The 72,089-nt window shown below is 42.0% G+C and overlaps 1 protein-coding gene across 4 annotated transcripts; it reads left to right on the top strand.

Annotated features, from left to right (window-relative positions):
• The first annotated feature begins 24,546 nt into the window (after positions 1-24,546).
• Positions 24,547-69,501, top strand: LOC111155530 (optineurin). 4 transcript variants are annotated; one of them, XM_022515705.1, is made up of 14 exons: positions 24,547-24,730; positions 31,629-31,805; positions 32,412-32,614; positions 38,432-38,614; positions 40,798-40,871; positions 43,307-43,441; positions 51,007-51,109; positions 52,782-52,897; positions 54,258-54,407; positions 54,983-55,076; positions 58,312-58,470; positions 64,209-64,339; positions 65,517-65,599; positions 68,596-69,501. In XM_022515705.1, exons 2-14 carry the CDS (start codon positions 31,640-31,642, stop codon positions 68,721-68,723), a joined length of 1,725 nt encoding a protein of 574 aa, XP_022371413.1. In that variant the 5' UTR covers positions 24,547-24,730; positions 31,629-31,639; the 3' UTR covers positions 68,724-69,501. The 4 variants fall into 4 exon arrangements, with proteins under 4 accessions (XP_022371413.1, XP_022371414.1, XP_022371411.1 ...); XM_022515706.1 differs by lacking the exon at positions 24,547-24,730 and adding an exon at positions 25,455-25,510; XM_022515703.1 differs by lacking the exon at positions 24,547-24,730 and adding an exon at positions 26,412-26,596.
• Positions 69,502-72,089: the final 2,588 nt, after the last annotated feature.

The following is a 72,089-nucleotide window of genomic DNA, read 5'->3' as shown; positions in this document are numbered from 1 at the left end:
TCTTACATTTAAAGACACATAGATATGTATGTATTTTTTTAACTAGGTAAGTAGGACTCACTGGCTGATTGGCAGTTGGTGATGAGGTCAAGAGAGTTTCTAGGTTGGTATAACAGGGCAGGTGATAAAGTCCTACAACTAACTAATAGCAAGAATAGTTAACCCACTCGGAGGCATCAGTGGTAAGTCAGGCACATTCTAATTGCTTTATACAAGTTTTCTCACTTTTCACAGCAACCCCTGGGAAGAGCACAATTGTTGGCCCTTTTAACAAAAGAGAAAACTGAGACTCAGAAAATAGTGGTGGAAGAACAAATTAGGAACAGGAAGGGAGGAGAACGACAAATGACGACCTCTCCACGGAAAGGTGGTGCTATGCTCCCTCTCATGGTGCAGACTTGGTGCTGGTTGGGAACTCTTCCCCTGGCATCCAGGTGGTCTGGTGGAGTGGGAGTAGAAGTGGTGTGATACTAACACACAGACGTGCCCTTGCCATGCTCTCTTCCACCCCCTTCCTGACTGTGTGTTGATACCAAAGCAACCTTGGAAGCTACCTATGGAAGATGGCAGAACCTTCTTGAGTCCAGATCCCTGAATGACATAGAGAGTGGGCCTCCTGGGGCACATTGCACCCTCCACCTCCTGGCCTACCTTGCAATGGAACATAGATGAGAAATAGATTTTTCTTTTTTAAGCCACTGACATTGGGAATATCTTTATAATGGCAATAATAGAGAGTGGATATCTTGCTCTATCCAAGTAAAACTGAGGGGGAAGTAAAGATGAGAAATAGTGGGCATGTTAAGTTTGAAATCTTGTGGGAAAGCCAAAGGAAAATGTCCAGGGGACAGACAATGGAGACGCATGGAGTCATCACAAATGCCGGCAAATGCACCTGTGTGCTTGGTCTTAAATAAATAACAAAGAGAGGGGAAGAATTTTCTCTTTGCCATTTTACCCCATAGTAGTAGGCTCTAAGCAGGCAGTGAAATGGGAAGTATGGACCTGCTCCTCCTTCAGATGGTCTCATTTCCCTCATATGTCCTCACACTATGACTGCCTCACCATTCCAAGTAGAATTCCAGTCTGTAACAAAAGAGTTTTTTCTACATAATAGCTCCCAATTTGAGCCAACTATTTTATCTTATTCAACTGAAAACAAAAACAAAAACAATGAACAAGACTCATGTTGAAGAAATGTTTTTCCTTAGACCCTGATCTTAGAACTCAAGCTCATACAGGATGTGACTCTGCTCTGTACGTTTGGGGATTACCATTTTCAGGACAGCAGCTGATTCATGCGAGAGGATGGGCTCTCTCGGAGAGTATGAAGAGAGGACCAAAGATGGAACCCTGGGGACCCCAACATGTCGGAGGCAGGTAAAGGAGGTGCTTATAAGGGCTAATGAGCAGAAGTGATAGGGAAAGAAGGAGGAGGACCAGGAGAATTTAGTACTCCCCAAACCAAAGAACAGAATGCCACGGAGTGAATAACTGATTGTTTCAAATTAAAAAAAAAAAAAAAGAAGAAGAAGAAGGCACGCTGAGATAAAGGTCACTGGATTTGAAAATGAAATAGCATTTGTGGCTTTTGCCAGAGCAGTTTCAATGGAGCTGTAGGCATAAAAATCAGATGTTGGTGGATGAACGAGTGACTGAGCAGTGAGGCGGAGGGCTCAGAGACATCTGGAACTGGGTCAGAGCTGAGGGTCCAGATGAGCTCCAGGAGCCAGCTCCTCCATCCTCTCCCACCATTTGCTAGCTGTCCAAGTACTCTCAGACTCAGTGTCTTTATCTGTAAAATGGGTTTGATGATCCCTCTCTCAGAGATTTCTGAGGATTAAATGAGAGAACAGTTGCAATTGGCTTTTAAGAAACCAAACAACTTGGGAAGGGATAGAAGTTTTGGGCATTCCAGGCATCTTCCTCTCAATGAGTCAAGATGGTGAGGCAGCCAAGAACCTGTCCACACGGGCCACACAATCCATCTCGTCCTGGAACTGCATTGCTGAAGTGCCCCATAGGGATGATTCGAGGACCCCATTATCCGAGCAACCTCATGAAACCCTGGAGTTCCATAACTGAGAAGATGCTGAAGACGTTGTATATTGCATCACTAATTCTCAGCCTAAACTGATCTGGTGGGTGTCCCCTTGGGTCACAATGGTGCAAGTAATTGTATAAGTAATTGTGTCTTTTTGGTGTCTTTTTATCTTGTAACTGACCCTGTTTCCCTTTTTTGCAGTGATGACCAGAAAGTTCAGAGGCAAATGTGTGGTCCACCCATTGCATGTACATAAGACACCACATATATGTTTTTGAACTAGACTTCTCCTCTCCAGTACTTTTACATCCCTATTCTTGTTATTCTCATATTTAGAACGTGTCTTATATGATTTTATATTATGCATTCTTATAGTCTAAATGTTTATCTGTTACAAGAGAAGATATAGTTTTCGGGGGGTTGAATAATTTTTCACCCCATATTATAGCTGATTTTCAGCTATAATTATATATTATATATATAATTTTATATTTATATATTTATTTATATATATAATATATATGTATATATAATTATATATTAATACCTCTCCAGTCTACCTATATATCCCATGAAACTTGTCCTTGTGTATCTTCCTTAACATCAGCGTTCATGACCATAGCTGACGATGACTGAGCCCTTGCTATGGGCTGTTCGAAGTGCTTTTATATGTATGGATTCATTAATCATCGTAAGAATCCTATTTATGTCTGCTTTACAGATAAGGAAACTGAGACCTCTAAAAGTTAAGTAAGTTCACCAAAGCTATACATATATAGATAGATACACACATATATAGATAGAAAGTGACCAATCTAAGTTTAAAAACCCAATTGTTGGGGCACCTGGGTGGCTCAGTCAGTTAAGTGTCTGCCTTCGCTGAGGGAGTCCTGGGATCGAGCCCTGCATCAAGCTCCCTGCTCGACAGGGAGTCTGCTTCTCCCTCTGCCTGCTGCTCCCCCTGCTCTCTCTCTCTCTCTCATTCTATCTCAAATAAAAATAAATAAAATCGGGACACTTGGGTGGCTCAGTGGGTTAAGCCGCTGCCTGGGCTTAAGTCCAGAGATCTAGTCCCGCATCGGGCTCCTTGCCCCGCAGGGAGCCTGCCCCTCTCTCCGCCTCTGCCTGCCTCTCTGCCTGCTTGTGTGCTGTTTCTCTAATAAATAAATAAATAAATAAATAAATAAATAAATAAAATAAAAATAAATAAAATCTAAAAAAAAAAAACTGTCTGGCTTCAGAGTCTGTGTCCTTTATCAGAAAGTTTGGCAGTAGAAAAATGCCTCTTCTCTACACACTCAGTGACATAAAACTTTATTTGGTTTCTGATGCTTTGTAGGAAACTGGCAATCAGGACTGGGGCAGGGGAGCAAGGGAGCTGGATTAAAATTTCTTTCACATAATGAAACAGGCAAAAGACAGCTAAGAAAAATACCATGTCTAAACATGGGTGTGAGGAATACAGATCTCTTTGTTAAGTAAGTGATGTTTGATTTGACCGATCTCCCTTGCCTGGCTCCGAACAGTCCTAATTCTCTTCTTCAGTGCTAATTGTCCCTACCTGTCATGTGTCTTATCATGATTTTAACTTTTTGAAGGCAGCTGGAAGAAACAGATACCTATCTATGAGGAAAACAGGTTATGCGTCATAAACAAGTCATGTCAAGCATATCTACTCTTTATCAACTTAGCAAAGGAAGGAATAGTCCGGGGGGATCAGACTATTGAAAAAACAAGGGGACAATGTTGCTGATTCAGGAACTTCTGGCTTCGCATCTTTTATTTCTCCTCTGACAGCAGCTCATGAGATTATACTTTTAATCCCTGGCCGTGCTTTGCCACTCTGCTATCTTTAGTATAAGCTTATGGATGATAATAATATTCTTGCACAATAAAGAGGATATCCAGCAACACTGTTCCTGCATCTCAAGTATCCTGCTCATTCTCATCATTCAGGCCCCAGGCAATGCCCCAGCCCTTTCACAGACTGGTGTCAGCCAGCTCACATGGACAAGACTTCTTCTCGACCCCTGAGGTACTCTTTGACACCCACATCATTTCTACAAAAGCAGTACTTAAACCTGGCAATGTCATTTGTATAGATATGGATATCTGTATCAGGCATTAGACAGAAGCGCCTTCAAGCAGGAACGGAGTCTCCTTGTATTAACTATGTCCCACAGTACCAAGTTCAAAGGTAGGGAACCAGAAATGTTCAGTGAATTAGGTATTCAGAAGAAATGGAGGGAGTGAGAGAATGAATGGAAGTAAGTTTGAAGGTTTCTTTTTTTTTTTTTTAAGATTTTATTTATTTATTTGACAGACAAATCACAAGTAGGCAGAGAGACAGGCAGAGCAGAGAGCCTGATGTGGGGCTTGATCCCAGGACCCTGGGATCATGACCTTAGCTGAAGGCAGAGGCTTAACCCACTGAGCCACCCAGGCGCCCCATAAGTTTGAAGGTTTCTGATTGACTAGTCCTGCCTTGCTCCTAAGCAATATTTTTCTAAGGAGGGTCTTTCCATCTTTTGTTCTGAACTACTTGAAAAAAAAAAACTAACTCTAAAATGCAAATCCCTGAGGTCCACCCCCAATCTCTATAATCAGAATGTCTGGATCTGGGGTAGGAATTTGCTTAACAACCAAACTCCAGGTGATTTCTTCTTTTTCTCTTCTCTTCTCTTCTCTTCTCTTCTCTTCAGTAGGCTCCTTGCCCTACAACTCAATGTGGACCTTGAACTCAGGACCCTGAGATCAAGAGCTGAGATCAAGAGTATGATGCTTAACCAACTGAGGCACCCAGGTGCCCCTCACTCCCTGCAGATGACTCTTTAGCATACCACTGTTGAGAGCTACTGGCTTATCTGAATACATTCACAAGATATATTTTGAATGATGAATTGGAATAATCTGGATTAAACACTGTTCCTCTCCATAAATTTTATAATTAAGCTCAAATTTGTAACAACGCAGGCATCATACTCTTTTTGTAGGAAATCAACTCTCATAAAAGAAAGGGATTTTTAACTTTTTTTTCAAGTAATGTTGTAAATCCATTGGAAGTGAGGTAAATTGCAAAGCCCATAATTATATAATATTATGCTTCAGTGACACTTCTGCCTGTAGCATCATTTTACTTAAGACTTTTTTAACTTGCACAATTCCCAAAAAGCCACATCGTCTGTAGTAGGGTCTGTAGTAGGGTCTTAGCCTGGTCTTCAGCAACCGTCCGTGTACAATCATTGGAATATCTCACAGGTCCTCTTCTTGTGTGTTCCCTTTTGAAATATCTTCAGGTAGGGGCCCCAGGACACAGACAGAGAAGCTTTTTCCAAACTAGGGCAGTGGTCCTGCTCTGGAAGCAGCTTCTAACCTGAGCAACAGATGCCCGAACAGCAGGAAGAAACCCCTTCTTCATAGCCTCTGCGTTATCCAATGCAGACTTTTTATTTCAATGGGAGAGTTTTCTTTTTTTTATTTACTTTAAGACTTTATTTATTTATTTTGGAGAGAGCAAATACAGGGGAAGGAGCTGAGGGAGAGGGAAAAAACACAGTCTGCACTGAGTGCAGAACCCAACATGGGGCTCAATCCCAGAACCCCAAGATCATGACCTGAGCTGAAATCAAGAGTCAAATGCCCAAACTGAGCCACCCAGGGCTCCCTTCAATGGGAGATTTTTAAGGCCTAAAGAGAAAGTGAACCCAATAGGTCTACCATGACCATTCAACTCTGCTTTTTGCTTTTCTCCTTTTCTGCAGCAGAGAATGTCCTCTTTCAGAACCTGAAGCTTGGACTTCCCCTTCCCTAACTGGCACTGTGTGTGGTTTGGGTCCTTCCTAGTCTGTGAGAGTACAGGAAGAGACCCTTGAAATGAATTTCATTGAATTGGTTCTAGACAATTTGGTGTCTTTTTTCCTAATCCTCTACTTACTTCATAGTTATTGAAATTCAAGTCACCTACTAGGATTCCAAGGAGTAGAGGAATAGGACCCTTTCTTCTGGACTTTCCATAGTAATACTTTTAGAACTAAGTTCCCTACTATGCTCACTGGAGCACCTTCTTTTATCTTCTCCAACTTTTTATTCTCTTTAAAGGTTTTTTTCAAATACTTTCTCATTACTTTTTTTTTTTTTTTGAGGTATTTCTCACCAGAAGTACACACACGCACACACGCACGTACGCACACACGTGTCCACTCCATATTTGGATGTCACTTTACTAGATTATCTCTTGTGTTTCACTTACATTTCCACTATTCCCCAGCATTACCACATTCCAGGACACGCAGCAATTTTTTTGTCCACTTCTTATTTTGTTCCACAGGTCACACTAAAAGAGAGCAAAAGAAGGGGTCTCAAGGGATACCTGGCAGGCCCAGTCAGGAGAGAATACGACTCTTGATCTCCGGGTTGTAAGTTTGAGCCCCATGTTGGGTGTGTAGAGATTACTTTAAAAATAAGAATTTTTTTGAAAGAAAATGAAAGGGTCTGAGATAGACAATTTGAGCGCCCTAAGATGCCAGCTTTATAGAAATACCGTTTCATGTTTTCTGGAGGAGCCTGCGCACCCCACCTATAACCGGTCGTTTGGCGCCATCTGCTGGACACAAACAGTCACTGGTTGGGGAACATCAGATCCGGCTTGATGTGCATCAGGTGCCCCCGGTTTACCTGGAGCTGTTCCTCCTGGAACGATGCTCTCCTGCCCTTTATGACAGATCTCTCCAACTTTTAATATCTCAAAAGCTAAGGATCTTTTCTACTACCTCCTATTTCCTCTGCTGTTTCATAAAGCACCTTTGTTTGATTTAGTTGAACATGTCATGAGGACTTAAGGAGCCCCATGACAACCAACAACATTGACAGTGGAAGTCCGGTTTCCTGGCACATGGTAGTAGCTCTGACCTTGATTTTGAGCTGTTTTTGTAGCTTTCTGAATGGAACAGTAAGCAAGTATTACCTGAGGTGGGGATATAGAACACATGTAGGTCTTTAATTGAAGAAAGAGTTTTCTAGACTTCTCTGCCTGGGTGGGTCCTAAAAAGCTTCTAACCAGGAAACCTCTCCCCACCTTTCATATAGTGAATCTTTATTAAGGGATGAAACACCAAAAAGTTTAAAAAAAAAAATCAGTAACAAACTCCTGGGTGGGGAGGCAGGGGGGACTAGGACTAGGATTTCGCATTCTAATAACACCATGAAAACTAGCCTAAAACTGGAGAAATATTAAATGCTCAATATGTTTTTTTAAATTGATAATTAAAATTTTGCTTATTATGAGTTACTTTTGTATCAGAACCGTGTTCGCCCAGTTCTACTGGAACTGCACATGCAGCACGCCAGTAGAGCTGGGGACAAACCAGCGTGGGACTCAAAGAAGAGGTCTGACGGGGAGATATAAACTTGGGAGTCATCACGGAAAGATGGGATTTGAGGACATGGCAATGATGGGGTCCTCTTGAGCGAGAGTGGAGCCCAGGAGCAAGACCTGACCATTCCAGCCATCGGACACCAACAGGAGGAGTACCTGCTGAGGAGAGAGACCTCCAAACAGGCAGCAGAAGAACCAGGAGAGAGGAGCGTCACAGAAGTCCAGCTAGTGCACGACAGAGACCAGAATTCAGATCTGAGGTCTTGCTCCACTCGCCGCCTTTGCCTGGTGCATTTGGATCGTGCAGCGTTGCGTGTGTGCGTCACGCCCTGACCGTGACGCTGGCGTATATGAGCGCAGCTGATCCTTCAGCTTGAGAAGGCGAGCGAGGCAGGGGTTACCATTTTGCACACGAGGACACTGATGCTCCGAGAGGTAACAATTGAATGGTGGAGCTAGGCTCTAGCCCGAGTCTTCAGACTGCTGGCCAAGCATCTTTCCTGCTTAGTTCACATCCTCGAAGATCATTTTTACGGCTTCTTTATCATCATTAAGGCTTGCATTTTGGGGCGCCTGGGTGGTTAAGCTTCTGCCTTCAACTCGGGTCATGATCCCAGGGTTCTGGGAGCGAGCCCCACATCAGGCTCCCAGCTCTGCGGGAAATCTGCTTCTCCCTCTCTCACTCCCCCTGCTTATGTTCCCTCTCTAGCTGTGTCTCTCCGTCAAATAAATAAATAAAACCTTAAAAAAAAAAAAGCTTTCCTTTTTAAGACATTCTCTATTTCACAAAATAGGGTGCAAAAAGCCTTCCACTGTCGTGAATTGCTGGTGAAGAGGTTATCTGTGATAAATGGAAAGGGAAACTAGCCATTCCCGTGGCAGAGATCAGGACCTAGAGGGATGACAGGGAAGGAAAACATGAATTGCAGGTTTTAAAAATAAAAACTCACCTTTTTTTTTTTTTTTTTTTTTTTTGGCCCTGAGATCCACTAACCAAAGTTCCCAGGGCTTTCTCTTGACAACTTGGCTTCCAGTGTCACCATTTTAGTGACTTTAGGGAGACAAATGGTCAGCGGCTGAATGACCCAGGAGAGGTTTCAGCCTCAGGAACTGAAAGAAAAACATGGAGCTTCTGACCTAAAATTTAGTCCGTCATCATTGAAAGCGGGAAAAGCATATCTCAAAGCCATCTTGTAGTGTTGGGGGACCACAACCTCCAAACGTGGGAAGAGACAGATGACAGTCATCACGGCAGGACAGGTGAGGGGGGGCAGCACAGAGGAAGTCCACTTGCAGTGATACTGAAGAAGCCCAGCCACTGAGGCAGCCGTGTGTGGGGACAGAGTCCTGAGGAGCCCCAACTGTTTGAGTCTTCCCAGACGCGGAGGTAAAGAAGTCTTTGAGACGGCTTCCACTCCAGCTCCCATCTGACTGCAGCTGCTTCTGCAGAAGAAACTAGGGCAGGGCTGCCTAGCTGACCCCATTAAACCCCAGGTTCATGAACAGAACAACTGCTATTGTTCTAAGCCACAACTGCAGTAGGAGAAGTTGTTACACAGCGACAGGTAAATAGACAATGTCAAACCCCCACCTCATCCCCAGTACACACACACACTCATTCACACACACACACACACACACACACACCTGCAGAACTTTGATAATCTTACTTTAGTAATTAAGAAGTGTTTATCGATCGATTTCAGGGGTAACTGAGCGGCTCAGTTGGTTCAGCACCTGCTTTCGACTCAGATGGTGATCCCAGGGTCCTAGGATCCAACGGAGCCCAGAGTTGGGCCCCCTGCTGAGCAGGAAGCCTGCTTCACCCTCACCCTCTCGGACCTCGGGCTTGTGCTCTCTTGTGCGCATGCACTCTTTCTCTCACACGTATATAAATTAAATCTTTTCAAAAAGGAAAGAAAAAGAAGCATTTTTTTAAAAAACTGTTTATTGATTAATTTCAATGAGAAATCCACTGTTCCATATATACAAAGCAAGGGGAAGAAAACAAACACGTGATTTCTCCCTTAAGAAGTTTACAGACTCATAAGAAAGACCAAAAACAAAACCCCATAAATACAAGATTATAAGCGCAGTAATCAGAACCTACTGAGATGGGGCAGCTGACTCAGGCTGAAAAATGGTGGAGGGGGATTTCAGTTGAGCCGAGCCTCAAAGGAAAAAAAAGATAGGAGCCAAGAAATGATACTGGAGAGGTAGGCAGGGTTGTGTCTTAAGAGCTCAGTGCACTATTTAGGGGTCAGTGCACAGTGCACTGATAAGGTGGATTGAATCACCCAGGAAGCCATCAGCAGTGTTTCTGGAGGGGTGTGGCATGGTCAGAACTGAGTGTAGCAGCTGACTGCGGAATGGCTTAAGGGGAGAGGAGTTTGAAGATGGACAGCCTGAGAAGTACCGAGGAGGGGTGGGGCTGGTGCGTGCTGGAGCTGGCTTGTGCCATCTTGCAAAAGCCAATGCAGTTTCTAGAAATTTGGGGATACACTATTAAACCTTGGTTGGGAAATCAACCATGGTGGGAGTACTTAGGCACCGACATCAGGCAAATGCGCCAAATCAAGTCTTCCCCCCAGAGTTGTTTATTAGTCACTTACCAACACAACACTGATGGAAGCAGAGAAGCTAATAGATTCCAGAAACACTTAAGAAGTTTTTTTTTTTAAGGGTCAGGTCTTGATGACTAACTCAATGTGGGGGGCAGGGGTCAGGTCTTGATGAATAACTCATACAACTGTCTGAACATCATGACATGAATCAAGGTGGAGAAAGTGAGAGAAAGCCAATTTGGCCAAGATGATGAATTCGGGGTTGTAATGTGTTGATTTTGAGATGCTTTGAGGGTTGCAGTAGGTGATTGGTTACAGAAGGTCTGATGATGGGAGGAGAGCAAGCTCAGGACCAGAAGAGGGAGAGAGACTTTTCGGGGTGAGGAAGAACACTGAGCATTAACCTTTGAAGCATGCTGATGAGGAATATTGGGAAAACAAATTTCAGCTGTGAGGGAGGCCAGATGGAGCACTCAGGGCAGCGTGAAGAGAACCCAGGAGCTATGTGTATGATCACAGGTGTTAGATGCAACAGAGGCATCAAGAAAATAACACAAGGGAAGGAACTAGAAGTCATGCCTCCATCACTCTTGAGGTACACAAAGCAGCACTTCTTTAGTATTCAAACCACAGGATGGTGAGCTCCCAGCTGTAAGGGCCAACAGCCCATTGCAACATTCCCATGAAAGATATCCATCCCAAGAAGTGTCACTTTACAGAGAAGGGACAGGAGAGGTGGCCCATGGTATCGCTGCTAAAAGCCTCCAGTTTTGTGTCAGAGTCTTGAAACCAAGGATTTGAGGTTGCTGCCAGCCCAACGATGTGGGACACGGGAGGCAAGATCTCCTGTGTCCTCAGTATTACCTTGAGCCCACGTACCACTCCATGTAACACACCATACCACAAAGCCATTTTCCCCAAGAACCCCTATGATTCTGGTGTGTTTGGAAACAGAAGCAGTGACAGCATCACTTACCTGTCATGCATGGAAAGCGCCCCCTGCCACCATCAGGAACCCCAGGGTACCTCAGGTACCCTCCTACCAGTTGACCTTGTTTTAGTTCTCCCTCTTCCATTAGTCATGCTAATACATGTCAAGGAGACATGTCTTCCCTATTCCAGGTGTTTCCTCCACGAAGGAAGGCAGGAAGGAGCTCACTGGGGTCACCCTTCTGGATCTTTCTGTCCATTTATTTACTCCAACCAAGGGGAGGCAGGGTGACTTATCTGAGTGGTAAATTTGGGAGGAATCAACAGAGCACACTTATTCCCTCCTTTCTCTTTTTCCTCTTCAGAGGGAGTTGCCCTCAAGAGCATGAGTTCTTCTTTGCTTCTCTAGGGCCCCCAGGGTGTGGTAGCTGGGACAGGCCTGGGTGGACAGGTCTGTCAAAACTTAGCAAGCTCAGTTCCCCAGTAGATAAGCCACGCCCTCCAGTCAGGCCTTAATCAGTCAGAAAGGAAAATGTTAATTTTTCCATCTGCTCTTCTCTCTTATGTTTCAATTTGTTCAGAAACTAGGCAGAGAGAAAGATCTTAGACACCTCAAAAGTGTTCTCGTCAAAAGCATTCAGGAGGGGCACATGCACACTATGTTCAAAGCAGCAATGTCCACAATAGCCAAATTCTGGAAGGAACCTAGAAGGCCTTCAACAGATGAATGGATAAAGAAGATGTGGTCCATATATACAATGGAATATTACTCAGCCATCAGAAAGGATGAATACCCAACTTTTGCATCAACATAGATGGGACTGGAGGAGATTATGCTGAGTGAAATAAGTCAAACAGAGAAAGTCAATTATTATATGGTTACACTTATTTGTGGAACATAAGGAATAGCATGGAGAACGTTAGGGAAAGGAAGGGAAAACTGAAGGGGGATGGAATCAGAGAGCGAGGTGAACCACAAGAGACTCTGGACTCCAGGAAACGATCTGAGGGTTTCATAGGGGAGGGAGGTAGGAGGATAGGGTAGCCCAGCGATGGGTTTTAAAGAGGGCGCGTGTTGTGTTGAGCACTGGTTGTTATACGCAAACAATGAATCATGGAACACTACATCAAAAACTAATGATGTACTGCATGGTGACTAACATAACATAATTTTTTTTAAAAAAGCATTCAGGAACAACTGAATTCTGTGGGAATAATGCATGTCAGCCTATGAAAGGCCACGGAAAGGAGAGGTCTTATTTTCAGAGCTCCCACCAAGACCCTGCCGAAACAAAAAAGAGAAAAGTTTCTAGTGTCAGCATCCTTCAGCCCTGAAAGCTCTTTCCCCCTGAAATCTTCAGCTATGACCAAGACATGGGGTCTCCCTCAAGCCAGAAACCCAGCCACTGCCCAAGGAAAAATTAAGTAAACATGCTAGGGCACACTCCCCTCAGAAACACTGCAGCTTGGGAACTAAAAGGGGCAACTCTCATGACCCTTTCCAAAACAAAGAAGGTCCGCTCCAAGATGACCCGGGTGTTCCAAGCCACAGAGAGAAAGGGCTAACCATTTTGAAATGTCAGCTTCTTCTGCTAAAAACAGTTCTTCATCCTGTTGCACATCCACTGAGCTTAGCGACTGGAGGTCCTCGGTGCTCTTGGTTGGAGCAAAAGGGTTCTTAGTCAGGAGCATTCAGGAAATACTGAATTCTGTGTGAATAACGCATGCCACCATGTTAAAGGCCATGGAAAGAAAAATGTCCTCAGCTTTGCTTAACAAAGGCTTTTTGATCCACAATCACCCCTTCCAGGCCAAAAACCCTGTGAATACCCCCCCAAAAAACAATGGAAATTCAGGGAGTCCCATATCACTTAAGACATCTGGGTATAGAAAACCAATTAGAAAGGATAAAGAGAAAAGGCCTTACTTACTTAGTGATGGAATTATTTGGGGAATGGGAGGGCCCACCATATGCTGCTAGGGAGGAAGGCCCAAGAAAGGGAACGGTGGCAAATAGCATAAACAGAATAATCTCAATCCCTCAAGGAGTTTATACTCTGGTAGCTTTTACTTGGTAAATACGTCCCATGCCAATGATAAATGAAAGGAAGACCCAAACTTATAAGTTGCAAATGCGAAATACATGGGTTATAATCCTTTTCAGGTATGTCCAAATATCTTGGCCCCACAGTTTCAAGTCACTCTTTTTTTTTTTTAATTGAATCAGCCACCATATATATATCATTAGTTTCAGAGGTAGAATTCAGTGATTCATTAGTTGTGTGTAACACCCAGTGCTCATCACATCCCATGCCCTCCTTAATGCCCATCACCCAGTCACTCCATCACCCCCACCTCCCCTCCAGCAACCCTCAGTTTGCTTCCTAGAATTAAGAATCTCTCACGGTTTGTCTCCCTCTCTGATTTCTTCCTTCCCCTATAATCCTCTACACTGTTTCTTATATTCCACATATGAGAGAAACTATATGATAATTGGCTGTCTCTGACTGACTTATTTCACTTAGCATAACACCCTCTAGTTCCATTCATGTGGTTGCAAATGGCAAGATTTTATTTTTTGGTGGCTGCATAGTATTCCATTGTGTGTGTGTGTGTGTGTGTGTGTGTGTGTGTGTGTGTGTGTGTGTACCACATCTTCTTTATCCATTCATCTGTTAAAGGACATCTAGGCTCTTTCCATAGTTTGGCTATTATGGAATTGGTGTTATAAATATTAGGGTGAAAGTGCTCCTTCAGATCCTTACATTTGTATCTTTGGGGTAAATACCTGGTAGTGGAATTGCTGCGGTATAGGGCAACTCTATTTTTAACTCCTTGAGGAAGCTGTTTTCCAGAGTCGCTGCACCAGTTTGCATTCCCACCAACAGTGTAAGACGGTTCCCCTTTCTCCGCATCCTTGCCGACATCTGTCATTTCCTGACGTGTTAATTTTAGCCATTCTGACTGGTGTGAGGTGGTATCTCATTGTGGTTTTGATTTTTATTTCCCTGATGCTGAGTGATGTGGAGCATTTTTTCATGTGTCTGTTGGCCATTTGGATATCTTCTTTGGAGAAATGTCTGTTCATGTCTTCTGCCCAATTTTTGATTGGATTATTTGTTTTTTGGTGTTGAGCTTGATAAGTTCTTCACAGATCTTGGATAGTAGCCCTTTATCTGATATGTCATTTGCAAAGTCACTCTCACTGATATTTAAAATGTAAGGCAGTTGTTCTTAATATTTGGGGAGTTATGGATAAAACTCTAATTCCTTACAAAGGCTCCTACAATGAGCATCAAGGATTTACCCCTAATTTCCAGGTTTGACCCCAGAGCTGTGGCCCAGAAGTTGCAGCTGCCACCCAGAAGTCAGCAAAATATAGAAAACCATTGTCAGTGGTCACAGTTGTCCACAACCTGGGGGCTGAGAACCATCAAAGGAATGTGAAAGGGACCACAAATCCATCTGTTGAAGCCCCCACACTTGGTGCACTCACAGTTTCCTAGCCTGGAACAGACTCACCTTCTAAGCCCTGTCCTGAAGCCTCATGAAAGGGCAATCTCAGAAATAGAGTTCCCAGTCCTCTCTGACACAGGGGAGAGCATAAGAGACAACTTGGACACTGCTGCCCCTGTGCCTTCTCTATGCTTACCTCTGCTCCTCTCCCCATGAAGAATCAACAAGAGAGCACACAGCCATGAGACCAGATGGAATCCCTGCAGACTAGCATGACAGGAGTCAGAACCCTGGGAGAGGGGTGGGTGAGAGAAAAGCACAGAAGGGTTATGGGTGACAGAAGGGAAAAATAGGAGGTCTGACAGGGAAGGGGCTTTCCTCCTGACCATAAGATGTTGGCTGTGTTGGGGCCAGTATGGTCCAGCTCCAGGGGAGAATGGGAGCAGGGAGTTAGCTGCATAGCAGAGTTGCTGTGGCCGCACACCCCTCGTGACTCCATAATGGCTGGAATGTAGAGCTGAAAGCTGAAGGCAAGACTGATATGTTCTTCTAGACTTTCTGTGTGTGCTCAAGTAAAGACAAGGTCTATCTAGTAACGTAGCCTGAGGAGCTATAGAAAATGATCAAATCCAGGACTCTGCTGATCCATGCAGGTCCTTCGCGTAAATTAGAAAAAGGAATTGCTTCCCCAGGGAGAAGCATGGCTTGGTGCTTACAGTACTGTGTGGCTGCCTGCACTCATCCCCACCACCAAGCACCACTGGGCCATGAGCAGCCTGCATAACCACGCAGAGCAGCCTCGATCAAATCCTAGCAAAACTAAACCACAGTAAATTCATGTTAACAAATTTATGTACAGAAAGTGTGGGCAGACTTACTGACCATTTATTCTTTTATTTAAAGATTTATTTATTTATTTCAGAGAGAGCGAGCAAGCTGTGGGGGAGGAGAAGAGGGAGAGAGAAACTCAAGCAGACTCCATGCTGAGTACAGAGCCCAATGTGGGGCTAGATCTCAAGACCCATGAGATCACGACCTGAGCTGAAACCAAATGACAGAGCCACCTAGGTGCCCCACCATTTAGTCATTTTTTATTGTTTTTTAAAATTGGTTCTTAGTGATCATGAAAAGATTCAACAGTTTAGAAATAGTGTTGGGAAGGACCAAAAGGATTTACATGCTATTCCAAAGAGAGAAGGATTCTAATTCCATAACAGAGATATAAATCTTGGAATAAAGGAGGGGGAAATATGAAATGAGCAAACCAGTGTTTACAAATACAAGAAAGGAACATGATAAGAAGACATCCCCTAAATGCAGTGGAGTCGAGATCGACTACAATTAGTACAAGCCACTAAGTAGGATGAATCATGTTGAAAAAGGAGTTTTTGATATTGAAAGGTAACATGAGCACCAGGAAGGTGCAGCTCTCCTATGGATAACATTATAGAAATAACCAAAGCCACCAAGTAAATATAATGAGACAGGTTGTTTCTCATTTGCCTGCTCTTATCTCCAAAAAATTAAGCAAAAGAAGTAAATGAGGCATTAAGCAGCATCAAGGAGACAGGATGAGAAGGAGGAAGGCATTTTTTTTAATTAACTAAATATTGAGATACATGTGGAATTAGCTTTAGAATAAATTTTCTCCCCAAATTCTCTAGGGTCTAACTAAGATCCAAGAAATACATAGCCAACCATATAAACTACATCCTGCAGCTTACGTATAATGGCCAAATCTGTAGAGTCATTTTTATATAATGAGTTTATTATTTAGCATGTATAAGTATATTTAATCAAATAAAGAACACAACCAAACATTTTAGTATTATTGCTTTATTCTTTTGAACTTGATAGGAATTGATTGACTAAAGCCTCCAAGTTTCAAACTTACTTCTCTGCACCCAGACTTCTCATGGTGCTACAGCTTTTGACATGAATCTCTCTCTTGAGGTTCATTTCCCCAGATGGTTGTGGATATCACACAGTTATCCCACAGGTATTTCATTTACCTGTTCCACATGTTCTTCAAATTCTTCAGACAGGACTAATCAACTTCCCATTGATGCTGCTGCCCATCTATCTGGTCACCCAGGGCAGAAATTTCTAATTGTCTTCAACTGCTCTCTTCTTCTTACCTGTCACATCTCATCACCCTGAAATTCTGTCCACTCCACCTATATAAAAACTCCCAAATGTATCCCCCTTTTTATGACAGAGTCAACTATGTGATGTTTTTGTAGCTGAGATGGAGGTCCCCAGTAGGTCCAATTTCAAGCTTACTGTGAAGGGCCCAACCCTAAAAAGAATTCTTCCCCTGCTGGCGGATCCTTGGAGCTCCTCTAATAGACAAAGTTTTTATTACAATGTTAGAAATGATCTTAAATGCAAAAGGCCCTGGAAAGGTAACAATCTGCATTGAAAACACACCCAGGTGTCATGGCTATATCACACAGCCTTCCAGGGGGAAAGGGCGACAACACAAACAGAGAGTGAGGGTGTGAAATCAGAGGGTGGGAGATAGGAGCAGGAAGAAAAGGTGCCCGGGGCAGAGAGAAATTGCTGAGTGACATTTCATGAACACGTAGACAAACAAGGTACACTTGGACCAACCAAGCCAGAATCAACAAAAATATACTTTTGCACTGACTCAACAAAAATATACTTTTGCACTGAAGGTGAATAATTCATGAGGATGTGAGCCAAGGTAGACAGGAAATTATTTTATAAAAAGATCCACAGAGACTCTTCCTTTCTTTCCAGAATAAACAGAATGAAGCAGTTTTCCATTATTTCAATAAGACCCAATGAATGGGAAAGCTCTACATTTATATAAGATCTCTGAAATCATGACAGTGGGAAATAATGCCTCAGCACTTCCAAGTTCACAAATAGACCTTCCTCTTAGAGTTTTCACAGCCAGCTTTTCAAAGCTTGGCCACCACTGCCATAATATTCCATGAATATCCAATTGTCTCTGCAAGAAGTATATTTTGGCTGGGACTTTTTCCCGCCTCCCTGGAATTGGATCACATTAACTTGGGGAGAACTGCTTTATGTGAATTGCTTGATGTGACTTCCACATTGGAACAACTCCTGTGTAATCAAACTCATTTCTTCCCTTAGTTTCCAATGGAATCAGAAAGAGGAGTGGATGAGAGCAGGAATATCAATGGAGTCATTGGTTGCAAAATTTAAAGCCTATTTGCTGGAGAATTGACCCATGGAGCTTAGGAAAGAAATGTGCTCCTGGAGTCCAGTTGTGAAGATCTGAGGAGACCAACCCGAAAAAAAGCTGATTTCCTGCCCAGCGGGCTATCATGTCTATGAACTTAATAACTGTCTATTGGCCTATGACAGGGGGAAAAGGACCTCTGTCCACAAAACCAGAGAAGGGCTAATGTAGTCTACTGAGGGGAACACTGAGGTTCTGTGGGTACAAAAGGTCATTGACAATCCAGCTAAGATTTTTTTTGTCCAGGTTTATTATAGTCTCTCTGAAAGCCATGCATGAATACATTTTCTCAGGGGACTTGTGACTTTTCAAATTGCAACATCATTTGTGATCATTTAACTAGCCAAGCATTAAGCCAGCCTCTATAGAAATATGACAGTTAATTTTGTGTCAACCTGACTGGGCTGTGGGGTACCCAGATATTTGGAAAAACACTATTCTGGATATTTCCATAAGGGAATTTGGGAATGAGTTTAACATTTAAATGGCTAAGATGGAATAAAGCAGATTGTTCTCCCTAGTGTGGGTGGGTCTCATCCAATCAGTTGAAGGCTTGAATAGAATTGGATGCTGACCCTCCCCCCAAATAAGAAGAAACTCTTCCTGCTTGACTGCCTTGAGCTGACACATCAGTTTTTTCCTGCCTTCAGGCTCCAGCTGAAACAGCAACTTCATGGATCTCAAACCTGCCAGCTTTTAGATTACACCAGCAGCTCTCCTGGGGCTCAGTTTGCCAACTGCAGATCTAGAAACCTGTCAGCTTTTATTGGCATGAGCCAATTCCTTATAATAAATATATTATATACATACAGTTCAAATTGCAAAATCAAAATAAAATTATATGGACACACACATATATCCTATCAGTTGTTTCTCTAGAGAACCGCAATTAACATAAGAAAAAAGTCTAAACTGAAATTAAGTTCATTTGACATCTGTTAAGACAGGATGCCAAATATAATGAACCAAAAGGAATGCTGCTTTCTCAGAGCTGGAGGGAAGCTAAGAGATCACTGATCCCCGCCTCTCTACCTCACTGATACAGAGGCCAAGAGCCAAGGAACTCTACTCCTTCATGCGTTCTCAGGCCAGACCCAGGTAGCCTGATACCCAGGACTGGGTCCCTGATACCACCCTGCCCTTCTAAGAGGGAAGAAATTTCATTCTGGGAAAGAATAAGTGAGATGGAATAAAGACAAATCACATGGGCTTCAACAGTGACAGATGAATTATTTAACCAGAAGCAAGGAACTCTGTAGAAAACCACCCAGGCCATTTCCCACTGGCCAGGCATCTGACAAAGACAATGGCAGTGTTTTTCAGACCATGACCAAGAGCTGTGGTGTTTTGGAGGGATTATGCTCCAAAATCACTGGTCTGACTCAGAAGTACCTCAACAGAAAATTTTGTTCCAGGAGTTTTTAACAGTTCTATAGCAAAACAAGGAAACAAGAATTTAATGTGTAATCTATGCTCTGCTTTGCCTTGAAAGAAAACGTGGGGGAGTCTAGCACAGCTTCTGGGTGTACGTAATGGACAGGAGCAGGAAGTAACTGATGCTTATCAGTTTTACTTCGTATTACTAAGGTTTTGTTTTGTTTTTTTTTTTAATGTTCACAGAGGACCAATGATCACCTAAAAGATTAACAGAGTCCTCCCCAACGAGATTACTGTTTCAAGATTTATAGACATGAGGCAAAGGAGAGGAATTAAACACAGACCACACACACTGTGCTCTGGCTTTTCATAAAGCAAGGCCATTGTTCCTGGCACTCAAGATACTTGGTTTGCAAACTGATGGCAAGTTAGACTCTATTCGCAGAGCCTCGTTCTGATGGAAGCTTCAACTACACGCCTCACTCCTCCTACAGGCAGATGCTACAGTGCCAGATAGCTGTAAAAGGAAATACACACACTTGTTTGAGTCCTTGTTTTCAATCCTTTGGGGGACTTCCTAGGAGAGGAATTCCATTCCTAGGAGAGGAATGACAGGGTCATGTGGTAATGCTGTTGAACTTTTTCGAGGAACCCATCCTCAGAAGAAGGGACGAACGTACCCTTCGTCAGACCTCATGATTAATTATAACTTCAGTCTCCGGGGTGCTTTTTGGTGGTGTTTTTGTGACTCTATTGAGGTATCATTAACACCCTATAAATTTCACCCATTGTAAGCTCAATGATTCTAATTATGCCAATAGAGTTGTACAACGATCATGACAGACCTGTTTTAGAATATTTTCATCCCCCCCCATAATTCCCTTGAACTCACTTGCAGTCAAGGCCACTCCCAGCCCCAGGAACCACAGGTCTGCTTTCTGTCTCTCTCGGTTTCCCTTTTTCAGACATCTCATATCTATGGAATCGTGGTACAGACAGATCTATAGTTTAATCGTTTTTTTTTTCCGTAGACTTTTCTTTATTGTTAAGCTGCAACATACATGGTTTAATACATTTAATGTATTTAAATAAAAAAAAAAGCATTTAATGAAGTGAAAAATAATAAACTGAACAATAAACACTCAAAACAAAATATTTTCCACTGGAAATGTGTTAAGATGGTACAGGGCTTTGTGACCACCTTACTGCAATTTTCTTATGGGTTACCAGCCTACATACTCCTTGTTTTCCACAATCATACAGATGTGAATGGAAGTGTGAATGATTAAATAAATAATAAGTTTGTTTACTGCAGAGAATCATTTCACAAGGAAGCCAAAGTGGGTTTAGAGAACAGACTTATTTAAGAAATTCTTTGTGTAGTTAGTTTCACTTTAGAATCCATGAACCTAAAGCTGTTCCTCCTTGTCAATACCAACCTCCAAGAGACACTGACAAATGTTTTTTCTTTGGTCACCATGAGGTTCAATCACAGTATCATTTTTTTTTTAAAGATCTTATTTATTTGACAGACAGAACACAAGTAGGCAGAGCATTGGGCAGAGACAGAGAGAAGGGGGAAGCAGACTCCCCACTGAGCAGAGAGCCTGATGGGGCTGGATCCCAGGACCCTGGAATCATGACCTGAGCTGAAGGCAGAAGCTTTAACCCACTGAGCCACCCAGGGGCCCCCAATCACAGTATCATTATAGGCAAAGGTACTGAGGCTTGACTCTTCGGTGCTCATGGGACCACCAAGCTCTATCGCTCTTCCACTTTGCAGGAGTCAAACAGCAGTCCAACTGCTGAAAAGCCGTCCACCTAATAAAGAAAATTTCAAGTTTTAATGCTGTGGGCTCTACTCCAGGGATCTCAGGGAAGCTGTATTTTTAACTTGTACCAAGGTCAGAACGATTTGACCAAACTTTAGAGCATGGGCACTATTTCTGCTACAAGCACATTTTTTGCATCTGCTTCATTAGCAAATCACCTAAAAGAAACATTTCTAGGGGCCCCTGGGTGGCTCAGTGGATTAAAGCCTTTGGCTCAGGTCATGGTCCAGGGGTCCTGGGATGGAGCCCTGCATCGGGCTCTCTGCTCAGCAGGGGGCCTGCTTCCCCCACCCCCACCCCTGCCCTCTCTCTGGCTGCCTCTCTGCCCTACTTGTGATCTCGGTGTGTCAAATAAATAAATAAAATCTTAAAAAAAAAAGAAAGAAAGAAAAAAACATTTCTAGAGAGAAGAGTAAGACTCTCCCTAAACTCCCCTACCTCTGAAGCCTGCACCCTTGTCCACACTTAAATCTAAGATAAAGTTTGTAATTTTCTGAAATGTCTTATGTCATGATGAATTGTAACCCTGGATGTAAAAAGACATATATAATCCTGGATCAAACCTTCTTTCTCGGGAGCACTCTCCCCTTTCTTTGTAAAGATTGTGGATCCAGGGAAGTTGTCCTCACTTGGGCTCCAATAAAACTTTCTTCTTCTTCTTTTTAGATTTTATTTATTTATTTGACAGAGAGAGAGAGAGAGAGAGAGATCACAAGTAGGCAGAGAGGCAGGCAGAGAGAGGAGGAAGCAGGCTCACCGCTGAGCAGAGAGCCCAATGCGGGGCTTGATCCCAAGACCCTGAGATCATGACCTGAGCCGAAGGCAGAGGCTTAACCCACTGAGCCACCCAGGCGCCCCTCTTCTTTATTTTTTTTTTTTAAAGAAACTAAAAGTCTTGCTCATTTTGCTGGACACACACCACCTGGCCTCTCTCCACTTTCCTCCAGGACACCTGAGATAGATTGCATATAAAGGCTTGTTTGAGGCACCTGCGTGTCTTCCTTGGGTGTCTGCCTTCAGCTCAGGTCATGATCCCCGTGTCATGGGATCGAGCCCCGCATCAGGTTCCCTGCTCCACAGAAAGTCGGCTTCTCCCTCTCCCACTCCCCCTGCTTGTATTCCCTCTCTCGCTGTGTCTCTCTCTGTCAAATTAATAAATAAAATCTTTAATACATAAATTAATTAATAAAAATAAAAAGCGTGTTTGTCCAAGAGTCCTGCAAATGCCCTTCAGGTAGCAGCCACGAAGGGATGGGCTGCCTTCTCCAAACAGCGGGGGAGGGGCAGGAGCACAGAAAGCATGAAATAAATGAATAATCTTACTGACTATGCTGCCACACTGCTTTGCATTCACCCACCACAAAACCACATCAGTGAACAGCTAAAAGCTCGTAATAATTTCAGTTTTTTTATCTACACTTAGATTCCATCTACTCCCGGAAGAGTGAGAGGAAGGAGGCACCACCCCGGACCAGCCAGGCTTAACACCAGCAACAACAGCAATGACATTGTGCCCCCCTGTTACTTTCACTCGTCCTAGCCCCCCATCCTCCCAATGGCCATAGGCAGTAGGGGCTGTAGATCCAGATCCCTTATTTAAAGCGGTCGGAGCAAGCTCCAGTTTCAGAATTCAGAATTTTTTGGATTTTAGAAAGGTGAGACAGGAATGTATTACAAAGTATGTAATTTATATAACCTAACTTCCCAAGAGTGTCCGAAGCAGATCTCAAACTAACTAATGTCTTCAACGAAATAAATAATCCCATGAAGTGGTGGTCTAAGGACTGTAAATAACTCTTCATCGGTGGAGGTCACATTTTGCCGCCATATGAACTAAGAAAGGCTTTGGCAAAGTTCTCAGAACTTCTTGTATTTTGAGGATAAAGAGAATGCGGCCCGGCAAGATCGTCAAGATCAGGTAACTGCCCAAGGTCACGGAGCTACTAAGTGGTAAGCCAGAGGTCCCCTTCTCCGACTGCTGAGAAAACTCCCTTGACCATTTCTCCACCAGAAATTGAACTCTAACCTTACTACTCCTCAGCTGAGTGCAGCCTGTGTACGACCTTCCTTCCTTGCCTCCCCGCCCCCAAATCCTATTACACTAATTTTATCTTACCTTAATATGGTTTAAAATAGAAGGAAACCCAGTGGGAGTAGGACTCACCCCAGGCACCCAGACAGGCTCAGGAGGGACCCTCGGGAATTGGGTGTTGGGGGTGGGGCAGGGATTCACTTGCTACCCCTCAGTCCAATTTTAGAGATTATTAACTCAAGAGTGGTGTGAAAGACTAGGCAGGGGGAACCTGACTGAAGCAGGCGGTCTAGAAAGTGAAACTGAATCCTTCCCAGATACCAGAAGAGGGCGCATCCGCCTTTTCCCATTTAGATTCGGATTTTTTTTCCCCCTTGCCTTCCAAGCTTTGGGCAGTTTGGACGCACAACCACAAGCTGCGTGTTACTGGCGAGCAGCGTCAGTTTCTTCATTACTAACTCAAGTTCTTACCGCATATGAAATCCGCCCCCCCCCCTTTTTTTTCTTGGTTAGGGGTTCAGGTTAGCGTATTTTGCAGTTCAGAGACTCCAGAGAATAAAAGCCCAGATTACTGCTGGGTTGGGGTTAGGGGTTAAGGATAGGGTGTAAGTCTGGTATTTAAAGTCCTTTTTGATCTTTGGCCCGACCCTCTCCTTTCACAGCTGTCCCCTCCTCCCCCTCTCCCTCTCCCAGTTCTGTTTTCTTGTCTTGATGGGGTCCTGTTTCTGGGGCACAGGCTTCACCACCTTAGTCGAGACCCTGCCCAGACCTTTACCTCATTATTAGTTCCCTTCTGTGTTCTGTGTCTGCGTCCTTCCTCAACCCTTCTCGCTGTGCTTAGGACTCAAATTACTGTGCTGCTTCCTCCTTCCTCGTCTGGTTTCCTCCCTCTTAAATCTGTCTAATTGAGAGGCATCTTCCCCGGTCCCGGACAAGTAGATCAATACTTCTGCTTCCCAAAACAACCCAGGTCAATCCAGTAATACCACCTGCCTGTGGCACTTGAACTATCCAGGCGCCCACAATTGGCCTCTCCTGGGACCAAAGAGCCCAAGAAGCATCCTGCAGGCTTTGTGTTTTTATATAAAGGTCTATTTTAAGGGTAAAGTCGGATGGAAAGCCATGCATGCTCAGTTAACTATATTAGATGTAAGGCTTTTTTTTTTTTTTTAAAGATTTTATTTATTTATTTGACAGAGATTACAAGTAGACAGAGAGGCAGGCAGAGAGAGAGGAAGGGAAGCAGGCTCCCCGCTGAGCAGAAAGCCCGATTTGGGCCTCGATCCCAGGACCCTGGGATCACGACCCGAGCTGAAGGCAGAGGTTTTAACCCACTGAGCCACCCAGGCGCCCCTAGATGTAAGGCTTTTAACTGAGATCCAGGGTTCGGTCAAAAGATGTCTCGGACTGTACCCCTTTTTCCGTGGGGCGCAGGGAGCCCCTGCGGCTCCGGCCTTGTAAAGGGATCCCAGCAGAGGAGACTGACTCCGCACATCCTTTAATTAATTATCTGTTTAAGTGAGCGCCGCCGGTCACAGCCGTTCACGGACTTGTTTAGCCCTCATTTCCCAGGCGGGGACCCCTACCCGCGCGAGCGGCGGGGCTGGGATCGCGCGCCCGGAGGAGGGGGCGGGGTCTGTGGGGGCGCGACTGCGGGGCGGGGCCCGGGAAATTCCCGGCGGGGGCGGGGAGGCCCGCGCGGCGGTCAGCTGAGCGGCGCTGGGCGGGGTCCGAAGCCGCAAGTCAGCCCGAGGCTCCCCGAGCCCGGATCGCTGCCCCTGGCGGGTCCCCTGGTCCGCGTCTGCATCCGGGTCCGGAGCCCTCCCCCAGCGGGCACGATGCCGAGAGAGCAGTGACCCCGATAGAGGCCAGAGCGCGGGCGCGGGGTGAGCAGGGGCAGAGGGCGGGCAGGGGCTTGGAGAGGTGGCGGCTCCCTTTCCGCCTTGGAAGTTGTTCCCCTGGCCCTGTTCCCTGCGACGCCGGAGCCTGTCGGGTGCGATGGCGAGGGATGGGACGTCCTTTGCCCTGGGAGGGTTTCCGGGCCTGGGCGAATTCTGACCTGGTGGGAAAGGGCAGCGGGGCAGCCATCCCCAAGCTCCCTCCCCCCCCCTTTTTTTTTTTTACCGGCCCGGTTGGCCGCCGGTGACTTCCTCTGTAGGTCACGGAGGTTGTTTGAGGGTGACATCCTCCCGCAGGTTGGGAATGATTACAGCCAGTTCCTCATTATATAGGAAGTGGTTAAATGTATACCTTTGAGAAACGAAAACTATTCTAGCTTTTTGAGGTGGCCCAGGGACACTAAGGAACAGGTGACCTCTCTCTCTAAGGGGCTGGGACTTCTGAACAGCTGAAGGGAATCTTCATAAACCGTTGTGTCCGGGAGAGCATATGTGTGTGTATGTGTTTGTGTGTATATACATACATAGACCATGAATGCTCCGTGAGGCTGAGAACCCCAGAGGAATTGTTTTTCCTATGGGAAATGTGTAAGCTGGAGGCAGAGTCAGCATCGCTAAGAGAAAACGAAACCCAGATTCTGGTCTGGCCTCCTCCTCCAGGAAAACTGTTGTATGGAAATGTATGCCCCAGAACTATTGAAGGATGGAGTGGAAAACAGAACCGTGGTCCAGTAAGGAGGTATTAGGACCTCAAAAGCCTCAGATCTGGTAAGCAAGAGCAGCGCTATTAACACAAGAACCAGCCCCTCCCCTTGCTCTTTGCCTAGGGAGAGAAGAACTAGGGAACCCTGGCTACCTCCCAGGATGTGCCCAGTTTGTGCTGGGCTGGAGAGATCCTGGGGCAGAGGCAAAGGCCAGGAACTGCCCTAGGAATGGACAAGGCAAGTGAAGTTTAAATGTGGCCTGGAGAGAGAGGACTGGGACAGGAATCTTCCGAGTGACTGATCTGTCTTTCTACTGGGCCACTTCTAGTGGTTCTTTGTATATTATGTACATTATAAAAATAACGTCTTTTTTTGGTAACTGATCTCAGGTTGCATATTATACTGTGGAGTCCAACTAACCCCTCCAAAAAACAAAAACAAACTTTATTCTTGAAAGAAATTGGCCATTGTATTACCTTCCTTCAGAACCCTCTCCCTTAAGTAAGGATACATGGGTATTTTCCTCTCCAAGCCCTGCTTTTCCTGAATTTTATAGAGACCTGAACTATTTGATATGTTCCTTGGAATCAGTGGGATTAGTAAATCCACAGGAAAAGGAAGAAATTAAACTCCGTTTTTGAGAAGTGAAGTCTGTTTCAGAGGAAAATATTATTTTAAAGGTTTTCATTTTGACATGTATATGAGGATGGGATAATAGGATGTGTGTTATGAAATGACACTCAGATACCTTTGGGGATAATAAAAGAAACAGTGCTAATTTTCAAAACAAGTTTTAAAAGTTGAGGTCAAGAATTAGGGAATGAGTGCCATAGAGTTGTAGAAAAACTCATAATACTAGCGTGCTGGGTTTGTCACTATAGAGCAGAAAGTGTCTTACTAGTGCTAGACCTTAAAATACCTCATTGCACTGTATTTTCATTTCATTTCAACGAACATTTACTGAGAGCCTGCTGTGCGCCGCTCACAAGGTAGAATAAAATAGAGACCTTCCCTGAAGTTTGACGGACGATCTCCTGGAATGGGATGATCATAGAACTTTGCAGAAAGAGCCCAGTGCTACTGGGTACTGAGAGGAAAGAAGAGTCTGTTTTACACAGCCATCTATCTCAGCTGGACATGGAGCTGTCTGGTGGGTATTTGCCAGGGCAGACGTGGGGCCAGATATTTTGTGCAGAGGGGAGAACAGAGATAAGGGCAAAGAAGCGGAAGAGAGCGGGAAACTGTGAGCTCTTTCATGTGCCTTGCGTGCCAGTGGCATGGTGACAAGAGATGATACTGGTGAGTAAGTGGAGGCCAGACTCTGAAAGGCCACGTTTTTCTCATTTAGGAGCTGGAATTCTGCCTTGCATGGGAAGGGTTTTCAGCAGGAGGGTGACCTCATGCTGGGAAAGAATCTGTAGTGGTAGGGGGACTACGGTAGAAAGAGGCCAGGCAGACAGTGTAGGTAACTACTCAGCAAGAATTCTCGATGCCGGGGACACAGTCGTGCACAGAACAGACAAAAATCCTGTACTCTGTGGAGTGCATCGCTACTGTAATTGAGACAAGACACGGAGGGCCTGACCTAAGCTGGCAAGGATGGGAAGAAGGAGGAAGTACCAGCAACTTACTAACCCATGAAACTCCAATGGAGAGAATCAGGATACTCCCAGGCCCCTGCCTTACATGAGAAGGGTAAATCGATTTCCATTTTCTGTAGGTTAGCAAATTATAAAATCAGAATACCATTTCTGGCATGAAAAGCAAAGCTGCTTTTTCCCCCTTCATTGGATACAGGCTTTGAGTTCTTTTTCCAGGATGATGATGGTTTTAGTTGATGTAATCTTGGGATCACACTCAGCACCCCCACGCTGGCATAAGCATAGGACACGGAGTGTTACCCAAGGGTCTGAGGATGGGGGTTATAAGGCCATGATTCTACAATCTCAGCCACCTAATGTCTCTGATCAAGAAATAGGTTTTTACTGTTTAAAATTAATTTATTCATGCAGGGATTGAACCTGTGAATGCTTATTAAGCCAGTTTAGAACACACCAGGGTAGGGCCTGGACTTATTCTGCATGACCAGTGGGCACTGGTCCAATGTCCAGTGGGTGGAAGTCAGTATAAGGCAGATTTCTGTTCGATATAGGATGACTTTCTAATGACTTTCTAATGATGGGAATGGTCCTGGAACAGAATGGGCTGTGTTGCCTGCCAAAGTCATTGCTCATATATTCTGTCATTGAAGCCTTTTAGGCCCGGTCTGTATGATGCTCTTCCATGGAAACCAGATAAGAAATTCTTGCATCGAGTAAGAAGTTGGACTGGATCATTTGTAAGGCCAACTCAGAAATGAGATTTAAGCTCATGCCCACACCCACAGAGTCAAGTCATTGCTACTTGACCTCTGGAATTAAAAATGATAATATAGTTAAGAATTCAAATAGGACTGGGAATAAAATCAAGGAAATTCTTTCAGGTAGTTTGCTGTCTTCCTCACTGGTGAAATCTTGATAAATCCTGTGCTAAATTAATTCACCCTTCTGTAGTTAAATATCACCTTTGCTTAGAAATGACGTGTTTCAAGGATGCTTGGCTGACTCAGTAGAGTATGTGACTTTTGATCTCAGAGCAATGAGTTCAAGCCCCATGTTGGACATAGAACTTATATTAAAGAAACAAAAGAAAGAAAAAAAAAGACATGTTTCAGATCCAGGTTAGTTGGATTTTTATGAGAAATTCTGTTATTTAAAAAAAGAAAGAAAAAAGCAATTCTGTTAATGGATAGAACCTTGGAATAAATGGCTTAGTTCCAATTTCTATAACCTTTGGAAATGTGTGCAAGAATTTATAATTTATCTCTGTATTTGTTCAATTGAATGTAGCTTAAGGCGATGTTAAAGACTTAGAAAATTCAGCTTTCCCTAAACGGTGCTCTACCAATAGACATTTCACATAGGCACTGTACTCATAACTCATAATGATGCCCCCCAAAATACCTAAAATCATAGAGTGCTCTTTGGGTCACTAAAAAACAATTAAGTTGCTTTTGGTAACAATTTGGTAATAAGTATTTACATGCTTATGTTTGGCATATACACTAACTTCTTATTTCCTATGACATTTGAATTACCAAATAATTTTTCCTAACAATGCTGGATAATGAAGTGTTTGCTGTGATTAGGACAGGCATATAATACATATGGTGGCATGGCCATGATGGTGCTAGGTTGTGTGTGTTGGATGGAGGGGGGTGTTGAATCTTCCTAGAAATTCAAGAATACTTTTCATGGGGTTTTTGAGCTTAAAGCAAATGTAATGATCATCATTCACTAGACAAGTCAGTAAATTATCATAAGAGGTCACACATCTGGGTAAGGCAGCCAGTGTTTTTTCTACTGTCCCCTAGCGTGACCCTGCTTTTCCCCCTCATGTCCTAAAATCCGGGCAACCTGAAAAAGTTAGAAGCCCTCATAAAACAGAACCAGTTTTAACTTTATTGTGGATGTCTAAAGGAAGTATAAAGGATAGTTGAAGAGGAAAAATAACCTGGATAATTTTCAAGAGAAAATCTTTCTTTTCTCCCCTCCCCTCTCTTCCTCTTCCCTGCCTCCCCTGCCCTTCCCTCTTCTCTCCCCTTTCCTCTTTCTTGGAAAAACAATTAAGGAGAAATGTGTATGTACTAAAATGAAATTAAGCACATCTCTAGAGAACTGCTTAGGAACTTAAAACAAAATCTGTTGAATGTTTCCATTTGCTTTTGCAAAGTATTATAATCATTGAATACCTAAGCAAACTGGACAGTTGACAAGTAAATGATACATATTGTAAGGTTTTTAAAATTTTTTATTAAATTCAATTTAACATATAGTGTACTGTTAGTTTCAGGGATAGAATTTAGTGATTCATCAGTTGCACAGAACACGCAGTGCTGGGGCGCCTGGGGGACTCAGTTGGTTAAGTGTCTGCCTTTGGCTCAGGTCATGATCTCAGGGTCCTGTGCTGGAGCCCTATGACAGGCTCCCTGCCCAGCGGGGAGCCTGCTTCTCCTTCTCCCTCTGCCCCTCCCCCTCCACTTGTGCTCTATCTCAGAAAAATAAAATAAAATTAAAAAAAGAACACCCTGTGTTCATTCTGTCAAGTGCCCTCCTTAATGCCCATCACCTAATTACCCCATCCCTCACCTACCTCCCCTCCAGCAACCCTCCGTTTGTTCCCTAGATTTAAGATTTAAGATTTATGGTTTGCTTCCCTCTCTGTTTTTATCTTGTTTTATTTTTCCTTCCCTTCCCCTATGTTCCTCTGTTTTGTTTCTTAAATTCCACACATGAATGAAATCATGTATTTTTCTTTCTTTGACTGACTTATTTCGCTTAGCTTAATACTCTCTAGTTCCATCCATGTCGTTGCAAATGGCAAGGTTTTTTTTTCATCGCTGAGTAATATTCCATGCAAATATATACCACATCTTCTTTATCTATTCATCTGTCAATGGACATCTGGGCTTTTTCCATATTTTGGTTATTGTGGACATTGCTGCTCTAAACATTGGGGCACATTGTGAGGATTTTATCTTGAGGTCTCTTTACTATTCCTATTATTTGGTAAAAACCCATGTTTATGAAAGGTTAGCTCCAACATCATACTGTGCAAAAACAAATGTTACAGAAATCCAGAAACCGGCTTTCTCCCTTTTAAATTATTTCATCCAGATTATTTTATTGGGGAAACCAAAAGCAGTCTCTTCTCATCACTGAATACTAGGAGCCCACCTCAGCACTAGACCACTTTACTAATGCATTAGGATATGTAGAACATAGGCTACCTTCCAGAGGCCCACAGTGTGATAGTATGCCTCATCAATGCTTTTCACTTCAGAAACTGACATCCTCCTTAAACATTTCATGGGACTGCCTCTCCTTAAGGTGGCTGCTCAGGGGAGAAGCTGGAGTCTGCTGTCCTGTCATGGTACTGTCCCTCATGACCTGCAGGTTCCTTCAGACCAAAAGCAGATCACCAGGCTCTTGGGTCCAGGGGGCCTCCAGAGAACCCCAGGCATTGCTTCCATTGGGGATGGGGAAAAAGCACTGTACCACAACCTGTGTGTTTGGTTGCATTTTAATAGACAGTCACCAAACATGCTCCTAGCTGTTAATGATACGGTGCTGTATCAGAAAGAGGGCACTTATCCTTCTTCATCTTCCATGACAAGGCTTATCATGATCATCATGAAGCGCAAAAAAGAAAATGTTTGCGTGTAGCATGCCACCAGTTGTTAGATGAGATTCGTATGTTTACCCAGGTGGTAGGGCATACATAAACGGATCTTATTTTTGTCCATCTTGTCTTTCTTGTCTTGTCTATCTCATTTATGTCCACATTGACCTCTCTAAAAAATAAAGTGGTATGCTTAAAATATTCTCAGAATATGCAGTAAGTGAGCAAGGTTTCTTAGTCTTTTTAGGATGCCTTGCAGAATTATTGAATATTAAAGCCTAAATATTCAGTAGCATCTTTATTGTATGACGGAGCTGGGTTTTGGTATTATTCATACTCCTATAGTTCATACCTCTTCTGAAGTGACCTCAGCCGAGCTCTAACACCGCTGGGAGCTCAGCTCGGTCTCCTGTCAAGTAGCCATCCAGTTGGGTTTTAGTGAGGATTAGAAACTGACGTGTTGGCTGCGGTGATTCAGCATGTAGTAAGCATCCAAGAAATGTTCCTTCTCCCTTTCCTCTTAGCCAAAATTCAAGAGATAAAATATGGAGATATTTTAGCAGCTTTATGTGCAGTTCACCCAAAACAAAAAGATCTGAGCTTGAAAGATTTGCATAGGAAAACCAGTTTAATGATACTTTACCCATATCTACAAATGTACGTTTGGAAGCCTTGAATTCCTGTTAGGATCTCTGATTCTCATGCTCTTCTCTCCCTCCTCCATCCCTCAGGCCCTCGCCACACCCATGCACACAGACACATGGGCACACTCACAACGCACGGAGGCTAGAATACACCTCTTTGTTTAAAAGGGAAGAACCAAAAATGTCCAAAAAAGAATTGGAGAGGAAGGAGGCAACTTTTGGAATACACACTAGCAGTTGCCCATGGATTTGTGGGACTCAGGGGAGCCCCTTGCAGTGGGAAGATAGCTCTCTCTTCAGTCTGTGACGTTTCCCTAGGTACTGCAGCCATGTCCCACCAACCGCTTAGTTGCCTGACTGAAAAGGGGGATAGCCGCAATGAAACCACAGGAAATGGGCCCCCCAACCTGGCTCACCCAAACCTGGACACATTCACCCCAGAGGAGCTGCTGCGGCAGATGAAGGAGCTCCTGACTGAGAACCATCAGCTCAAAGGTGAGAAGCCCCTGGCCACCATGTTTCTTCATTCACCCTGGGCCTTCATGAACAGCATCTCTCTGTCAAAAAGCTTGTTGGTGAATTCCCTTCTCTCTCTTTCACTAGCGGGAGAAAGAGCACAGAGTTTAGCTTTTGGTAAAGCTAATATTGTTTCCATTGTTTACTTTTGGGATACAGGTAAGAATAAAAGGTACTTACACACCCCAGGGAAATGGTGTAATGAAATAGAGTCCCTTTAGAAAGAAAGGAAGAATTACAGAGTTCTAAATATGACCTTGTTCATAGAACGCATTCTGGGATCTCCGGCCATGGCTTCTGGCAGGACCTGTGTTCAAATCAGGGCTCTAGCATGTATGCCTCCATGGTTCCTCCAAATAAAACTAGTTTTATTTTCTGGAGTCTTTGGAGGACTAGAAATGACATTAGGCCCCTGAGTCTTGTCTGGAAACAAAAACCACTCAACTTCCTACATTTCCTGTCAACCCTGGGGTCCAGGCCAAGGAGAGCTTCTTTAGGTTCACAGCTAAGTGATGAGGGTGGTTGGAGGTTGGATTCATCAAATTGAGTCTGATGTGTGACACTCTCACTCTGAACCCCATACAGAAGCCATGAAGCTAAATAATCAGGCGATGAAAGGGCGATTTGAAGAGCTTTCAGCCTGGACAGAGAAACAGAAGGAAGAACGCCTCTTTTTTGAGATACAGAGCAAAGAAGCCAAAGAGCGCCTCATGGCTTTGAGTCATGAAAATGAAAAATTGAAGGAAGAACTTGAAAAACTAAAAGGGAAAATGGAAAAGTCCCTTGAGGTGAGCAGACTAATCAGTTGTGATTTTATTTTATTTTATTAATATTTAGAGTGGAATCTTCCTTATCTAGACTTCTAGATCAAAACCTCTCATGGTTCAGGCTAGATGAGTATTTTGCATCATTTGAAAGAACTGTTCTTCCTGAGAAGGTGGCTGCAGTTTCAAGGGTCGTGTGCAGTCTCTGTTGGGGGAGGGAAATCTGTTGGGGGAGGGTTTTGACCGTATTGATTATAGTCAAAAGAAGGTTGCGGTTATAGGTCAGTATTTTGTATTCATTATAGACCATGCAGGAGAACCTCTGCCTCGAACCATCCAAGTGTCAGCTTTTAGTTTATGTCTTTGATAGAAAATTACATTAAAAAAAACTATTACTCCCAAGTTTTACTTACTATTTTAGTCTTTTCCTAAGTCTAAAATAGAGATTCCTCACTTTACATTTTACATCTACTTTTTTTTTTTATATCTACTTTTGAAAAGTGGTGCGATACGTATCATGTTGTGATAGGAGGCTGTCAGTTTGCCACATTTTCATTGACCCAAAGAACCTGAGAAATGTGCTCATGGCCAAGAGTGGGTGTCAAAGTTGTTAGTGAGAAAATATGTATCAGAACCCATCTGAAGCATCTGCCCATATTCTGAGGACTGGTTGTTCCTTAGGCTGGGCATCTGCTGTTCCTTGTTTTCCCGACCTGGAACTTAGCAGCCCCCTGAGGGATGGACCACTGGTTTGATTCAGGGAGGATAGAAACCCAGACTTCAGAGATGTTCCTTGAGATACCTTGAACCCTGTTGATCTCTGATTTCTTGGGGAAAGTATGCAAACAAAGAAAGATAAGAGGAAAAAAAAAGGGGGGGACAATATGGAATAACCTGAAGAATGAAAAGTTGTTTAGGGAACTATATTGTGCTTTATGTCAGGGCTTTACTCATCGATCCCTGCTTATGGGACCGTGTGAACATTCTGCTTGAATAAACTTATATTTGTGTAGGAAATTATTCATTGCTGATTAGATCTATCACATCTAATGCTTCAACTTGTCTTACAGTTCAAAAAACATTAAGTTACTTCTTTGGGGGAAATCTCTCGGTATCTAAATATTTGCAAGGTAGAATACTCTGAAAAAATGATCCCCTAGGATATCTTAATAATTTTCTACTCTCTGTAAGAAAATATCTTTGTTTTAATATTTTTTTACCTGAGAGAGAAAGAGTGTACAAGCTGGACAGAAGGGCAGAGGGACAAGCAGACTCCCCACTGAGCGCAGAGCCCAAAGTGAGGCTTGATCCCAGGACCCCAAGATCATGACCGCAACCAAAGTCATCTGCTTAACTGACTGGGCCAGCCAGGTGCCCCAGAAAATATCTTACACTGTTTTCCTCCTTTGGCTTTTGGGATGTGAGCTGACAGTTGGCATCAGTCTGTTGGGGCCTATCACATTGAAGCCCAGAAAGAAGCTTCCAGAGCAGTTTGCTTGAAATCATCTGTGTATGCGTTTTCCTAAGAAGTCCCAGTATTGGAAGAGATGGAGAGAAGAAGCTGGAGCTCCAGACAGCTTCTTTCAATGCAGAAGATAGCTGAAACAAGCTATAAGCACGACTCAGAAGTGAGTCCTTGCGACAGAGAACATGGGTACTTGGACAAAGAGACATTTATGGCTCTTTAATACCCTTGGTCATCAGCCTTCTCTCCCCAGAAATGTGCCTCCCAGGCCTGCCTATTGCCTCCCTGCCTCTTCTTTAATTTTTATTTCATGGACCAGTTGAGATGATTTGTACAATTTAGGCTGTCGTCTTCCTGACTTAAAGCTCTCCCAGACCCTGCCTTTTCTCACTCTTGCTAACCCATCCTTGCTGCATCTCTTCAGGGAAGACCCTCCAGCCACCAGGGCCTCTCACGTGTTCTGTGCCACACAATGAAAGGGAATAGGGCATTTCTTTTGGAGATCTGCCTTCTGATCCTCAGGGTGAGGCTGAGGTTTTCATGGTTCTGTCCAACTCACAGAATTATACATTATTACCATCTGTAGAGAGAACTTTTTAACTTTTAATGGTACAGATTGCTAGGTAGAGATCATTAGCTGGGTATTTCTTCTAGGATTATAAAATGCATGGTAGCCTGGGTGGATTTCCCGGACAGCAAGTTGGAGACATGATACAAGTACACAAGGAGAGCCGTTGTGTTGCTTGAAGGTCAAGGGCAAGCATTCAAAAGTGATGAAGGGTAACAAATCATGGAGTTGAGTTTGATCAGAGAGAATAAAACATGTGAGTTCTATTTGTTATGCTCCACAAATAAGTGAAACCATATGATAACTGACTTTCTCTGCTTGACTTATTTCACTCAGCATAATCTCTTCCAGTCCTGTCCATGTTGCTACAAAAGTTGGGTATTCATCCTTTCTGATGGAGGCATAATACTCCATAGTGTATATGGACCACATCTTCCTTATCCATTCTTTCGTTGAAGGGCATCTTGGTTCTTTCCACAGTTTGGCTACCGTGGCCATTGCTGCTATAAACATTGGGGTAGAGATGGCCCTTCTTTTCACTACATCTGTATCTTTGGGGTAAATACCCAGTAGTGCAATGGCAGGGTCATAGGGAAGCTCTATTTTTAATTTCTGGAGGAATCTCCACACTGTTCTCCAAAGTGGCTACACCAACTTGCATCCCACCAACAGTGGAAGAGGGTTCCCCTTTCTCCACATCCTCTCCAATACATGTTGTTTCCTGTCTTGCTAATTTTGGCCATTCTAACTGGTGTAAGGTGATATCTCAATGTGGTTTTAATTTGAATCTCCCTGATGGCTAGTGATGATGAACATTTTTTCATGTGTCTGATAGCCATTTTTATGTCTTCATTGGAGAAGTGTCTGTTCATATCTTCTGCCCATTTTTTGATATGATTGTCTGTTTTGTGTGTGTTGAGTTTGAGGAGTTCTTTATAGATCCTGGATATCAACCTTTTGTCTGTACTGTCATTTGCAAATATCTTCTCCCATTCCGTGGGTTGCCTCTTTGTTTTGTTGACTGTTTCCTTTGCTGTGCAGAAGCTTTTGATCTTGATGAAGTCCCAAAAGTTCATCTTCGCTTTTGTTTCCTTTGCCTTTGGAGATATATCTTGAAAGAAGTTGCTGTGGCTGATATCGAAGAGGTTGCTGCCTATGTTCTCCTCTAGGATTCTGATGGATTCCTGTCCCGTGTTGAGATCTTTTATCCATTTTGAGTTTATCTTTGTGTATGGTGTAAGAGAATGGTTGAGTTTCATTCTTCTGCATATAGCTGTCCAGTTTTCCCAGTACCATTTATTGAAGAGACTGTCTTTTTTCCACTGTATATTTTTTCCTGTTTTGTCGAAGATTAATTGACCATAGAGTTGAGGGTCCATATCTGGGGAGATGGAGAGGAGAAGGGAGTTGAGGGAAACTGGAAGGGGAGGTGAACCATGAGAGACTATGGACTCTGAAAAACAATCTGAGGGTTTTGAAGGGGCGGGGGGTGGGAGGTTGGGGGATCCAGGTAGTGGGTATTGTAGAAGGCACAGATTGCATGGAGCACTGGGTGTGGTGCAAAAATAATGAATACTGTCATGTTGAAAAAATAAAAAATTAAAAAACAACAACAACAACAACAACATGTGAGTTCTAGTCCAGGAAAGGATTGAAAGGAGTCTCAGTAGTGAAATGAAGAGAGATTTAAAATGTTACCTTGTGAGGTATTTTATGGCCAAATAAGTAGATAGGAATTTCCCAAGATAGTGAAAAGATCCTCACCCTTGTAAAAAAGAAGATTACCCTGACAAATCTGAGATTCTAGAATCATGGCCTTATATCCCTTGTCATCAGACACTTGCTTAAAACTCTGTTTCCTACACTTACGCCAAGGTGGTTATAAAAATCCATTCTGAGGTGCCTGGGTGGCTCAGTCAGTTGGGTATCTGACTCTTGATTTCGGCTCAGTTCATGATCTCAGGGTCATGAGACCAAGACCCGAGTTGGGCTCCTCACTGGGTGTGCAACCTGCTTAGAATTCTGTCTCTCTCCCTCTGTCCCTCCTCACCCCCACTAACACACTCACTCTCTCTTAAAAAAAAAAATTTTTTTTAATCCATTCTATAAAATGTCCTCAGAGGGGTCCAGCAGGAAAATGTGAAGATACCTAATAGACCCTGACTTTGCCCTTACCTGCTTGCTTCCTAGTCCAGGCTAAGTAGGGCCTCTCCTTTGACTTTCTACCGCTTTCACAGTTTCATTTCTTTGGAATGAGTCATTACCAAGAGAGGATGCCCAGGCTGATAACCTTTCCCTGCACATCTAACTCTTCAGCTTCACAATGAGTTCTTTTTTCTCAGGCCTATGGTCGTTTCCTGGCAAGGGAGCACTCCCAGTGAAGCAAGAACATGATCTCACTGGTGTGAGAGACAGTCCCGTGCTGCATATTAATACCTTTCTCTCCAGGTTTCAATATTTCAGGGACCAACTGGTTTATGCGAATCCTTATGATGCTTTTTGGTTCTCCTAACAGCCTTTAGGTCTATTTCTGGTTCCTTAGGAAATCTATCATGGAGATGGGTGTGTGTGTCTGTGTGTGTGTGTGTGTGTGAGAGAGAGAGAGAGAGAATTGCTGTGTTGTAATGCTCTGATAACCTCAAGTGTGGATTTCTGGTGGCACCATGCCCATAAACACAATGAAGGTTTCCTGAGGAGGGAATCAGAGAGGCCTCCTAGGTCACGGCTGGAAGGGACCACGGAGACCACTTGGGACCATGTCTTCCTTTCTAACCCAACACAACCGAGGCCAAGACATTAAGTAAATCTGCTCAGGGTGACAGCGATTAGCAGGCTGTGGACTGGAATCTGTTTTCTCTGCTCCCAGATGAAAACACTGCATCTGGGGCGCCTGGGTGGCTCAGTGGGTTGAGCCGCTGCCTTCAGCTCAGGTCATGATCCCAGGTCCTGGGTTCGAGCCCCACATCGGGCTTTCTGCTCAGCAGGGAGCCTGCTTCCTCCTCTCTCTCTGCCTGTTTCTCTGCCTACTTGTGATTTCTCTCTGTCAAATAAATAAATAAAATCTTTAAAAAAAAAAAAAAAGAAAACACTGCATCTAAACAGACCCTTTCTCTTAAGACTTTGTCACAGGTATAAGTGTAATAAGAGGAATGCAACACATACTTGTTATTAGTAAATAGGAGTACTTATTCTTTGTGTTGACATAGGCTGAAATTTAATTTTTTTGCCTTTCATAGCAGCCTCCAAATTTTCAGTTTTCTTATTTCTCCCTGGGCTTACTTTTTAGCAGCCTAAAAAAACACCAACATAGAGTGTAACAGACTGCCTGAGAGAATTTAGGACTTTGCATTGTCTTTACCATTCATGTTTCATGTAATGAGAAGGCTTGATGCTTTGACTTCAAACTATACATGACAAGTATGGAGAGAGCGAGGGTGGGTCTGCCTTTGTGTGGGAAGAAAAAAGGCAAGGGGTTGATTTGGTAGCTTTTTGTCCTTATTATTTGAGGTTTTGGACAACTTTACCGTTGTCAAAGTCTGATTGGTTTCTTTCATGTCATATTATCCTGTATGCTGAGAAAGCCTTTCTTTCTTGTCATGAGATTATTTTAACTTTGTGTTGTTTGAATATAATAAAATAATGTAAAATCTTCCATTTGAAATGTTGTATCACAATATATCTCCAAGGAAAGGCTAGAATTTTCTACCGTAAAGTGTAGCTGCCTTGCCAGGGGGTGTGGGAACACTTGAGTTTGATGACCAGGTGTTAGTTTGATTTGCTCATTCACTTTGCTTCTCATCATTTCCAGGACTCCAGTGGGGACCCCAAAGTCCCCAAGGCAGAAGCAGACCAGGAACTCGAGCAGCTGAAGACCCAGGTGGCCTATCTCCAAGCTGAAAAAGCAGATCTTCTGGGGATTGTGTCAGAACTACAGCTCAAGCTGAATTTGGGGGGCTCTTCTGAAGACTCCTTTGTTGAAATCAAGATAGCTGTAAGTGTCCTGGTTTTGATTTCATTTTCAGCAAATTACAAAAGCTCACCTAGACACCTAGACACCTAGATTACCATCATGTCTTTTCAACACACCAAAGCCAAAGAGGGCGGGAGTTTGAGCATCAATATCACCAAGATAAATTGGCTCTAGTTTTTAAGTATGACATAATCCTAGGGGCACCTGGGTGGCTCGGTGGGTTAAGCGTCTGACTCTCTATTTCGGCTCAGGTCCCCATCTCAGGGTTATGAAATCCTGCTTGAATCATGGAGCCTGCTTGGGATTCTCTCTCTCCCTCTGTCCCTACCCTTGCTCGCACATGCGCTCTCTCTCTGTTTTGCTCTCAAAAAAAAAAAAGTCTTAACCCTCATGAGGGCTATCATGGCTGAAATGGAAGAATACTGATTATTTTTTATGACAAAAGGGATAGGGTTAGTTTTTCTTTTCCTTCCCATAGGTACTGACAAATCAGGTATCTTGTGACTGATCTAAAAAACAAAACAGAAAACATACACTTTTCCAGACCAGGTCCTTCACTATGTCCTGCACTGCACTTGGGTGTACAGACTCATGAGAAGGTGGGGCAAACTGATGGCTTTAAAATACTTTTTAATAATAGAAGCCTCTTTTCAGACAAGCCTTATGAGGAACCTTGGTTTATTAAAAACAAGAAGTGAGGAAAAGAAAGTAGTGCCACTGGGGTTGTGGTTGAGGGTTGACCTTGGCTTTGCCCCTGCTTCTAACAGCAGCTGCCTGGGCACCTCCAGGAGCTGAGGATGAAGCCCTGGGTGTCTGACACGTTTCTGTGGAACCGAAAAGAAAGTGAGCTCAGTGAAGTGGCGTGTGCCGGCCCGTTCCTGAGCATCTGACGAGTATCTGTGGTGTCCGTGTCTGGGAGCCACAGAGCCACTCTCGTTCATTACCGCTAGAAAATATTAAAGTTGAGGGAGAAAAACCCACAAGGATAAGATCCTCGGTGATACCAACTGGCATGTTAGCTTTATCAGACCTTACATCAGACAGGAAAAAAGAGAGTGTCTCTGAGAGAGAAATATGGACCTTGTAGGTAATGCGTGGGAAGCTTGTAAAAAGCTGAACTCCTGGGCGTGTCAGAATTATTAGTGTGTGACTTTCTTTGCTTTCCAGTTCCTTTGTTGCACTGAAGAGTAGTAGCATGGGGAGACAGCTCTTAGTAACTTTGCCATCCATGCTCCCTAATAAATCTTCAGGAGCGTTCATAGCAGCCGAAATCAGGAGAATTGAAATACCAAATGGAAAGCACGCTTTGCCAGAGTACCCTTTCTGCAGATGACCAAAGATAATGAAATGCAGGTTTGATTGAACAGCTTTCACCTTCTCCAGATACCTGGCAAAATTCAGGAAGGCCAAGGAGCATGTGAGAAGTTTCCAAATGAGGCTTCTTTCTTTGGGGCGCATGGTGAGCACAATACGCTCCTCCACTGGTCCAATGAGTGACAGTTAGTTTTAATGTAAACATGCTTTTCTTGCCTTGCTTCTTGTGAACTGGAAAACACTGCCCAAGGTTTAGGAAAAATGTACACAATCAGAATTGTCTAGATCCATCTTTGTTCATGCATTTGCGGGAGACTTTCCTGCTAGCTCATTGGAATATTAGTGTCTTTCCTACCATTTGATTGGTCTTGGACTTCTTGTACGCTTAAATGGCCCGTGATGTATACAGATTTCGCTAGGAGCCAGCGTTGTGCTTTGTGAGCTTTGCCCATAGAAAACAGCCTCTTTTTCAACATTGCTTCAGCAGGTTCTGACATTTTGCATTTTAAAGGCCTGTACAGGGAAGCTGAATGGAGGTATCGCTAGCTCCATGTGACCTTAACTTGGGAAAGAAGGGAACGAACTGCCAAGGAGAGGGAGGAGATAAGTTTTCATGTGTTCGGGGTCAGGTTGACTCTTCTGGATGAGAAATGAACCTTCACACCTTGGCCTAGATATTTATAATCCTGACAGGGTGTGCAGAGTAAGGGAAGGCTAGATTCCCATTCCATTTCAGTGACCTTGTTGAAACATCTCACATTTAAATGTCAGTAGCTTCCTTGGGTTGCAGGCCATCAACATTCTCGATCTTACTGCCTTTTTCTCTTTTGATAAAAAATTTGTCTTGCGGACATTATCATGGTAAAGCCCTTTCACTTCTGCCTTTACAGGAAGGAGACGCAGATGTGGCAGTGAGAGAGATCAGGACAAGTCCTGGACCAACAAGAACTGATTCCATTGACACGTATGTGGACAAGGGCTAGGGCTAGTGGACAACCCCTACACCATCCCCCCACCAGGCGGTCTTGTCACTTGCAGCTCACCGCTAGGAGGTCAAACATCTTGGGCTGCAAAAGTTGATTCTCATTAATTGATGCCAGGACCCTTTTGTTGTTGTTGTTGTTAAGAATTTATTTATTTATTTGAGAGAGAGCACAAGAAGTGGGGGAGGCAGAGTGAGAGGAACCAGACCCCCGACCAAGGAGGAAACCTGATGCAGGGCTCGATCCCAGGGCCCTGGGATCTTGACCTGAGCAGATGGCAGCCACTAAACTGACTGAGCCACCCAGGTGCCCCATGCCAGGACCTTTTAAGAATGTCCGGTTTGAATGCGATTTAGTGTTGCAGCCAGGCTGGCAGAGAATAAAAACAACGTGTGGTCCCTCTGTGGGCCAACTCAACCCTCACCACTCCGTTTAGAGGTGTTTCATCTCCCATAAGATGAGAGGAGAAGACAAACTTGTTCTTAATCAAAAGACTCATGCTTGCTGATTTGTTTACTGGTGCACTTTGCCCTGGCCTGGGCTGTTCAGCTCGATAAAGTGGGATGTTATCATTTTGTCTTCCCTGTTCATTCCCCAGAATGAGCCCAGACGACTGATCCTGAGTGATCTCCAGTAAGGACTGTAAGTGCTCTAAGACGCTGACATACCCCGTGGCCAGATGTCTTACCTGTGGAGTCTCAAGCTGTCCTGTTCCAAGTAGACATCAGGAAGCAGACATCTAGTTGACCTGTTCCAAATAGACATTAAGAAGCAGACATCTAGGGGCACCTGGGTGGCTCAGTGGGTTAAGCCTCTGCCTTCGGCTCAGGTCATGATCCCAGGGTCCTGGGATTGAGCCCTGCATCGGGCTCCCTGCTCCACGGGAAGTCTGCTTCTCCCTCTCCCACTCCCCCTGTTTGTGTTCCCTCTGTCAAGTAAATAAATAAAATCTTAAAAAAAAAAAAAAGATGAAGATGCAGACATCTAGGTGACCTATTCCAAGTAGACATTAGGAAGCAGACATCTTAAATAGTGGGGGGGTTTGGCAGAAGAGATGGCAGAAGAGCTAGGCATTCACAGCTCTCACCTGGAATGGGCTGTTGGCTCATCTCCCGGATGCAAATTACTGCTGGGTTCGTCTCTTTGAAAGAGACAGTTATTTGAAAATTCGTCTAGGAATCTCTTCTCTCGTGGGCTTTGAATACCTTTTTTCCCATAATATGACAAATGTACTTAGAAAAACAGGCTGTTTCTTTTTTCCCAGTTTTGCTCCCAAGTCCTTGCATCAAGTAGAAAATAAGTGATAGATAATAATCTTTCATTAAACAGGGCTGTCAGCATAAATGAAAGTTGCTTCCTCGCTTAGCCGTTCCTCAGTTTTCCCCCATCCTGCTGTTTTTAATATCAAAAGACTTTCCTGGAAGTGGTGGGAAGGAAGAAGGCCCTGGTTGAAATTTCCAAGCCACTTCCTCTTCATCTGTAGCCACCTGCTAAAGCCACTTCCTCTTTTAAGCCATAGGTTGTTTTTGGTTTTTTAAGGTTTTATTTTTAAGTAATCTCTACATCCAACATGGAGCTTGAACTCACAACCCTGAGATGAAGGGACACACGCTCCTCTGACTGAGCCGGCCAGATATCCCAAGGCAACAGTTATGTTTTAGTAACTGCATTCTTACCTCATTTGAAGGTATATTAAGGAGTCAGAGATTGATAACTGGGTGTGGAGTTCAAAGTCGGGAACTGGGATTTAATCCCGGCTGTGTATGAAACGTGTGAACTTGAACGTGAGCATCATTGCGGTCATCCGGGAAGTGTAGCTGTCATACCGGTGGTCCTGGTCTTGTTTGTCATCATCCTGCTTGTTGATATAATCAGATTGCGAAATCAAGGAAAATATTTCATATACCAGTGGTGCTTACATTTCTCTGCTATAGTTATTTGAAATCAAAAACAAAAAGTACCTTCTTCTCTTGACCTGAGAATATCAAGTTGGAGAAAGGTCAGCAGTCTGGGTGTTGCCAGGCAGCACACGTGTTCGTGTACTTTGTGTGACTGTGATCCTCTTTGAGGCTAGTTCTCTAGGAAGGCCAGGCACCGGAAACCAGGGCCACCTCTGCTCTACCATTCCTGGGGGTTCTGGGGTCCGATGTAGTGGGCACACTGGCTATTTGGAGGAAGTGAGTGTGTACAGTGCAAGGCGAGGCTACCCCAGAGTCCCCACCCCTTGCCCGGACACTGTGGAGGAGTGTGAACCTGGTGATCGCAGGCCAGCTGCGTTTGGTCTGTAGATGCGAATTATTTGGAGCGTGTTCTAAAAAGTAGTTCCTTTACTTTGGTTTCAGTTACTTTCTTAGACACTTCGACATTCGTGTTTTCTGATGAAAACCTTTTAATCTTTATTCTGTTCTTGGTACAGGAACAAATCTACAGGAAGTGCCAGGAATTATTTGGAATTTGAGAAATTAACTGTGAGCCAGCTCCTGCTTTGTCTAAGGGAGGAAAACCAGAAGGTGGAGAAGCTTGGAATTGCACTCAAGGAAGCCAAAGAAAGGTATGAAATAGGTAACTTGAAATATGCATACATTGCTTTTTTTAACAGCTTTATGGAGATAAAATTAAGACACCAGATAATCCATGCATTTAAGGTATACATTTCAGTATAGTTTAGAATATTCCCAGTTATGTAGCCATGACCACATTATAGTTTTGGAACATTTTTTTCCCCAAGTAAGAAACCCAGTACCTGTTAACACTGATCCCTCATTCCTCCCAGCAGTCTGTTCTCTGTCTCCACAGATTTGCCTATTCTGGACATTTCATCCAAATGGAACCATATGATATGTGGTCTTTTGTGGTTGACTGACTTTATTTAGCATCATGTTTTCAGAGGTCATCCACGTTGTAGCACAAATCAGTTCTTCATTTCCTTTTTGTTGCCAAATAATAGTCCATTGTGTGACTAGTCAGTAGTCTATTGCTTATTCAACAGTTGGTGAACGTTTTGGTTCCCACTTTTTATCTATTGTGAATAATGTTTGTTGTAGGGGCACCTGGGTGGCTCAGTGGGTTAAGCCTCTGCCTTTGGCTCAGGTCATGATCCCAGGGTCCTGGGATCGAGCCCTGCATCGGGCTCTCTGCTCAGCGGGGAGCTTGCTTCCCCCTCTCTCTGCCTGCCTCTCTGCCTACTTGTGATCTCTCTCTCTCTCTCTCTCTCTGTCAAATAAAGAAATACTTAAAAAAAAAAATCTAAAAAAAAAAAATGTTTGCTGTAAACATTCTTGCACAACTTTTTGTGTGGACTTATTTTTTTAATCTTCCGGGGGTATATATGCAGGAGTGGGATCCCTGGGCCATTGCATCTCTGTGTTGAATGGTTTGAGGAGCTGCCAAACTGTTTCCTGCAGTAGCTGCGCCATTTTACGTTTGAGGGTTCTGCTTTTCTCCATGTCCTCCTTCACACTTGTAATCGTCTGCCTTCTTGATGACAGCCATCCTCATGGATGTAAAGTGGTGTCTCATTGTGATTTTGATTTCATTTTCCTAATGACTGATAATGTTGGTCATTTGTATATCATCTTTGAAAATATCTATTGAAATCCTTTGCCCATTTAAAAAAATTGGATTGCCTTTTTATTGCTGAGTCCTAAGAGTTCATTATATATTCTAGATGCAAATCCTTTTTGAGGGTATATGATTTGCAAATATTTTCTCCCATTCTGTGAATTACCTCTTTACCTCCTGGGTGCTTTCATTGGCAGCACAAATTTTTTTTTAAATTTTGATGTAGTCCACTTTATCTCTTTTTCTTTTGTCATTTGTGCTTTTGATGTTGTGTCTAATGAACCATTGACTAACTCAGGGTCACAAAGATTCACTCCTATGTTTTCTTCTAAGAGCTTTATAGTTTTAGCTCTTACGGTCAGGTCTCTGATCCATTTTGAGTTCATCTGGGTATATGGTGTGAGGTCGGGGTCCAACTTCTTTCTTTTGTGTGTGGATATCCAGTCACCCTAATACCGTTTGTTGAAAAGACCCTTCTCTCCGTCAGTGAACTGCCTTGGCACCCTTGGTATAAATCAGTTGGCCATGCATGTAAAGATTAAATTCTAAACCTTCAATTTTATTCCTTTGATCTATATGCTTATCCCTTGCAAATGCTACACTGTCTTGATTACTACAGTTAAATTTTGAAATCAGGAAGTGTAGGTTCTTAAATTGAAAGATTGTTTTTGCTGTCCTGGGCTTCTTGCTTTTCTGTATAAATCTTAGGATAAGTTGGTTAATTTCTGGTTAAAAAAAAAAAGAAAGTCAGCTGGGATTTTGTTAGGGATTGCATTGAATCTGGAGTTCGGTTTGGGGAGCAATGCCATCTTAACAATATTAAATCTTCTGATCTGTGAAGGATAACCCATAATTTCATTAGGTCATCTGTAATGTATTTCAATGGTGTTTTGTCATTTTTGGTATACAGGTCTTAAACTAGTTTTCGAAATTTGTTACTATGATTTCTAGTCTCAAAACCCTCTTACACATGAAATTGTTTTTTAAATTGCTTTTTTGGAGTATTCTTTGCTAGTGTGTAGAAATACCACTGACTTTTTTGTATATTGTACATTGATCTTGTATCCTGAAACCTTGCTAGAACTCATGTATTAGCACTATTAGTTTTTTAGTGGATTCCTTAGGATTTTCTTTATACAAGATCATGTCCTATGCAAAGGAATAGTGTTCTTTCTTCCTAACCAGCAAGGGTACCTTGTATTTCTTTTTCTTGCGTGACTTCCCTGGCTAGAATCTCTAGCACATGTTAAGTAAAGTGGAGAAAGCAGACATGCTTGTTTTGGGGGGAAGGCCTTCAACCTTTCACCATCAAGTATGATGTTAGCTGCAAGTTTTCATAGATGCTTTTATCAGGTTGAGAAGCTCCCTTCTATTTCTAGTTTGTTGTACTTTTTATCATGAAGAGTTTTGAATTTTGTGAAATGCTTTTTCCATGTCTATGGGGACAACTAATGGTTTTTTAAACTTCTGTTAATATGATATATTGCAGTGATTGATTTTCATGTGTTAAACCAACCTTTCATTCCTGGGTAAATCCACTTGGATGTATAATCCTTTCTATATGTTGCTAGTTTAGGTTATTAAAATTTTGTTAAGGATTTTTACATCTTTATTCATAAGTTGTATCAGTCCATAGTTTTCTTTCCTTGTAATGTCTTTGGTTTTGGTGTAAGGGAAATACTGGCCTCATAGAATATGGTATATATGGGAACACACACACACCCACTTTGGGATAAAATTCATACATTGTAGAGTTGTGAAGTCAATGAATTTCTATGTGTAAATGCACTTTTAAGAAATGCAAAGTGCTAAACTATGTAGGATATGGGAGAGGTTATGTAATAGTTTTAAGGCTCCAGCAATTGCAACATTTAATCGTAAATATACTATGACATCATTGATTCTCTCAGACATTATAAATGGCTTATTAATCTTAAAATTATAGCACTGTGAGAAGTACTTTCTAACTGAAGCAGTTTACATCTAAAGATTTATTTATTTTAGGGCGCCTGGGTGGCTCAGTGGGTTAGGCCTCTGCCTTTGGCTCGGGTCATGATCTCGGGGTCCTGGGATCGAGTCCCGCGTCGGGCTCTCTGCTCGGCGGGGAGCCTGCTTCCCTCTCTCTCTCTCTCTCTCTCTGCCTGCCTCTCCATCTACTTGTGATCTCTCTCTGTCAAATAAATAAATAAAATCTTTAAAAAAAAAAGATTTATTTATTTTAGAGAGGGAGGCAGGAGGGGCTAAGGGAGAGCAAGAGACAGAGCCTCAAGCAGACTCTACCCTGAGTGTGGAGCCCAGGGCAGGGCTCAGTCTCACAATCCTGAGATCAGAACCTGAGCTGAAACCAAGAGTAGGATGCTTAACCAACTGCACCATCTAGGCGCTTCTGAAACAATTTAAATTTTCAACTATAGAAAGATCTTTTGTCAAATATGAAACATAAATTCCTTATTCAGATGAGGTTAACCTGGAAGACACATCGGCTTTGGTCCAATGACTGATTTCATGATCAGTGCATTTCAAAAGGTGCGGAGGGCACGTCGGCTCTGAATCCTATATGTTTACACCATATCCTCTTCTTGTCCCTTAGAAAATTTCAAGGGTTGACTTCTAGGAGACAAGTAGCATGTATTCTAATGGAGCAAAATATTCGTCCTGTCTTTTCGGCAAATCCTAAAACATAGTAACAATGCAATAGATAGATAAATAAAAGCACTCTTTTTACATCTTAGTTACCAAGCTATTTTTAAAGGGAAAATGTTACCCTTTGAAGGAGACCTTTATGAGCCATGAATAATCAGCGTGTTTGTATTTTGTAGGCACTTTTACCTCTCCTGTGTTCTGCACACCATTCTCAGAAGTCAGGTTGAGCCAGTAATTCATCTGTACCTAGACAACATGATTAGCTTTCATGATGAAAGTGTTAAGAAAGTGTCAACTTAGGAATTTACTAATTATACCTCCTCATCATTCATATCATATATATAATTCCTGCTTTCAGAATAATCACAGCCTTCTCCCTGTAGCAATAGTTCTTCAGATGGCCCTAGGAAGTCAGACATGCCTTTGAGATGGCTGTGTTTAGTCTCCCACCTTGAGCACCTAGAAAGGGTTGCTTTCTCAATAGCATTAAATCTCCATTCTCTGAGCCAGCCCTCTCTCAGTATTTAACAACTGGTAAGTCAACAGATTCATGCTCTCTGGGTGGGTATCAGGATGATGATTTCCCCCTCACTATGGCAGAACTGAAAACCAAGAAATAAAATCCCTGATATCTGGACAGCCTGGCTTGTACGTGCTGTATAGGATATGATGAAAACACATCCCAAGACCTAACATGTCTCTTTCTCAAACAAGTGAGTCTTCAGCTGTTTTCATTAATCACGACAAATAGGGATATAGACAGCATGAAATTTATTCTGAAAACTCTTAGGAGATTTGTGGGGAAAGGGGACTGTAGATTTGTCTTTTTCTTTCCCTCATTGTTTTCCAGGATTCATATTTCATGTGATTTGTACTTTCTAAACAAATTTAAACTGACAGCAAGTACAAAGGGGGAAAGTGTAGGAAGTGTGGCCCAAGAGAGTCAAGAAGTTGCAGGGAAAGTCACTCCAAGATGAAAATTTGCCCTAGAAAAGTAAGATAAATGATTATTCAAAAGTAGATCAGAACCCTGGGTCATACATGACTGGCGTGAAAAAGGCCCATCCATCAACTCCATACCAGCTGGCTCTTACCCCATTTATCTGGCTTAGCCCGAAATAGTGTCTGTGCACTAGTTAGGTTTGGCAATTTGTGACGGTTGTGACTGTTTTGATATTTCCCTCCATGCACCAGGCTTCAATTGCTACTGAGTTGTCCCCCTATTGTGAACACAATCTATTGACCTCCCATTGCACACACAGATGCTTGTGGACCTGACTTACCTGCCCCACCTCTGAAACTGGCTATACTGAAATTTAGTTAGGTAACTACTCGGCATTTTACGTTATTAGGCGCACCCAGGGAGTACTCAGTTGAGCTCTGCTCTGTGCCTTGAACACCTTTCCTTTTTTTATACAACTTTTTTTTCTTACTTCTGTGCATAATTACATCTTTAAAATTTGCTTAGTTTCCCCATACTCTTCCTCAGTGAGGAACTCTCTCAGATGCATTCAGACATGTTAGTAGTCTAGTCGTATTCTCTCTGGAGAATACTTGCTTTCTAGGTCCTGTCTCATGGCAGTCATCTTGGCATCTCCCTTTGCCTTCACCCTGAGGAATTCCTTCAGCTCTCCTGTGTTCCATCACCTGTTTCCTGAATCCAACACCTTTTCTACTCTTTTTAAGTGTTGTTATTGTTGTTGTTTTTCTCAAACAAAGCTTACCACATTTCCACTAACTGACTGAAAAAGAATATATGGGCAGTATATTTTCTCAGACCTGCATATCTAAAAATCTCTCCTTCTGCCTTTATACTTCATGGATAGTTGGGCTAGGTATAGAATTCTGTTATCGGATATAATTTTCCCTTCACATTTCAAAAGCTTTGCTTCATTGTGTCCTAGCTTCTGGTGTTAATGCTAAAAAGACCCTCTGCCATTCTGGCTCCTCATCTTTGGGGATGAGACTTCTCACATACTTTGGTGTGAGCCCGTTTTTCATCTGTTCTGGACGCTCTTGGGATCTTTCATTCTGCAAACTCATGTCCTTCAGTTCTTGAGAGATGATCTTGAATTAATTTAGTGATGATCTCTTACCCTCAATTGTCTTTGTTCTCTCTTTATAGCATTACTATTTTTTAATTGGATCTCCTCTAATTTTCTTAACTCCTTGTTCCTTTTCTCTGTCTCTCCCTTTTTCTCCTTTCTGATGAATTTGATCAACTTTCATCTTCCCTTTTTTTGTGGAGGAGAACCTGTGAGTATTCATTTTTTATTGTGTTCCATTTTTTTGTGGTTGTAATGTTTCCTCATCTCTCTAAAAATCTTAATGATATTTTTGACATTTATTTCACTGCTGGGATATTCTGTTTTCAGTAAGTTACTATTTTTTCTGTTTCTTATTAAGATTTTCCTTAAATGTCTAGTAATCTTGGCTGTTTGATTAGATTTAGCAGGATTACAGGGTATCAGAAGCTGACTTAAGCTCTTGGTGCACATCTAGAGAGATCTGGCTTAGAGGTTTCCTTGGGGAAGTGCTGTGTCAGAAACTTTCAATCTTTTCGCTTATCCTGGTTACATACTCCAGATGATACTCTTCCAGCCTCCTGCCTGGAGGGCATTTCTCAAATGTGGAGGTTCTTGAGATGAGTAAAAGAAGGTGGCTGAGGGTCCTAATGTTCTGTGTGTAAGTTCCCCTTATAGAAGAACCCATGTCTCATTTCTGACTAATGTCTGAACCCAGAAAGCCCGTATTTTGTGATATTCTAGACCCTCTTTTTTTTTTTTTAAAGTAGACTCCACACCCAGGGTGGAGCCCAACATGGGGCAGAATTCATGACCCTGTTGACACCCAACTGACTGAGCCACCCAGACATCACTTCCAGTCCTTCTTAAACAGGCCCCACCTTTGTCCCCACATCCAGAGGTACCTGGTGTCACTGACTCCTGATCCTTCTACTTCCCACAGTGTCGATTAGGTTAAGTCTTGGCTTTCCCTAATGTTGACTTCAGACCCAGCCTTACTGGGCTTCCAAGTCAGTACCCACTCATAGCCATACTCCCCAAATCTTCTTGCTGTTATTTCCTCTCCCTTTCTCTTTGTTCTTGTATGTAGATAGCTTTTTAAAAGTCATTTTTGTGGAGTACAGGGTGGCAGAAAAATTATGTGCATATATTCAGTTCACTGTCGTTAATGAGAAATCTCTTCTTGTTTCATTTGCCTTGGGCTGGCTTTCATGTGGTTATGATTCACTGTAAGAATTTTGGTACATTTGTTTGTTTTTAAGGACTTGTGAACTTAGATGGGTCCAAAAAGGCTTCCTTTCTCTGCTGGATCTTTATAAAGGGATGCATACTCATGTAACACACACACATGCATGTACGTACAACAAAGACACAGATTTTTAAAATATTTCTGTGTATTACTGTACATGGAAAGAGACAGTTTTTGTAAGTGTTTGGTGTGATTTATGCCCATCTTTTATCTCTGCATGAATTCATCCCTTAAATCACATCTAGCCAATTTTTTTTTTTTTTAAGATTTTATTTAGTTATTTGACAGACAGAGATCACAAGTAGGCAGAGAGGCAGGCAGAGAGAGAGAGGAAGGGAAGCAGGCTCTCCGCTGAGCAGAGAGCCCGATGGGGGCTCAATCCCAGGACCCTGAGACCATGACCTGAGCCGAAGGCAGAGGCCTAACCCACTGAGCCACCCAGGCGCCCCACATCTAGCCAATTTTAAGATGAGAGCTAAACCCCAAAAGGTTAATATATAATATAGCAAATACAGAGAGATTTTGAAATCTCTGATCTTCCATCCGGATTTCAGACAATGTTGGTTTTGGTGCTTCTGCAATTGCTGTTCCTGTTGAAGCCAAAGACAAACTAACTTTTCCATATTCTGTATTTTTCAGAGTTTCATATTTTGAAAAGAAAGCCAGTGATCATTCTGACATTGAGACCCAGACAGAGGGAAGCACAGAAAAAGAGAAAGAAGAGGAGAAAGCCCCCGAAACTGTAGGTACTTGGGTTCTAAGGCTACTGTCACACCCTTGATGTACCTAAGAGTCATATCTGAAGTCGAGTCTTGTGCTGTGTCATTAGATTTAGAAATGGAAATAATCATAATGTGGATATGTTATATTCTATATCTCTCATATTTCCTTGACCTGATTTGAATTCCATCCATAGTAAATTATAGTGAGATGTGCTCCTATCCCAGTGATTCTAGGGAATCACACCTCTGTATCTTCTTTTTTTTTTTTTTTTTTTAAGGTAGATTTATTTATTTTAGAGGGCAAGAGGATGCACGAGTGAGGGGAGAGGCAGAGAGAGAGGGAGAAAGAGAATCCAAAGCAGACTGCCTGTGGAGGGCAGAGCCCGACACAGGGTTCCCATCTCATGACCCTAGGATCAGGACCTTAGCCAAAATCAAGAGTCAGATGTCCAATCTACTGAACCACCCAGGCTCTCTCCCTTCTTGGCTGATTTTTCTCTTCTAACTTTGTGAGTGAACAGGCCCTCTAGTGGAGAAGGAATTTTGCCCACTTTATAATGAGATTATTTGAGAATATGACCCAGAAACTTGGGATAGAATTGAAAGATCTCGGTTCTCCCCTACTACTGGTTTGAATGAAATAGTTTGAATGCAAAGGTTCATGTTTCTGTAGCCAGTGTTCTGTGGCACCTCAGAGCTGTGCCCTAGAGCCTGTCACTCAGTCTTAAGCTTAGGGAAGGTGGATGAAGGCAGGAAGTTGTAAGAGCTGTAGTCGTCCACATGAAAGACATTTCTGTAAGATGCTCATTGTAGCCAATTCATTTATTCAACAAATATATGTTGAATGTCTACTGTATGCCATGCTCTGGGCTGAGTTTCCTACTTCAAGAGACTGGAGAACACTGAAAACACTGAGATGAAGAGACAACCCAGGAGTCATAGTGTGTTGTGGACTAAAGCCAATTTGACAACTGGTAGTAGAAGAGTACTGAGATTTCCAAGGCACCATAAAGCTCACTGACAGCCATTCTGGAGCTGCCAGGAAAAACTCGGTTCAGTGAAAAGAGTGGAGTAAACTAGAAACAAATCAGCCAAGGACTATGAGCATAAGCTGCTCTCTGGGTAAATTAGATTATGCTTTGACTCTGCTGTGCTCTCTGATCCCCTGAACCACGATCAGGATTAACTGAGGTCTGACAAAGGGTGAGCAGAAACTAGCAAAACCTAGAACCTTAACGTCTGGGAGTGTTTGTGTGAATTTGGCCCCTACAAGTCTTAAGAGGGGATGTTCTTGGGTTGCCAGAATCAAAAGGAGACAGTTCGTCTACCCTTTAAATAAACTGCACACATGTCTATAGGAAAAAAAAATTATGATGAAGTCATTATCACAGTGCATCCAAATTGATCAGTTATGTAAGAAAAACAGTTTTATATATAAATATTGCCATATGTTTGCAAATTACATATTATGAAACATAAAATGTTGTATATGATTAGTAAATGTAGACATATAAGGAAACAGAGTTGTAGCTAAAACATTTCTTTTCATGGAAGATATTTGCAGCATTAATTGTCAAAAGTGTAATCAATTCACCAGTCTTAGTTGGACAATGATGGTTCACACAGTTTTCTCACAAAAAGGTTCATTTAGTCCGAATCACATGTGCGTGTTTGGGATTTCCTGAATGACAGGTTGGAAGTGAAGTGGAGACATTGAACCTTCAGGTGACGACTCTATTTAAGGAACTTCAAGAGGCTCATACGAAACTCAGTGAGGCTGAGCTAATGAAGAAGAGACTTCAAGAGAAGTAAGAATGAGAGATGAATTCTATTTTCTTTAGAAAATGGACATTTTTACAAATTATATTACTATGTAAAAATATAGTTTCATTACTGTGCTACTAAAAAAATAGAAACCTAATTAAAATATGAATTCAGCAAACACTAATGTCTAGATTAACATACAGGTTCATTTATAAATATGAAATACTTGTAATATGGGGGAACGAGGCCCAGGGAACTGATTCCGCTGCTCCGGGATGTTGGTTACGCTTGCTATAGCCTATGGGATGACCTGTAAAAAAAAAGCAGTCAGCCAGATTTCCTGTGACTTACCTGAGCTGACAATATTGATGTAAGCAAACATAAATGAAGCTGCAAAGAGAAAGAAGAACTTCAGGGATATTTCTTGAGGAAAAAGAATTCATTTTTAATCAATTATGAAGGCTAATATTTAAATTCAGAACTTTGCGTTTATTTTTCTTAATGTAGCAAATTACCAGATTTTAAAAAGCTAAGTTGATGTTGTTCTTTTGGATTAGTTGGCAAACATAAATTCAGTTCAATACATGAGCGTGTGTTGCCTTAGAGTTTTACTTACCAAGGCTCTAACGTCTTATGGTTATCCAGCAGAGCATAGCAGCTAAAGCTAAGGACTTTGGACAAATAGGCTTAGTTGAAACATGGATCTAGAATTTATTTGTGGTATTTCCTTGAGCAAGTTATTTATTTAACCTCTCTGAGCCTGAATTTTATCATTTGTAAAATCTGTGTCATTATCCCTACCTTGTAACATATTGAGAGGTTTACCATGCTTGGTGTTAATGCCTTGCTATTAGGAACCTGTGGTTCATGTTTCCTATTATTATATTGAAATTCTCTTTCTGATCTTTAAGAGACCTTAAGACACTTCCTTTTCCCTTATTGAATCTTTGGTCATATTCTTTGTGCGTTTTGACAGAACCCACACTTCTCAAAATACTGAAGATATCCATGGATCACTCTATGAAAAGCACCTTTAGCCAATTACTACTTTGGTCTGTGTTGAAGAACAAAAATATACTTGCATGACTACTTAAGGCCATTATTCCATTGCTTCTGTGACCTTAGATCTGTACTTTTTTTTTAACGTTAGGCATAAGGGTTCAGGAATATGTAAATTTCTTTTCCAAAAAAAGGTCTGTATTTTTTTAATATTTAGTCATGAGGGTTTAGAAATATTATTTGCTTCTAGTAAAGAAGCAAGGAGGATAAAATATTTTTTTTGCACCATTAAATCCTTGAAAATGGCAATCCTAAATTTCTTTGTGTTTGCTACATAATCTTGGGTTTGGTTTAAAAGTCGCTGAGAAATGAAGGAGCATTGTTTATCCTCATGATCTTTCCTAGATGTCAGTCCCTTGAAAGGAAAAATTCCGCAATCCCTTCAGAGCTGAATGAAAAGCAAGAGCTTGTTTATAACAACAAAAAGTTGGAACTACAAGTGGAAAGCATGAAATCAGAAATCAAAATGGAGCAAGCTAAAACTGAAGAGGAAAAGTGAGTATGCCCCAGCTGAATGACCACTTGCTAGAAGAAGGTAGAAGAGCACTTTCATAAGATTGGAATTAGGATTTAGAATAAGTTTAAAATTTTTCTCTTTTATGTATTTGAAGGGGTACCAGGAGACTTCTCTGAAGAGATAAACTTTGTTCTATTATAACAAAATGATTAAGTTACTTGTAATCTATGTTGATTTTTTTTAAAGATTTTATTTATTTATTTGACAGGCAGAGGTCACAAGTAGGCAGAGAGGCAAGCAGAGAGAGAGGGGGAAGCAGGCTCCCCGCTGAGCAGAGAACCCGATGCGGGGCTCGATCCCAGGACCCTGAGATCATGACCTGAGCCGAAGGCAGAGGCTTAACCCACTGAGCCACCCAGGCGCCCCAGTTTTGATTTTTTTTTTTTTTTGAAAGATTGTTTTCTTTGAGAGTAAAAAAAGGCTGGCAGGTAGTGGAATGGTAAAAGTAGGAGAGAAGGTTTTACTAGTTGAGTTTTCAGAAGAAGGTGGGAAAGCAAGACTAAGTTTTTATATTTTCTCCCAAAATTCCATTTCTTAATTTTTTTTTAAACAGGTCCAAGTTAGCCACTCTTCAGTTGACCCATAACAAGCTTCTTCAAGAATACAATAATTCATTGAAAACACTGGAGGAACTGAAAAGGAAAGAGGTACTCGTAGAAAAAAATGACTTTCATCACCTCATAAGGAACAGAAACTATAAACATTTTTATATGCAAAATGTGTTGTTAATCCTTAACTGACTCTGGTTTCAAAGGTGGTTCTTCAGTTTATAATTGATTTCTTATGTCTAAGTGTGTAGAGCTTCTGAGGTTCCCCCAGTGTATAATGTGCTTTATAAAATGCTTTTAGCATTTCTTTTTTTAAAGATTTATTTATTTAGTTATTATTTGAGAGAGAGAGAGTGCGGAGGGGCATGGTGGGGCGGGGCAGAAGGAGAGGGAGAGAGAGAATCTCAAGCAGACTCCTGATGAGCATGGAGCCCAACTTCGGGCTCTATCCCAGGACCCTGAGATCATGACCTGAGCCAGAACCAAGAGTTGGCCCCTTAACCAACTGAGCCGCCCAGATGCTACAGCTTTTAGCATTTCTAACAGTGGGTGGGTTCATAGGAGAGCTACCAGCATGGGTTCCCACGTGACCAGGGCACAGTGAGACTATGGGTGGCCACTGGAAGGGTTGTCTCCATGGAGCTGTTACAGGGCTAGCTTGCTGCTGCCAGTGACTTTGAGACCCTGGACTCACTGGACTGCAACTTTTATTAGTGTAACACCAGCAAGGAGTGGCAGTTTAAAAATCGGAAGATGTGTGAGGTGATAGGCGTGCCTGTTAACCTGGTGGGGGGAACCCTCTCAAACTGTATATGCATATCAAATTGTTACATTGTTCACTTTAAATATCTTATAATTTAATTTGTCAGTTTTACTTGGATAAAGCTGGGATAAATGAGTAAAGATCATGAATGCTTTGAATTAGAAGGGGTCTTTGAGTTTATATGCTTGTAAATGGACTCTTTGTTTTCCTTTTTTTTTTTTTTTAAGTTTTATTTATTTTTAGAGAGAGAATCTTTCAGGGAAGGGTCAGAGGGAGAGAATCTTTCAAACAGACTCCCCGCTGAGTACGGAGCCTGAGGACACAGGGCTTGATCCCTCAACCATGAGATCAGGAACTGAGCCAAAACCAAGAGTCAGATGCTTAACTGACTGAGCCACCCAGACACCACATTTTTTTTTTAATAAAATATTCTTCCTGGGGCGCCTGGGTGGCTCAGTGGGTTGGGGCCTCTGCCTTTGGCTCGGGTCGTGATTCCAGGGTCCTGAGATCGAGCCCCACATCGGGCTCTCTGCTCGGCAGGGAGCCTGCTTCCTCCTCTCTCTCTCTCTGCCTTCCTCTCTACTTGTGATCTGTATTTGTCAAATAAATAAATAAAATCTTTAAAAAAATATATTGTTCCTCTCTAGGACTAGTAAAATTTTTTCATTATTTATATACTTATTTATTTTTAATTGGAGTAGAGTTGACACACAATGTCATATTAGTTTTCAGTGTCCAACATAGTGATCTGAAATCTACATACCTTATGAAACATTCATAATTATAGCTACCATCTGTCACTGTACAGAGTTATTACAATAGTATTAACTGTACAGTTGACCCTTGAACAAAAGTTTTGCACAGGTCTGCTTAATATGCAGATTTTTTAAAATACAGAACTGTATATGTGTTTTTTCTTCCTTACAACTTTTTAAATAACATTTTCTTTTTTTTAGCTTACTTTATTGTAAGAACACAGTATATAATACATATAACATACAAAATATATGTTAGGCCACTAAATTATTGGTAAGGCTTCCAGTCAGCCATAGGCTGTTACTAGTTGAGTTTCTAGGGAGTCAAAAGTTACATGTGGATTTGTGACTCTGCAGGGGCTCAATGCCTCTAACCCGTACATTGTTTGAGGGTCAGCTGTGTTCCTGTGCTGTACTGTACATCCCTTGACTTATTTATTTTATAACTACAAACTGCAAGTTTGCACCTCTTGATCTCCTTCATCCCCCTATGTCTCTCTCCTTAACAAAACAAATGTTTTTTACATTCCACATAAGTGAAATCATACAGTATTTGTCTGTTTCTATGACTTACTTCACTTTACGTAATACCCTCTAGGTCCACCATATTGTCACAGATGGCAAGATTTCAGTCTTTTTATGTCTGAGTAATATTCTCGTGTGTGTGTGTGTGTGTGTGTGTGTGTGTGTGTGTACATATATAGATCACCTCTTCTTTATCCATTCATCTGTTGACGAAGAGATTGCTACCATATCTTAGCTATTGTAAATAATGCTCTAGTAAACATAGGAATGGATATATCTTTTTGAATTAGTATTTTCATTTTCTCTGGATAAATACTGGAGAGTGGGATTGCTGGATCATAAGGTAGTTCTATTTTTAACTTTTTGAGGAAACTCCATAGTGTTTCCAGAGTGGCTGCACCAGTTTGCATTCCCACCAACAGTGCACAAGCGTTCCCCTTTTTCTCCACATCCTTGCCAACACTTGTTGGGCTTTGTTTGTTTGGTTGGTTGGTTTTGATACTAGTCATTCTGAAAGGTGTGAGGTGATCAGTTTTTAATTTAAACATGTTTCTGCTTTTCCACTGACTTCGCCATGTAAGAGTAACATCAGTGGGGAAAATAACAATATCAGCAAGTTACAGCCTCACTGAGATCAGGGTTTGTCATCGTTTCCCTTCTTTAAGTGTTTTTTTTTAATTGTCTTAAATTAAGAAATTATAATTTGCAAGCTGTAAGTTAAATGAGTACAACTTTCTGAGTAAGTTATCATTGCTAATTAGCAAAACAGTTTAGAGCCAGGCATTTAAAAAATAAAACTTCGTTTAATGTTTTACTAAAATAGATTGAATTAGGGGCACCTGGGGGGAATCATTGGTTAGGCAACTGTCTCTTGATTTTGGCTCAGGTTGTGATCTCAGGGTCGTGAGACCGAGCCTCACGTTAGGATCCACGCTCAGTGAGGAGCCTGCTTGAGACTCTTTCTGTCCCTCTGCCTCTCCCCACCCCTGTTCATGCACACTCTCTCACTTAAATAAATTAATCTTTTTTTAAAGATTTTATTTATTTGACAGAGAAAGAGAGATCACAAGTAGGCAGAGAGGCAGGCAGAGAGAGAGGGAGAAGAGGCTCCCCGCTGAACAGAGAGCTGGATGTGGGGCTCGATCCCAGGACCCTGAGATCATGATGCCCTGAGCTGAAGGAGAGGCTTAACCTACTGAGCCACCCAGGTGCCCCTAAATAAATAAATCTTTTTTAAAAAATAGGTTAAATTATTTCACAGTCATTTCTAGAATAATCTTGTCTCTTTTAGTCTGAAAAAGTGGATAAGGTGGTACTGCAAGAACTAAGTGAAAAGCTGGAAGTGGCAGAGAAGGCCTTGGCTTCCAAGCAGCTTCAGATGGATGAGATGAAGCAGACCATCGCCAAGCAGGAGGAGGACCTGGAAACCATGACCGTTCTTCGGGCTCAGGTGAGCTACGTTCTGAAACATGAACTGAGTGAGTCCAACCATGGTTCTGTTCTCATATGGGAAAGTGATGGCGTTCAAAATATATTTTTGGATGTTATATAATTTCCACCAATATATTTAAAGATATTTTTTATTAAAGCATATCATGGATGGAAAGTGCACCAAACTGTTAAGGATAGAGCTCAATGAATTTATCCATGCTACCATTGATAAGTAGTTGGATTATTTTCAGTTTGGGCTGGTATAATTAAGGTTGTTCTGACATTCTTGTGGGTATCTCTTTGCTGGACTCTGCGTTCCTTTCTGTGGGTACATACCTAGTTGGGAGTGGAAGAGCACATTGCTAGAGTTCATGTATTACTGAATGTTAGTGGATGTTGCCAGTACTTTTCCAAAGTGGTTGTATCAGTTTTCGCTCCCACCAACAGAGTCCCCATTGCTCAACATCCTTACCCATACTTGTATTATCAATATTTTTACTTTTATTTGTAACCATTCTAGGGGGCACATAATGGTGTCTCGTTTAATGTGGATTTCCCTGATGACTAATGAGACTGAGTACTTTCTCAGGTGTTCAGTAGTCTTCTTGATGCTCCCTTTTGTGAAGTGCCTGAAGATATCTTTGCCCATTTTTCTTCTGGTTTACTGTCTTAATTTTATGAGTTCTGTGTTTATACTCCAGACACAAACCCTTGACAGTTCCATTTGTTGCAGGTTTCTTGGTTCTGCGATTTGTCTTTTCACACCCATAAAGGTGTCTTTTGATGAACAGAAGTTCTTAATTTTAATGTAGTCTACATTGTCGGTCTTAACGCTTACAATTAGTACTTCTTGTGTCTTGTTAAAAAACTTCCATTACCTCAAGGCCATGAAGATACTCTGCCGTGTTGTATTCTAAAAGTTTCACTGTTTTGCCTTTTATATTAATATCTAGAAACCATCTGGAATTAGTTTTTCTTTATAGAATGGGGTAAAGGTGAAGACTCATTTTTTTATCTTATTGCCTTGGCACCATTTATTTATAATGTCATCTTAAGTACTGTGCTGTCCTCTTTGTTGTATATTGTGTTCAGGTATCCATGGTCTATTTCTGGACTCTGTCCTGTTCCATTGAGCTATTTTTGTATCCTTGCTCTGGTACCATACTGTCATGACTTATTATGAAGCACCAAAATTTTGATACCTGGTAGAGTAAGTCTTCCTACCTCATTGATACTTGTCAAGAAGACCTTAGATTATCCTTCCCTTTTTCATTGTCATTTTAATTTTAGCATCCACTTGGTATTCTTACACACATACACAGAAGAACCTTCTGGAGTTTTGACTGGAATTATATTAAATATATTATCAATCCATTTGGAAGTAACTGACCTCTTTACAACAGTGACTCTTCCAGTGCAAGAATGTGGCGTATCTTCTGTAATTCTTCTTTTTTTTTTTTTTTAAGATTTTATTTATTTATTTGAGAGAGCATGATCAAGAGAGAAAATACAAGCAGGGACAGAGGGAGAGGGAGAAGCACACTTCCCTGCTGAGCAGGGAGCCTGATGAGGGGCTCGATCCCGGGACCCTGGGATCATGACCTGAGCCGAAGCAAACACTTAACCGACTGAGCCATCTGGGCATCCCTTCTTTAATTCTTCTTCTTTCTTTTTTTTAATTAACATATAATGTATTATTTTCTAATCCTTCTAAGTAATATTTTTAATCTGCTTAGTATTATTATCTAAGTATCTATTATTCATAGATACTCTATTTCAATGATACTGTTATAAATAGCACCTTTTTAAAAATCTTCATTTTTTAACACCTGTTATATAGAAATACAACTGATTTTTACAAATTGATTTTGTATGCAGTAGACTTGCTCAATTCACATTTTAATTTTAATAATATCTCTGAATATTCTTTTGACCTCTTTGCATTCACAGTCATATCATTTAAATAATGACAGTTTGGGGTGTTTTCCTTTCCAGTTCTTCCTTTGCTTTATTTCTTTTTCTTGCCACTGGGTCCCTGTTACACACTTACTGGGTCCCTGTTACACAAAGTGTTGTGTAACAGTGCAGATGGCAGGCAGCCTTGCCTTGCTCCCAGTCTCAGAAGCAGTGTTTTTAACATTTTACTGCTAAGTACATGGTGTTTGCCATAGGCTTGTTGATCTTACTTATCAAATCAAGGAAATTCCCTTTTCTTTCTTGTTTGCCAAAATTTTTATTTCGAGTGGATATTGAATTTTATTGAGGGAATGTTTTTTTCTTCTGGTAATGATTTAGTTGGATAATTACATGCCTTTTTCCTTTAATTTGTTAATGTGGTGAATCACATTGATTTTTAAATATTAAACAAATTACATTTCTTGAATAATCCTTCATACATATTGCTGGATTTGGTTTGCTTATATTTTGCTTAGGACTTTTGTGTCTATATTCTTGAGTAAAATTGGCCTGGAATTTTCCTTTTGCTAATATCATTGTGAGGTTTTGATATCAAGGTTTTATTGGCCTCATGAAAATAAGTTGAGATACATTCCTTCTTTTACTTGAGAAGAATTTGTGTACCATGGCTTGTTGTTACTATTTGACCCCACTCTTGCTCCTGGTGGGTGGAGGACTTGCAGAAAGTTATCAGTGAGAATGAATCCTGCCTGAGATGTAAAACCACAGGAAATGTGGGAGAGAACCTTTGTCTCTTGTTGTTATTTTGTTTGCTTAATTAAAAGTGGGATTGCAGTATACCTTTTATACTACAATTCTTCACTCATGGTATCTTAGACTTCTCTCCATATTAGTACTCATAGCCATTTGTTATCTTTTTGAACATTTGTATGGTATTCCAAAGTGTGCATTACCATCATAGACTTAACCAGTCCTTTAATATGTATAGGCTGTACCAATATTCTTGCTATTACCAACAATGGTGAACTGAACATTGTATGTATGTCTCTGTGCACTTGTGGAATCTATAGTGAGATGTAGACATGGAATGTTTGGGTTATTGGGTATGCCTGTCTTTAAGTTAAATAAATATTAACAAGTTGTCTTCCAAAAATGCATAACCAAAATTATCCTCTCACTGAAGGAGATGAGAACGTCTGTTTCCCCACCTCCTTGCATCATTCTTTTAAATGTTTGCCAATCTGATAAAGATAAATTATTTTTAATATAATGAAGTTAACAGTTTATTATTTCCTAGTGACCACCTATATACTCATTACTCAAATATGAAATCCAAAGGTTACCACCTTTGGATTTACTGGACTTACGGTCTTGAGTTTTATTTCTATAGGAAGAGAATTTCAACCCAAGCTCTTTACAGCATTTTGTTTGTTCAGGTACCTCATGGTATTGTTGTCATGTCCTTTTCCTTCTGTACACAGACATTTGTTGTGTTTTGATAGATACTCCCGTTTGTTCTCTCAGCCACTTCTTTTTGAGCACCTGGGACGTGAGCCACTGGTGTCACAGCAGGGCACATAGGCATGGACAGAATGACCCAGGTCCGACTGGCTCAAAGCTAATCATTGGTAGAAGTAAGACAGTAACTTAAATTGAGATCGGTCTCAAAAATTCCCATGATGCATCAGTGATCACATAAAGTGTTGGACCATTCATAAATGGCAGGATGTCCCTTAAAAGGACCTTTTATCACATAGTTGTGGGGGGGGTTGTAACTAAAACTGTGATATTTAAGTTTTTATTAATGTTTACTTTTAAAAGTAAGAGATAAGGGGGCCCCTGGTTGGCTCAGTTGTTAAGAGTCTGCCTGCTTCTCCCTCTCCCACTGCTTGTGTTCCCTCTCTTGCTGTGTCTCTGTCAAATAAATAAATAAAATCTTTAAAAAAAAAAGTAAGAGATAAATATTTGTATCCTAGAACCATGAAATTTGGGGGAAAGCCTAAATTTTAAGTATAAAAAGTTAAAAATTGTTATTAGAATAATGTTCATTTCACTATTAAGGAGCTCATTTTTACTTTAGAAATCTTTAACAGTGAAGAAATCTCTATCACAGCATAATATTTATATATTTCTAGGTTAGAAATTACCCTCCAGTTTAGCAGCTGCTACAACAAGCATTTGTCATTTTTGGGTTTCTGTGAGTCAGGCATGCAGGAGCAGCTTAGCGGGGTGATTCCGACTCAGGGTCCCTCATGAGGCTGCACTCAAAATGGACCGGAAGATCCGTTTCCAAGCCGGCTCACTCACATAGCTGCAGGCAGGAGGCCTGAGTTCCTCACCCTGTGGGGCTCCCCACACGGCAGCTTGCACACTCTCATAACATGACAGCAAGCTTCCCCCACAGCGGGTGACCCAGGGAAGAACAAGGCAGAAGCCACACACCATCATTTCTGCAATATCCTAGTGGTTACATGGGTTGGCTCTGTTTGTTGTGGAAGGGGACCATGGAAGGGTGTGAATACCAAGAGGGGAGCATCACCCAAGCCATCTTGGAGGCTGGCTACCACCGTTAAGAAGGGGGCATAGAATACAGGCTTCAGTCTTGGTTCAAGTGCTGTCTTGACCACATACCTAAACTACCCCAAACTGAGAGCTGTTAAACTTGTGAATGTAAAATGAGCATAGCAATTATACATTCACAGGACCTTTGATAAAGTGAAGTAAGGTAAGAATATAGGCACCTGACGTAAGACCTTGTACATGTTTGGAATGCAATGAATAACATCTATTTACTATTGTTGTTTAAAATTTAATTTAAAGCCAGCCTTTGTAAATATACCTGACAGAGTAAATAAAGCATTTACTATATTAAGCTAATCCTGAATATGACTTATTTATTTTATTTATTTTAATAAAGATTTTTATTGGGGCGCCTGGGTGGCTCAGTGGGTTAAGGCCTCTGCCTTCGGCTCAGGTGGTGATCCCGGTGTCTTGGGATCGAGCCCCGCATCGGGCTCTCTGCTCAGCAGGGAGCCTGCTTCCTCCTCTCTCTCTGCCTGCCTCTCTGCCTACTTGTGATCTCTGTCTGCCAAATAAATAAATAAAATCTTTAAAAAAAAATAAAATAAAGATTTTTATTTATTTATTTGACAGAGATCACAAGCAGGCAGAGAGGCAGGCAGAGAGAGAGGGGGAAGCAGGCTTCCTGCTGAGCAGAGAGCCCGATGCGGGGCTTGATCCCAGGACCCTGAGATCATGACCTGAGCCGAAGGCAGAGGCTTAACCCACTGAGCTACCCAGGCGCCCCTGAATATGATTTTTTTTAAAAAGACCAGAGAATTGGGGCGCCTGGACGGCTCAGTCATTAAGCGTCTGCCTTTGGCTCAGGTCATGATCCCAGAGTCCCGGGATTGAGTCTCACATTGGGCTCCCTGCTCGGCAGGAAGCCCACTTTCCCTCTCCCACTCCCACTGCTTGTGTTCCTGCTCTTGCTGTCTCTCTGTCAAATAAATAAATAAAATCTAAAAGAAAAAAAAAAAAGACTGGAGAATTTTACTGAACAAATGTTATGTGCAGTACTTAAACTACCTATATCAATGTTATTGTTGGGTTCTGATTGCCTAAAGTGTGCGCGCGCATGCATGCACATGCACACACAACTTGTCTTCCGTCTGAAGGTTGGGAAGTCATGTGCTGGCTTCTAGCAGGACCGTGCACACCTGTTCCTGATGAGGGAATCACAGAAGGCAGCACTCCCCCTGTTCCCCATCACCCAGTGGGCTGTAGAGTGTCCATGGGTTCGTCTAGGTAGTAACTTCTGTCTCTCTTACCATCTACCAGATGGAGGTTTACTGTTCGGACTTCCATGCTGAAAGAGCAGCAAGAGAGAAGATACACGAAGAGAAGGAGCAGCTGGCCCTACAGCTGGCAGTCCTGCTGAAAGAGGATAATGTTTTTGAAGACGGAAGCAGGTGAGGCTCAGGAAAGCTGAGAGCACACGTTGGGAGCCCAGGGCACAGGCCGAGCATGGGGGGCCTATCCGAGGTGCTCCCTATGAGCTGTTGGAATCAAGCTGAGTACACTTTGCTTGACTGTGTCCCTGACACTCAGCGTGACTTCTCACGAGGCTTGGCTGTGTCCTGTGGGAACGTGATGAGTTCTTTGCTTTCAGACATGCTGGGAAGACGTGACCTTGTGTGTTCCGAAGCCCTGTCCTGCTGTCCTAGGGGTACAAAGTCATACACACTTCGATTTTGTAATATGTTTTAAAAGAAAATAGGGCTAAAATTACTTCTGTCTCTTAAATGTCCATTTTGAAAAAAATTGGAAACAAATAGAAATACAAAAATACAGGGATAGAATGTCTGTGCTCCACCCAGAATTGACAGTGACATACATTGATTTGCATCATGGATTTTTTTTAAGATTTTATTTATTTATTTGACAGACAGAGATCACAAGTAGGCAGAGGCAGGCAGAGAGAGGCAGGGGTGGGGGAGCAGGCTCCTCTGCTGAGCAGAGAGCCTGATGCAGGGCTCAATCCCAGGACCCTGGAATCATGACCTGAGCTGAAGGCAGAGGATTTAACCCACTGAACCACCCAGGCCCCCTGCATTGTGGATATTTTATACTGCCTGGAGCTCGGGTAGTAACATCCCCATCTGTTGTATACTTCTACATAGTATCAGTATAATACCTAGGTCATATCTTGAAACAACATAATATTTGTTTCTCTGTGTGTAAGTTACAGGATGGTCACTGGGTATTGTTCTGCAGCTGGCTTTATCTCACACTGGGATTTTAAACTTTGGGGGGTTGTGTGTATATATGCAGTTTATTTCATTCTAACTGCTCTATAGTGTCTTGTTTTAGAAATATGACACTTTTTTCTAATCCTTCCATTATCAGTTGACAGTGTGGTTATTTACTGATTGATATTTTTCATTCTGATTGTTCGTTTCTTTCACTACTCTGTGTCTTAGCGCCAATAATACTTAACATTCAACTTAATCCTTAATATCTGGTTTCTGTGAACCTCGCATTTATTTTTCAGCTCTTCTTTTTCTCCATCCCGTTGTTGAATGTCTGTCTAATGTTGTCATATTTCAGGGCGTTAGAACATCACTATCCTGTTGCTTTTCATCCCAGCAGGCAGTCCCTGATGGAGATGCAGAGCCGTCATGGGGCGAGAACCAGTGACTCCGACCAGCAGGCCTACCTCGTTCAGAGAGGTGAGTTGCGTGTGATTGTGCGTAACCGTGATCACGGTTCCAGGGAATAACTATCCTGTAAAGAGAATGCTTGAGGACAAATGTAGTGAAGACACTACATTTTACACAAAAATTCCAGATCAAACTGTGAAGAATGTAGCACCCCTCAGCCTTAATTCCTATGTACCCTCTTCTTCATTACCATTACCATTACCAACTGAATCCAGACACCAGACTCTTCATGTTAGCACTGAAGACCTGGTGTAGCCGAACTTTTAACCTTTCTCCCTCTAATTCTCTATAGCTATTAGCCAGCTGAATCACTCCCCTTTCCTTGAACTTGCTCTAGGCTTGTGTACCTGCGTGTACTTGGTTACGTGGTGTCCTTCACTCACTCATCTCCCTGTCTCCCTCCCATCTCTTTCCAGTGAACTCCTACCCCATCTGTAAAACCCATTTCAAATACCATCTCCAGGAATCCCGCAAAATGTGACCTCTCCCTCCTGAATTTCAGAAGTACTCTCTTCCTGTTGTAGTACTCTTCTGCTATTTGATTTTATAATTACGTATGTGTTCTAAATATGCATCTAAGTACCATATTAATGAAGCTCTCCCAGAACTTGTAACTTCACCTATTACCTGGTGTTACGCACATAATAATGTTCGCATTTACTGAGTTTACTGTGCACTGACATGAACACTGGCCTCAGGCATGTTTACTGTCACAGGGTAAAGCTGTGTTCTTCCCCAAAAGCTGTTTCTATGCACTTAAGCACCACCAGACATTTTCCCTAATCTGGTTTTAAGTATCCCAGAAGCACCCATATACCTCTGTTATCAAAAGTGTCTGTAGCAGTGTTTTGGGTCCAAAAAGACCATCTCTTGCACCTTAATTTCTTAGGAGAAGATTTTCTTTTGTCGTAATTAAAGAAGGAATGCCTATTTATGTTAAAAAAAAAGTCACATACTCTTCCACTTATATTTATAATCCAGAAATCATCACAAAGTACACATTTATTCACGATTATCCTAATAAGCTTTTTGTCTCATAAAAAGCAATATTCCAAACAGACTGCATTGAGATTTTCATTTTATTTTTATTATTATAATTTTGTTAGCTTCATAACAAAGCTGCCTTAAACAGTAGCCCCTCTTGACTGTATTTTATCGTTATGGTCAACTGTGGCCATCAGTGCACCTGTTGTAGTCAGGGACACTCAGTTGAGCACAAGGCCTGGTCAGGTCCATGGTGACGTGTGGCCTGGTTGGAGAGACAGGATGTGCACTTAAAAGGATGGGTTCATAAAACAAGATAATATTTAAGTAATAGGAATAATGGTGCTGAAGGTCAGAGGACAGGTTGATCACTGGGGGCCAGGGGAGCTGAGAAAGGCCTTGAAAAGGTGTGACTTTAAACTTGACCTTGAAGCTAGGATTTACATAAGTACCATGTGAGAATAAAGGGTCCAAGGCAGAGAGGAGGGTGATGTGTTAACAATGAAAAGTGACTAAGCTGATTTTATAGCAGAGAGCCGGGAGGTAGAGGGAACCCGTTAACCAACTAATAAAACAGCCCAAGTCTGAGTCTCGAAACACAGACCAGGACAAAAAAAAAAGGCACAGGTGGACACAATGTTTTAAAATGAGCAGTCCCTGGTCAGTGGCCAGTTGTCATCTAGAGCAGAAAAAGCTGACTGACTCCTGATCTAAGGCCATGAGACCATTAGAAAGTCCCCCACTTTCAGGGCATGAACTCATGCCTTGTCAGTATTTCTTTTCCTTTTTTTTTTTTTTTTTTTTAAGATTTTATTATTTATTTGAGAGAAAAAGAGAGCATGAGAAGAGATAGGTCAGCAGGAGAAGCAGATTCCCTGCTGAGCAGGGAGCTCGATGTGGGACTCGATCCTAGGACTCAAGGATCGTGACCTGAGCCAAAGGCAGTTGCTTAACCAACTGAGCCACCTGGGCACCCACCTTGTCAGTATTTCTGTTTAAGGGTGTTTGCTGAACACAAACTATCTGTAATTGTCTCACATGTTATTCAATTCAGATAATAAGCTCAGAAGCCAAAAACCATGTTAAATTTTGCCTCCACTGTCAGCCTCCAAAAGCAAACATTTCAGGGGCTGACTGAAAGTCCTCAGACCAAAGTGGTTTGTGTTGGTCCAAAAAGGTCAGACCAAGGAGATGTCCTGGGAGCCAGAAGTCACTTCTAGCATCGATCACAGTTTGCACTTGTGGGACCTACTGAGAGTCAAGGCTTATTTCAAGCATTCTTTAATTTAGACTTGACCCTCTTTCCAGTTCTAAAATTGGATGGAATGCCATGACCCATTCTTTCTCATCACTTACTTTGCCTGGGCAGCCCTTACCTACACCTAGAATTCCTTTCAAGTGCAATGGGTCTCATCAGGGGGCCCTTTTCAGTCCTCCCACTAACCTGCCTTGTGCATGACACAGTGCGGCCCTTTCCTCATATGTCCCTGCTGTCGCTTTTCTCACCTGAAGTCCCCACCATCTCTGTACCCCTCTTGTCCACCTCCCAGGTCTCAGATGCATGGGCCAAATGAATGTAGTTGTTTCTGCTTCTTAGAAGCTTCACACTTTTCTGGCTGTCTCTCTGTGTGCTGCTTACTGTTTTCTCCACCTTCTCTCCGCTTTAGCTCATGTCTTCATCTATCTCATTCTTTCTCTCAGATATTCTTGTTTTTATTGTAGCACATATTGTCCTGCACCTAGAACTGAAACCACATATTTTCACATGCCTACAATTTGGACTAGAGCCCAAATCTCAAAGTAATATGAAAGCGGGTACCATTCTGGGAGATCTTCTCTATGTGTGTAGATGTCTTAAGTTAAGGACCCCACCCCCCAAAATTCCCTGTATTCACTCCCCTTTAGGTATCACTTGCAAAATTTAACAGATGTTAACATTCATCATTTGTTGTTAAAATCAAACAAAACCACCTACAACATGGAAGAAATGGAATAGTGTTTCATTTAATGCCTATTCCCAGGAGCTGAGGACAGAAACTGGCGGCAGCAGCAGCAGCGGAATATTCCAATTCATTCCTGCCCCAAATGTGGAGAAGTTCTGCCCGACATAGATACGCTCCAGATCCATGTTATGGACTGCATCATTTAAGTGTTCACATCTCACTTCCCCCCAGATTGTTGGTAAATACCAAGACTTTTTTCCTCCAAGAGTTGTGCTTCTGTGTTATTTGTTTTCACACAAACATTTTGCCTCATTATGTTTATTTTAGGAGAAAGAAAATGAGTGTGTTCTAAATGGGACATTTTCTATGGATTTCCTTAGAATCCTTAACATATCACTCTTCTGATAATAGATTCTTTTTTTTTTTCTTTCTTTTTTTTAAATGTTCCACATACATGAGCTGAACTATTCACGCAGTTAATGAGCTTGTGACATCATGGGACAGAGTGAATATAACTGAAGGAGGAGGCCTCACAGATAAACTTTGAGAGTTTTTTAAGGAGGCAGGAAAAATGAAGTGGTCAGAGATTTAATCGATAGTATCTTTGGAGTTGTTTTTTTTTTTTTAATAAATTATATTGTTATTTTTCTTCATCCTTTAAGACACATCTGTATGAAGTCATGTGTATGTTGTGGTTTTATTGCACCTGCACTAACTATACCATAGTTAGGATGGGGCTCTTTTCCTATGAGCTGTGGGCTTTTACTTGATCATTTGGATGAGTGAAAATGTATTGGCATATATGAAGAACATACACTAAGTTCACTGGTTTCATTGTAGCCCCGCGTATATGGGCTTGTACAATAGATGATTTATTAATTTCTAAGAAAGAACAGCTGCCTATTAATTTCCCTGGATCGGGCTGTATTTTCATAATCACAAAAATAGGTATTGCAAAATAAAATTTTGCTTTTGAATAGTTCACATTGTTCGTATATGATTGACCAAGTTCATGGGATGTTTCCCATATTCGGCTTTGTATAAACTTAATGCTTATTCAAATCTGTTTGGTGAATTATATGATACAAGCAAATCCCCTTACTAGAGACTAATATGTGTTGTTTGAATTAGAAATTATTCCTGTTAAGAAGGTAAAAAGATAGGGATTTGCTCTATTCTGTAAACCCACAGTTTACTGAGATTAGCTAATACTGAGCCAGTCATCAAAGTAAACAGTGTCTTTGTGTGTCTATATCCTAAACATTTAGAAGAAACTTAAAAGATATACTCTGGGTTTATCATAATAATCTCTCTTAGGCAAACTTGATTTAATAACGTGTGTGTGTGTGCGTGTGTGTGTGTTTATTTATGCATATATGTTTTTTAAGCCAGGAATCAAAACAGTTAATTCTGTGTTCATGCCAAGAGAACATACAGATTGGACTGGTAGCTTAGATTCCCCCATCTCATTCCAGGGAGAATGCTTGTGAAAGATATGTCTAAAGTAACCATGAAATTTTCATTTTAACTTATTGATTATAGTTCCTAGTTTTAATTTATTTTCCTTACTATTTTGTTTTGGAGGAAATAGATTTCTCTAGTGTCTTAAATAGAAAAGCAACCCAGATGGTTTCACATTTAAGTTAAGGGACTATCCTTTTATGTTGTTCAAGTAAAAATATAAGCTGATTCCAACTCTGAGGTAATAATGTTAGTGGCTTATTAAAGCGTGATCAAATTGTTTGCTGGATAATTAAAAGAATTGCAAATGAAGGCAAGTTCATATAGTCTGTTTAAATTAATTATTGTACTGAGGGAGGCAAACAGTTTGGTAAACAGCTTGTAAACTGTGCATGTCTTCTCTAACTGAGTCTCTTCAGAGGTCCAGCTCCCATGTTACCAGGTAATGACACTTCATTGGAATGTCAGCCTCTCTCTGGAACCCACTATCCTGTGTTCTCAAAGTGCGGAAAATGGGAGGAATAGGGACATGGGAACTGGGAAGAAATAGGAATGAGACAATGAAAATTTTACAGCTAAATAAGATTACAATATTAAGTCTTCAAGTATTGTATTTTAAAATAATTTTGATCTAGTCTGGCATAAAAGGAGCTTGAAAGTCATCACTCCATCCTCTTAACAGGGAAAAGGCTGAACAGACTGAAAATCACCAACTCTTTTTAAATCCCTCAGAGAACTGAAGTCACAGGGCAAACCACTGCCCAGAAATTGGAGAGATAGTCAGACAGATACAGAGAGTCTCAGATTACAAGATCAGGGTCTCAGGAGCAAAAACCACAGTAGGAACCAGTATCTTAGTAGGAGAACTTAAACTATAATTGAAGAATTGCCAAAGGCTCAGCATGGACAAACTTGAGAATTAAAAGCTTTAATAGGAGCCCATTCTGAAGAGCACCCCACACTTGTGTGAATTTTACCTCCAGGAGCCCTAGAAGATCCCCACAGTGAAGATTTCTAAAAATTCTCCCATACTTTTAGCAAGGGAAGAGGGAAAGCCATTTTGAAATACACCAAAGTACTCTGTTCTTAGGAATGCCATCCCTCAAGGGAAATTGTTTTTCCAGACCCTAACCTGCTGGGTTATATCAGAACCTGACTGACCCAGGGGAAAGGAAATACCCAACTCCAGCCCCTTCTAGCTTTACTCCTCTCACCTGAGGAGGAGAAAAAAAGTCTGAGAAGCATTTGTAAAGGTCGTAGTTCAGAGGCAGAGGCTCAGTAAAAGACCAAGACCTTATCATAGGACTGTGGAACTCTTTTCCCCAAGCCCTACCTTACCACCACATCAGCAAGGTCCCTGTCTAATAACGGGATTACAACCAGAAGAACTGCTCACCTTTGGGTTTATTAAAGAAGAGGTATATAGGGAATCCCAAAGATAACAGGAGAGACAAAACAAGGACACCAGAGGAAATTTTAGCCTGTGACACCCAGGAGCTGCAGCAGACAGTAAACATAGTCTAGCTCTTAGCCAGGTGAACATAAAACCTCACACTATAGATTTATTGACCTCAGTTCCTTTTACCTACAACATCATTTCCATTTTTCAACAAGAAATTATACTACTACTAATAAAAAACACAATTTAAAAAGACAGAGCAAGCATCAGATGTGATGAATATAAGACTGGAAATTTAAAACAACTATGGTTAATATCCTAAGGGCTCTAATGGGAAAGGTGACAACATGTAGGAAATGAAGGGTAATATAAGCAAACAGATGGGAACGCTAAGAAAAACTCAAAACGAAATACTAGAAATCACAGGCAGTGTAACAGAAATGAAGAATGCCTTTTGTGGGCTCATGAAAAGATTGAACATGGTTAAGAGAATCTGTGTGCTTGAAACAATGTCAATAGGAACTTCTAAAACTGAAATGCAGAGAGAAAAAAGAATAAAAACAGAATATCCCAGAGCCATGGGACAGTTTTTTTAATGTAATATATGTGCAATGAGAATATCAGCATGAAAAGAGATTGTGCTAAGTAATTATGGCTGAGAATTTTGAAAGATTAATGACAGAGACCAAACTACAGATCAGGAAGCTCAGAG

The sequence above is a fragment of the Enhydra lutris genome, unplaced genomic scaffold, assembly GCF_002288905.1.
Source record: "Enhydra lutris kenyoni isolate GAN:26980312 unplaced genomic scaffold, ASM228890v2 scaffoldscaffold42, whole genome shotgun sequence".
Taxonomy (NCBI): Eukaryota; Metazoa; Chordata; class Mammalia; order Carnivora; family Mustelidae; genus Enhydra; species Enhydra lutris.
This window is presented reverse-complemented; position numbering and strand designations above follow the sequence as displayed.

What these genes read in the sequence shown, in the direction of transcription:
- LOC111155530 (XM_022515703.1), top strand. Translation starts at nt 26,491, where the DNA reads ATGATCATAGAACTTTGCAGAAAGAGCCCAGTGCTACTGGGTACTGAG. An exon ending in AGGAACTGAAAAGGAAAGAG is followed by an intron (nt 55,077 to 58,311) that starts GTACTCGTAGAA and finishes TGTCTCTTTTAG; the next exon opens with TCTGAAAAAGTGGATAAGGT. An exon ending in GGCCTACCTCGTTCAGAGAG is followed by an intron (nt 65,600 to 68,595) that starts GTGAGTTGCGTG and finishes GCCTATTCCCAG; the next exon opens with GAGCTGAGGACAGAAACTGG.